The 66,657-nt window shown below is 40.9% G+C and overlaps 2 protein-coding genes across 3 annotated transcripts; one reads left to right on the top strand and one right to left on the bottom strand.

Moving 5' to 3' along the window:
- The first annotated feature begins 23,280 nt into the window (after nucleotides 1-23,280).
- On the top strand, nucleotides 23,281-41,325 carry LOC140454614 (dynein axonemal assembly factor 10-like). Of its 2 annotated transcripts, none has more exons than XM_072549504.1 (8): nucleotides 23,281-23,889; nucleotides 30,692-30,792; nucleotides 33,955-34,085; nucleotides 36,207-36,308; nucleotides 36,401-36,516; nucleotides 38,047-38,181; nucleotides 40,251-40,348; nucleotides 40,951-41,325. In XM_072549504.1, the coding sequence occupies exons 1-8, from the start codon at nucleotides 23,695-23,697 to the stop codon at nucleotides 41,156-41,158; spliced, it is 1,086 nt and encodes a 361-aa protein (XP_072405605.1). In that variant the 5' UTR covers nucleotides 23,281-23,694; the 3' UTR covers nucleotides 41,159-41,325. The 2 variants fall into 2 exon arrangements, with proteins under 2 accessions (XP_072405605.1, XP_072405604.1); XM_072549503.1 differs by having other exon boundaries at nucleotides 23,282-23,889; nucleotides 40,948-41,325.
- A 4,703-nt stretch (nucleotides 41,326-46,028) lies between these two features.
- LOC140454616 (serine/arginine-rich splicing factor 5-like) lies at nucleotides 46,029-63,751 on the bottom strand. The gene is made up of 8 exons (XM_072549505.1): nucleotides 63,578-63,751; nucleotides 61,746-61,892; nucleotides 57,751-57,821; nucleotides 55,045-55,149; nucleotides 52,429-52,498; nucleotides 49,653-49,726; nucleotides 48,516-48,626; nucleotides 46,029-47,737 (listed from the first exon to the last, which is right to left on the bottom strand). The coding sequence occupies exons 2-8, from the start codon at nucleotides 61,869-61,871 to the stop codon at nucleotides 47,440-47,442; spliced, it is 855 nt and encodes a 284-aa protein (XP_072405606.1). The 5' UTR covers nucleotides 61,872-61,892; nucleotides 63,578-63,751; the 3' UTR covers nucleotides 46,029-47,439.
- Nucleotides 63,752-66,657: the final 2,906 nt, after the last annotated feature.

Here is a 66,657-nt window from a genome sequence, read left to right as displayed (position 1 = left end):
AAATACCCGCAAGTTGAGCCATGCCTGATCTAGTCCCACCCAGGGCCCTGTGGTTACCTTGGCAGAAGTCTGACCCATTACAATTTCCATCTGCAAACCAGAAATACTCATCCTTTTGGTATTTAATTATTTTTGGAATTAATGTATTTCCCTTGATATTGTAAATTCTGCCAATCTAGTAACAACATATGTGGCCAATGAAACTTTCCATTGCTTATTTAAATGATATTTAGTTGGAGTCTCCTTGCCTTATGCTTGGGTAATAAGACCAAGTGTCTTCTGATGATGTGTGGCGAGGAGACAGTAAGGCACAAGAATAATTGAACTGGGACATGTATGTAAAATTCAGTCTTCATTTTAAAGTCATTCATTCTACCCTTATTTAAAGATACAAGATTTTAAACATTTCCAGTTAAATAATATGGCAGAGACTGTGCAAATTAGAGAGCCAAGAGATGCAAAACTAATGTTTTACAGCCCCATCACTGGCAGAAGCATAGCTAGTCAGAGGACACAAATCTAAGATAATTGGCACAAAAACGAAGATGGGGGGAGACACAGCCAGTTAATGCGACCTGGAATTGCACTGTCTGAAAGGATAATTTGAGAAAGAATTGGATAGAACTCGGCAAGGAAAATAATTCCAGGGCTATGGGGAAAGAGTGAAGAGATTGAGTCTCATTGGCAAAATCTTCAAGACCAGGAAATATACAATGAGCTATAAACCCTCCGTCTGAGTTATGATTTGTCAAATTGGGGGAGAAGTTTATGTAAAATATTATTAAATGAGAGTTCTCCAATACCAGTGCCCTAGTGCTGAAATGTTGGTGAAGAATGATGTTAAGTATTGAGTTTTAGATTATTGATTTTCAATGGTCACTGGATCAATCTGTTATATTATTAAACCATTTATGTTTATTCATTCTTTCCAGTATTATGTCTGATCTTGGGTTTAATCCTGCTCTTTGATTTTTGTCTGCTGTCTAGTATTTAAAATGGAAGTGGGATTAGAGTCAACAGTCAGTACTAGGACAGATGTAATGGGCTGAGTAGTTTCCTGCAGGGATCTGTGATTTCCACATCAATGTGCCAGATCCAGCATTTATTCATCTATATTTGGTCTATTTGTCCCAGACACAGTGTTTTTGGTAAACATTTGGCAAGATTAAATGAACCAAACTGAAATCGTACATGTCAGGATCTAGATCACAAAATACAAAGCAAAAAACACCAAAGCAAGGTTAATATAAAAGTACCAAAAATCCTAATTTCAGCTTGCAAAGTTTTAATTCGTTCATGGGATAAGGGAGTTGCTACCTCACATAGAATTTATTACCTATCCCTAATTAACCTTGAAAAGTCATGGTGAGCTGTCTTAAAACCTTGACCCAGCAGGAGTGAAGGAACAAAGATATAGTTCCAAGTCTGGATGGTGGATGACTTTTAAGGGTGTTCCCAAAATACCTGCTGCCCTTGTCCTTCTAAGGTAGACATCTCTGAACGCGCTGGATTAGTGGTGCTGGAAGAGCACAGCAGTTCAGGCAGCATCCAACGAGCAGCGAAATCGACGTTTTGGGCAAAAGCCCTTCATCAGGAATAAAGCTGATGAAGGGCTTTTGCCCGAAACGTCGATTTCGCTGCTCGTTGGATGCTGCCTGAACTGCTGTGCTCTTCCAGCACCACTAATCCAGTATTTGGTTTTCAGCATCTGCAGTCATTGTTTTTACCTTATCTCTGAATGCACTGCCAAAGGAGCATTATTGAGTGATTGCAATACATCTTGTAGATTGCACACACTGCTACCAATGTGCATGGTGGTAAGGTGAGTGAATGTGGAAAATCATACAAAGTGTGCCAATCAAGCAAGTTGCTTGGATAGTGCCAAGCTACTTGAAGTTATTGGAACTGCATCCTATCTAGACAAGCAAAGCTATTCCATCATATTTTTGACCTGATGGTGAACAGGCAATGATCAGGAGGTGAATTATTCCCCATAGAATTCACAGTCTCTGACCAGCTCACTGTATTTATTTGATTGGTCCAGTTCAGTTTCTGGTCAATAATAACTTCAAGAATGTTGATTGTGAGGGATTCAACGATGTTAACACCATTGAATATCAAGAGGTGATGGTTATTCTCTCTTGTTTGAAATGGTCATTGCCTGGCACTTGTGCGACATGAATGTTACTTGGCACTTATCAGCCCAAGCCTATACCTTGTCCACGTCTTGTTGCATATGACTGCTTCAGAGCTTTAGGGATCATGAGTAGTTCCAAAAAATGTGCAATCATCAGTGAACCACTGACCTTATGATGAAAGGAAAGTCATTAATAAAGCAGATGAAGATGGTTGGTCTAGGAGATAAACCTGAGGAACTCCTGTAGAGATGTTCTGCGACTGAGATTATTAACCTCCAATAATCACAATCATTGTCCTTTGTGCTATGTGTGACTTCACCTAATGGAGAGTTTTCCCAGATGTCCACTGATTCCAGCTTTACTAAAGCTCCTTAATGCTATACTCAGAGACAAATCTAGTGCTGAATAGACAACATTCTACTTTGATATTAAGGGCAGTCACTATTACTTTTCCTCTGGAGTTCATTCTATTGTCCATGTTTGGACCAAAACTGTAATGAGGGTAGGAGCTGAGTGGTCCTGGTGGAACCCTAACTTAGCGTCAGTGGGCAGGTTATTGCTAACCAAGTGCTATTTGATGGCAATTTGCTGATGATTGAGAGTAAACTAATAGGGTGGAAACTGGCTGGATTTCCTTTGTGGACTATCTGTAGTTGGGCAAATTTCCACATTGTCATACAGATGCCAGTATTGTAGATGTACTGGAATAACTTGGCTAAGGATGTGGCTAATTATGGATCAAAGTTTTCATTACTGCTGCTGGAATGTTGTTAGGGCCTTACGATTGCTGTCAGTGGATTAAAGGATAAACATTTACCCCGAGTTTTTGATGCAGTTGCTTCCCAATGATCCCACCTTGGATGATGGACAAACAGAAATCTGATTCTCTCACAGATATGCATCCACTGCATTCTCTGGATTCATTGGGAGGCTCATTGAACAAACACTATTGTCTTTCTTGCAACCACCTTTTCAATTTTTCAGACAAAACACCAGCAGAACCAACTATGATAGACTGTATTGGATGGCTGAATATGTCTGCTCCGTTATGTCATGTTTTCTCAATTCTCAAATGGCTGGTATTCCAAGGACAAAAAAAATGCTTTAAAGATATTCTGAACTTCTCCTTGAAGCACAGCAACATTGACATTAAAGACTGGGAGGAACTTCTTACAAATCACAGAAGGAAAGGGAGTATAACCAGCACTTCAGGCCCCACTAGCTCATCAAACATCTGGCCCCATGTGCCCAAAGATCTGAAAATCAAGAATTGGCCTGTGCAATCTTGTGAAAACTCATACCAGAAAGTTGCAACTGAGTAGACATCAACTCTGAACTGAGAGACAACAGACAATTCTTTAAACTACGAGAAAGTGAGGACTGTAGATGCTGGAAAAGCACATCAGGTCAGGCAGCATCCGAGGAGCAGGAGAATCGACATTTCGGAACGCTGATAGGGGAAGGGAGGGAAATATATCCTTGGTGGTGGGATCTGTTTGGAGGTGGCGGAAATGACGAAAGTTGATACAATGTATTTGGAGGTTGGTGGGGTGGTAGGTGAGGACCAGTGGGGTTCTGTCCTGGTGGCGATTGGAGGGGCGGGGTTCAAGGGCAGAGGAGCAGGAGGTGGAGGAGATGCGGTCTGAGGGGAACCACGTCTGAGGGGAAATTGCGGTCTTTGAAGAAGGAGGCCATCTGGGTTGTTCGGTGTTGGAATTGGTCCTCCTGGGAGCAGGTGCAGCGGAGGCGAAGGAATTGGGAATATGGGATGGCATTTTTACAGGGGGCAGGGTGGGAGGAGGTGTAATCTATGTAGCTGTGGGAGTCAGTCGGTTTATAATAAACGTCTGTGTTGAGTCGGTCTTCTGAGATAGAAATGGAGAGGTCTAGGAAGGGGAGGGAGGAGTCTGAGACGGTCCAGGTAAATTTGAGATCGGGGTGGAAGGTGAGTGGATGAACTGTTCAACCTCCTCGTGGGCTATTCATAGGATGGTTGGAAGGAGGGAGACCTTTAAAAATGAAATAACGAGAGTACGGAGACAATGTGTTCCTGTTAGTGTGAAGGGCAAGACTGGTAAGTATAGGGAATTCTGGATGACTAGGGAACTTTGAGAAATAAAAAATGTTATGAAAAGAGTTTATATTACATTAGAGGAGATGCTGGAGGGCTTAAAATGGATAAAGGTAGATAAATCATTAGGGCCTGATCTGGTGTTTCCCAGAATTTGTGGGAAGGTAGGGAAGAAATTGTTGAGCCCTTTGCTGAGATATTTGTATCATCAACAGCCAGGGGTGAGATGCCAAAAGACTGGAGGCTAGCTAATTGGTGCCATTATCTAAGAAATGCTGTAAGGAACAGCCAGGAAACTGTTCACTGGTGAGCTTTACGTCAGTGGTGAGTGAGTTGGTGGAGGGGATTCTGAGGGACAGGATTTATAGCATTTGGAAAGGCAAGGACTGATTAGGAATAGTCAACTTGGCTTTGAGCATGGAAAATCGTGTCTCACCAACTTGATTGAGTTTTTTGAAGAGGTGACAAAGAAGATTGATGAAGGCAGAGTGGCAGACATTATCTATATAGACTTCAGCAAAGTATTTGGACAAAGCATTCAGTACCTGAGGAGTTGCAAATGGTGCTGAATATTGTGCAATTTCCAAGGATGTTGCCAGGGCTGGAGGGTTTGAAGTAGAGGAAGGGGATGAATAGGCTAGGGCTATTTTCTCTACAGCATCAGAGGCTGAAGGGTAACCTTACCAAGATTTATAAAATTGTGAGGGGCATGGATAGGGTGAATTGCCAAGGGTAGGTGAATCCAAAACTAGAGGCTATAGGTTTAAGGTGAAAGGGGAAAGATTTAAAAAGGACCTGAGAGGTAATGTTTTCACACGGAGGGCAGTGCATGTGTGGAACGAGCTGCCAGAGGAAGTAGTAGAAGCAGGTACAATTGCAACATTTAAAAGGTATCTGGATGGGTAGATGAATAGGAAGAGTTTAGAGGGATATGGGACAAATGGTAGCAAATGAGACTACGTCACATTCAGACACCTAGTTGGCATGGATGAGTTGGACCAAAGATTCTGTTTCCTTGTTGTATGACTATAACTGTCCCAAATTTGATAAAAATTCCCATTCAGTTTGTCTCCCTCACCCTTCCACTGACTTCTTAACGTTATCCTGACTTAAGTCAGCATTTTCCAACAATCAGAAGCACTTTTATCACCAGACATTTATTTTTGATTCATATTAGAAAAATTAAGACAATCATGAACTGCTTTCCACTTATTGCACTAGTTCTTGCCATGATTCTAGAAACCTCTCCCTCTGACTAAATGGAAACAATGCCAGATGGGGGCTGCATTTCTACAATAAAACCACAGCTGTTTATTGGGCAAGATGTGCTTGCCTGCTCTCCTGCTGTAGCTCATCCCTTTTTTCCAATGACACAAATAAATTCTAAATAAAAAAACATTAAAAAACATAAATTATTATTTTGGTTCCTAAGCATTCCAAGGATAGAACTGGGTGTGCTGCCCAAATTCCAGGCACAATCAGCGCACTGTTTATCGTCTTCTCTAGTTCCCGTTGTTTGCTGCAGGAAATGTCAGGCAGCGTTGGTCAGGATGACCTACCATCCTCCGCTTCCAATCCCGGATTTTTGACTCTGTTGGCAAGAGTGGGGCAGGGAGGTGGTGAAGGTGTTGCTGTTGTCATGCGAGAAGGAAACTCAATAAATACCAGTATTCTAATGACGTACGGTCAGAACAAATTGAGGGTTTGGGGTTTTCTTGTTAAAAATAGAATGGTGCATGATATGTTCCGAGGTGGTTACAGCATGTCATAAAGTCATCAAAAACCACACTAACAAAATTCAACCAAGTTCACAAGATCATTACAGATGATGAATCAATATCCTGACGCCTCTGAAATGTGGTCCATTTTCAAAACAGGGGCAGTCAGAAACCCATAAATCTTCATTAAGCTTCTTAGAATCATACAGCATGGAAACAGACCCTTCGGCTCAACCAGTCATGCTGACCATAATCCCAAACTAAACTAGTCCCATTTTCTTGTACCTGACCAATAACCTTCCAAACATTTCTTAATCATGTACTTACCTAAACGTCTTTTAAACATTGTAACTACCTGCATCCACCACTTCCTCTGGAAGTTCATTCCACACATGAACCACCCTCTGTGTAAAAAAATGGTTGTCTCTCATGTCTTTTTAAATCTTTGTCCTTTCACCTTAAAAATATGCCCCCAGTCTTGAAATTCCCCAACCTTAGGGGAAAAAAACACCTTGTCTATACCCCTCATGATTTTATAAACCTCTATAAGGTGACCCCTCAACCTCCTATGCTCCAGTGAAAAAAGTCCCAGCCAAATCATTCACCCCTTATAACTCAAACCGTCCATTCCCAGCAACATCTCTTCTGAACCCTTGCCTGCTTAATAATATCCTACCTATAACAAGTCAACCAGCACTCCAGAAGAGGCATCATCAATGTCTTGTATAACCTTAACATAATGTGTCAACTCCTATACTCAAAGGTCTGAGCAATGATGCCTACCTATATGTGATGCAAACCTCAAAGCTTTATGTATTTGAACCCCTAAATCTCTCTGTTCTATAATACTACCCAAGGCCTCACTTCTAATTGTATGAGACCTGCCCTTGTTTGGTTTTACCAAATGCAAATTAAACTCCATTTGCCACTCTTCACCCCATTGACCTAATTGATCAAGATCTCTTCGTAATCTTAGATAATCTTCTTCACTGCCCACCACACTATCAATTTTGGTGTCATCCACAAACTTACCAACCATGCCTTCTTTATTCTCATCAAAATCGTTCACATAAAACACCAGTGGTCGCAGGTCATCAGTCCAAAAAAACTGTTATCATTCTCTATCTCCTGTTAATTTTGTATCCAATTGGCAAGCTCATCCTGAATCTCATACAATCTAACATTACTAATTAGTTTACCATGTGGAACCTTATATTTGACTTTGCTAAAGTCCAGTAAATAATGTCTACTGTTCTGCCCTCATCAATGTTTTTGGTTAGTTCCTCAAAAAACTCAATAACATTTGTGGAACACGATTTTCCTCGCTCAAAATCATGCTGACTATCCCTAATCATTCCATGCCTCTCCAAATGCATACTATTCCGAACCTTCAGAATTACTTCCAACAACTTATCCACCACTGAAGTCAGACTCACTGGTCTATAGTTCCCTGGCTTCTCCTTACATCCTTCTTAAACATAAGCACATCATTAACCACTCCCCAGTCATCCAGCACCTTACTGCAGTTATAGATCATACAAATATTTCTGCTATAGGCCCCGCAATTTCCTCCCTAACTTCCCACAACATCATGTGATACAATAGATCAGGTACTGGAGATTTAGCCACCTTTATATTTTCTAAGACCTCCAGTACTTCCTCTTCTGTAATGTGAACTGTTTTCAAAACATCAATATTTATTTCCGAGTTCTCTAGCCTCCATTGCTTTCTTCAGAGTAAAAACTGACGTGAAACATTTATTTAATATCTCTCCCATCTCTTGAGGTTCAATACAAAGATAATCTCTTTGATCTTTAAAGGGCCCTACTCTCTCTCTGGTTGCTCTCTTGCTCTTAATCTACCTGCAGAATCACTTTGGATTATCCTTAACATTATTTGCCAAGGCTATCTCATATCCTCTCTTTGCCTTCCTGATTTCCCTCTTAAGAATGCCCCTAAAATCTTTATATTGTTCAAGAGATTCATTTGAACCAAGTTGTTTATATCTAATATACAATTATTTTTATTCTTGACTAAAACCTCAATACCTGTATTCATCCATTGCTCTATAATCCTATCACCCTTACCTGTCACTCTAAAAGGAACATAACGACTCTGAACTCTCATTACCACACTTTAGAATTTGGAAATGCCGGTGTTGGACTGGGGTGTACAAAGTTAAAAATCACACAACACCAAGTTATAGTCCAACAGGCTTAATTGGAAGCAAACTAGCTTTCGGAGCGTTGCTCCTTCATCAGGTGGTAGTGGAGGGCTCAATCCTAACCCACAGAATTTATAGCAAAAACTTACAGTGTGATATAACAGAAATTATACTTTGAAAAATTGACTGTCTGTTAAGCCTTTCATCTGTTGGAATACCGAGATAGTTTCACTTCTTTCATGTGTAAATCACAAAACCTTTTTTTTAAAAAGTTGCATTCCCGGGTTAGCTGTTAACAATGGTGATAGCTAGACAATATGTTGAAGGTGTTGGACCCCTGTGTTCTCTGTCTATGCCATGATGTTTAGATTGATTCTAATCTAAAAAGTGAGATAATGGAGCTTTACATGAATTCATGCAGTTTTTGAGCTCAGAGTTCTATATGAATGCATGCAGTTTTTCAGCAAAGTACAGTGTGTTTCCAATTAAACCTGTTGGACTATAACCTGGTATTGTGTGATTTTTATTCCTCATTCCTGAAGAAGGGCTCATGCCCGAAACGTCGATTCTCCTGCTCCTTGTATGCTGCCTGATCTGCTGCGCTTTTCCAGCAACACATTTTCAGCTTGTGTGATTTTTAACTTTGTACACACTTTTGAAAGCCTCCTATTTATCAGACATCCCTTTACCTGTGAACAGTCTACTTTAATCAATTTTTGAAAGTTCTTGTCTCATACCATTAGAATTTCCCATACTCCATTTAAAAACTTTAATTTTTATGGAAGGCTTACCTTTTACATGAGTATTTTAAAGCAAATAGAATTATGATCATTAGACTCAAAATGTTCCCCTAATATCACTTCAGTCACTTGTCCTGTCTTATTACCCAAGAGAAAGTCAAGTTTTGCTCCTTCTGCAGTAGAAATATTTCTATATTGATAAAGAAAATTTTCTTGAACACATTTAAGAAGTTGTTAACAACCTCAACATAATGTCTCAACTCCTATACCCAAAGGTCTGAGCAATAATGCAAGCAAGCTAAGTGCCTTCTTAACCACCCTATCTACATGTGATGCAAACTTCAAATAATTGTATACTTGAACTCCTTGGTGTCTCTGTTTTACAACAGTACTCAAGGCCTCATTTCTAACTGACTTGTAGACAAATTGCAGATTCCTAAACCAAATAATCTGATGCATGTTGTCATAAGGGGTTAAGTCTGACAGCATGATATGCTAATAAGACACATATGCATCATCAGAGGAAGTGATGCAGTATCACATGGGTGGCAACACAAAGCCTTAGTAAGATGTTTTTAAATGAAGTTAATATTTTCCTCTCTGTAAAAAATGTATTGCTGCACAATGTGACCACGAATGTTATTATATGTTAGTGTGCAGCTGTCAAGTGTACTGGGACAAACCAGAAAGTATTCTTTTTCTGAGTGAAGATTTTTGACAAGGATTATTGTCTCTGATTCAGAATAGACCCTATTTGGTTGGCTACTTAGCTTCCTTTCTGCACCAGGAGGCTGTTGACTAGGTAATGTCCTATCTCCTGCCTGCTGAAAGACAGCAGCAAGTTCCATCATGGTTGCCACCTGCCTTTAAAGGTTCTGCACAGCTTGCTCAGTGTCACTACTTTGGAGTGGAGCTCAATGCTGAAAATTAGTACATCTACACATGAAGATAATGCATTTATCTCACTTCTTTTAAAACCACAGTATGCCCCATAGCACTTTAGTCAGTTAAATGTTCCTCACTTTCAGCCACTACTGTTAGGAAGGAAATGCAACATCCAATTTTCACACAGCAAGCTCCCAGATCAGCAATGTGATAAATGACCAGATAATTTATTGATATTGATTGTAGGTTAACGTTTAGCCATAACACCAGGAAGAACTCTTTCTCTTCTGAAAAACAGTATCTTGGGACCTCCTACCATCACCCAAAAATCCAGCTAGATACCTTGGTTCAATGATTCAATGGTGATCCTGAAAGATGGAATTTCCAATAATACAAGCATTGCCTTAACACTGTATTGAGATCATCAGCCTGGATAATGTGCTCTAGTCTAAAGTGGAACTTGGAACTCTCAACTTTCTGCCTCAGAAACAATTCCAATTCCTTTTATGGTTAAACAAATTAAAGATTCTCTGCATTTTCCTTATAGCTATGTAAAGGATCACTGCCTAGAATTGATTTATTGATAAAATATTTGATGCAAATAAAGTATTTATTCCAAATTTGCCTCCTCTGCCCCCATTAATTATACGGGGGATGAATAATTAATGTTATTAATTGACCTCTGACATTGCTCACAAAGCTCAGGATTTTCTGAGGCATCCAAGGTGGCCTGGGAAGCAGGTGAAATTGGAAAATGGTGGCACAAGGCGTGTGCTGGCACTGCAGAGGGATTTTCCCAGTGACAGGAAAATCAGGGCTTTGGCTACCTACTGAGTAGGGGCAGAGTGACAGCGTTGTGGGTTTCCTAGATGATATTGAGCCTTGTTTTTCAGAGGCTCCATGCCGTGAAAGGGGAATGCTGGCAATAATGACACTGCTGGAGTGACTCCACTTTCCAAAGATGTGCAGGGTGTCTGGATTGGCCATGCTAAATTGCCCATTGTGTCTAGGGATGTGCTGGCTAGGTGGATTAGCCAAGGGAAATGCAGAGATGTTGGGGTAGGGTTGGTGGGTGGGTGTGGATGTGATGGTCTTCAGAGGGAAGGTATAGACTCAGTAGGCTTAAAGCCCTGCTTCCATACAGTAGGGATTCTACGATTCTATTCTAAGCACAGGTGGAAGACTCCTGACATAGTAAGCTGATCATCTCAAAGACTGCATAGTCATTTTACACATTGATTGGCAGACAATGTGACATCTGCATTGTCAAAGGTGAGGAGCAGGAGCACAGAACCTCATCACAACGTCACAGACAGGTAAATATGAGTTGCATCACTGCAACTGAGGTATTAGCAACTGCTTATAATGAAAATTATTGCAGGAAGAAAGAGCAACTATTACAGGAAATCAGAACTATGCAAACCTGAAAGTAATGGACATGTGGATTAAGATGTGGGATGTTTTCAGGATTATTTATCTCAAAGTTAGAGCAGTTTCTGGCAGGAATGGAACAGTCTGTGTCAAAAACAGCAATTGCTGGAGAAACTCAGTAGGTCTGACAGCATCTATGTAGAGAATGAACAAAGGGTCTTTTTCTGTCTAGTCATTACTCATATGTGCACAAGCATTTTAACAGATGATTCATAAAGTATTGCATATAGAACAAGATTATTGACCATTTATTTCCCATGACAGCTTTCTCATCAAATTAATACCCCACTGTTGCAAATCAGCGCATCCTCTCATCGCCTCATGCTGTGTCAAACATGATCTGTTGATAGAGACAATTTACTTGATTTGTGTTATGGGAAAAGGTGGGGGGTAGTGGTGTCGGACAAATCCCACTACGTGCTTGTCCACTGCCGTTGGGGGGGGGGGGGGGGGGGTGCTGCCAATATCTCAGTGTGTCAATACACTGCTCAGCCGGACAGACTAGGTCTCGGGCTGCCACCAGTTGGCCCAACAGTTGACAAACTCTAGTTACGGTGGGGAGAGGAGATGGCCTGGGGTGGGGAGAGGAGATGGCCTGATAATTTCCAGTCAGCTCTGCTGCAAAGTGGGACATCAGCTAAGATCGAAAGGCGACATGGCGTGATGGTTTCTGCAGTCGAATAGTCAACTAACTTATTTTGCATAGGGAATAGCATTTAGCAAAGATATTGGGGACGTGTCAACTATGTACCTTGGAAAACTGAAGAGAAGAATCAGTAAACTCAATATCCTTAGTGACTAGGTAAGTACCAAGCTAACAATTTTAACAGAAGGATTACAGTCTGACAAAAATAACTAAAAGAACCTTTTCTCTGTCATAAGTCACAGTAAAACCACACGGAAAGTATCACTTCATTGAATTACGTTCCTTTCAAATTGTAAATTGTTTCTCACAATATTTTCATGAGGAAACAGTCAAGCCTTATTTGATGAAGAAAGTCAACAAGGATCCTGAGAGTCTGGAGAATGAAGCAAGCAGCACCTCGTGGCTAGAACATGACCAGAAATGGCATACTGATCTGGGTAACGGCATTTACAGAATTAACCAGAGAACATAATGATCTCCTCAGGGAGCGTCGCAAAAATTCTTAAAGCTGTCTGAAATGTGTAGAGTTTGAAAAGAATGTCGTCTGTAGGAATTTCTGGCTCAAAAGGTTAGAAATTCCTGGTGTCAATAGCTGCCCATTTGGCAGTGAAACACGTGGCCTCGGACAACAGGGCTATTTTTGTACTTTCAACACTGTGGTCTTCACAGAGGCCTCTATTACGGTCAGCCCAGGCTGTTTACTGAACTGGCCTGCCCTCAGCACTCCTCCACCATAAAAAAATAAATCAGACTGAAGAAATGATGATAAATATTTTTACAGGATTTTCTTATTTTACTTTATTTCTGTTGATTCAAGAAACCAAAGTGGGAACTTTAGTCAGCAGAGTGCCGATGACATCATGTACATAGTTTGATTGGTTGGGGAGCAGGAACAGTCTGAAAAGTGGGGAGATGTAGATTCGTAAACACAAGCAAAGCACGCACAAGAGACATAACATACAAGATACGTGTATGAATACTTAAACTGTAGCTCACAAATTTGGGTTGGCATTCTATTTCAGTACTGAGAAAATGCTGCACTGTTGGAATTGTTGATGAAGTGTTAAATAGTACCATTGTTACACTTTCATGTGGTATGGTGATAGTGTCCTTACAGCAGGGTTCAAGTCCTACCAGCACCAGAGGTGTGTCATATCATGTCTGAATATATTGATTTAAAAATATCTGGAAGACAAATAGATACATAAAAAACAGAAGTCCCTTGCACATAGGTACCTATATATACTAAGCAGAGGCACATAAGCATGATTTGGGTTAGTGGTGCTGGAAGAGCACAGCAGTTCAGGCAGCATCCAAGTAGCTTCGAAATCGACGTTTCGGGCAAAAGCCCTTCATCAGGACCACTAATCCAGAATCTGGTTTCCAGCATCTGCAGTCATTGTTTTTACCACATAAGCATAATGTCTATACACACAATCATTTTGATACAGAGTTAAAAATCAAACAACAGGTTATAGTCCAGCAGGTTTGTTTGAAAGCACTAGCCTGCGCTCCGAAAGATAGTGCTTCCAAATAAACCTGTTGGACTATAACCTGGTGTTGTGTGATTTTTAACTTTGTACACCCCAATCCAACACCAGCACCTCCAAATCATTTTGATACAGATGTGGTGATTTTGACCCAACATACTTGTAATGATGTTTACCCCCCTAGCCAGTTTATTTAACCTTAGATAAAATCAGAACTGCAGGAAATATTCAACAAGCCAATTATCTGTATAAAGATTTTGGGGTTAATCAATCATTCAATCCATTGTTATTTATTGGATCTTGTTATGTTAAAGTTGCTGTTGTATCTTCCTACAGAACAAGTGTTTACATTACATATAACTGCACACAAAACTTGTGAGCAAACACTTCATATCCTGACAACCTTCACATTTAAAAAATTCTCCTCATCCAGTACCAATCCTTCTCTTATTCACTCCATTCATTTATCAATGGATGTAACTCATTTATATTTACTCTCAACAATTAATCCCATCATTAACTTTTATTCAGAATTATAAGGGACAGTCTTCAGACTTTGGTACAGACTACCATGCAGGCTAACCGTAGTTTTAGACTTATTCATAACACAGAGTCATACAACACAGAAACAGACTCTTCAGTCTAACTCATCCATGCTGACCAAGTTTCCCAAACAAAACTAGTCCCATATGCCTGCGTTTGGTCCATATACTTCCAAACCTTTTGTATTTTTGTCCATATGTCTTTTAAGTGTTGTAATTGTATCTATCACTTTCTTTGGCAGTTCATTCTGTATACAAACTGCCCTCTGTGTAAAAATGTGGCTCCTCAGATCCCTTTTAAATCTTTCTCGTATCACCTTAAAAATATGCCCTCTAGATTTGAATTCCCTAATCTTAGGGAAAAGGCCTTTGCTACTCACATTATCTACATTGCTCATGATTTTATAAACCGCTATAAGGTCACTCCTCAACCTCCTACTCTGCAATGGAAGAAGCTCCAGCCTATGCGGCCTCTTCAAACCTTCCAGTCCCAGTAATAAATTTTTTTGCACCCTTGCCAATTTAATAATATCCTTAGCAGGGCAACCAGAACTGTACACAGTCTTCTAAAAGTGGCCTCATCAATGTACTGTACAACCACAACATGATGTCCCAATGCCTAAGCTCAGTAATCTGAGCAATGATGATAAGCATGCCAAATGCTTCACTAGGAAATCATGGATGGCGCACCTCCAGATGGCGAGGAATGAGGGATAGTTGACATCTTGTATCCACAAGCCTGAGGCAGATATATCATAGGATCTGGACAATCACCCACCCCCACTCCCTTCACATATTCACCATTAGCAGCAATTCCACTGTATGCCTGGGGCACATTTCAAGGAGAAAAACAGAGCACTGTTAAATAATACTTTGCAACCACACTGTTTTCTCTCTTAAAAATAGGAGAGATGAGCCAAGGAAGTAAAGATGGGAGAAAAAAAATAAGGAAAAGAAAACCAGGCGTGTTGTCAATTTTTTTGTTGTTGTAGACTTGATGGAGATTGCTGAAATCCTTCTACACTCAATGACCACTAGATGGAATATGTGTTCTGAGTTTTCTAAACATATTTAAAATCTTGAATGTTCTGTAATAATACAAGCAAATGTTTACTTTTAACTGAAAACATCATCTTTAAAAAATCCTTTAAAATATTATTCTACTCAGCAAACAATAGGTGAAGCATGCCACACTGTTAGATTATTAGGGAAAAAGCATCAACTGGGATTGTGAACTATGCCCTTCTTTAGCTCCATAGATAAATAAGCAGTAGACCAGGACTGAGATAAATTAACTGAGGAAAGAGTTGGAGGGGAACAACATGTCTTAGCAGCCTACTGTCTGAGGGGAGAGGGAGAGAGTGAGTGCATGTGTTTTGGGTGGTGGGGCAGCGAGTTGGGGTGTGGCATGAATCAATGTTAACCCAACCAGTTGAAGGTCCTGTGATTCCTGCTTAAAAACTGACATTGGCACCTTGGGTAGAAAGAATCAAGTTTATTCATATTGCGCTGCAGACCTGAATTGAATCATTGAAATTCACAATACAGAAGGGAATCATTTGGTCCATCTTGTCTGTGCTAACTCCTTTAAGGAGCTATTCAATTTGACCCACTCTACATCGCCTTTCATTTGTTCTCCTCTTATGTATGTGTCCAATTCTAATTTGAAAATAACATTAACCAGATTATGCACTTAAAGTTCATAACATTTATTCCATTAAACTTGGGGGTGGCTGGTGGCTCAGCAGTTAGCACTACTGCCTCACAGTGCCAGACACTTGGGTTCAATTCCACCTTCGGGTGACTGTCTGTGTGGAGTTTGTACATTCTCCCCATGTCTGTGTGGGTTTCCTCCCACAATCCAAAGATGTGCAGGTTGGGTGAATTAGCCACAATATTCAGGGAGGTGTAGGTTAGGGGTAAATGCAGGATAGTAGGGGAATGGGTCTGGTGGGTTACTCTTCGGAGGGTCGGTATGGACTTGTTGGGGTGAACAGCCTGTTTCCACATTGTAGGGATTCTGTGAAAACGTGCTTCTATCCATTCTGGTTCTTCTGCCAATTATCTTAAATCTCTCACTTCTTGTAGCTAGCTCACTTGCCAACGTAAACAGTTTCTCCTTGTTTGTCACTTGCAAAAACTTTCAAAAACTTTCATAAGTTTGAACATCACCATTAGATTTTCCCTTGACATTGAGCAGACTCTTACTCACCAACTGTAGTTAAACATAGAGAATTAACACATGGTTGTGGTCCAGGGTAGAGAGTATGTAAGTATAGGGAGGGCGGCTACTATCATCCAGGTGGAATTTCCAGCACAGAGCAATTCCACACTTCGTGAGCTGGGAAGGAAAAAATGTCCTCCCAAGGTGATGGTTGTGGGCCACTGTTTCAGCAAGCTTGGAAATATTGCTCTATTTCTGCTGTGCAATTATTCAGTAATGATTACTTTGCAGATGTTAATGAAAACCCCAAAGTCAAAGAGCACCATAATTAAAAACAATGAAAATAAAAGCAAGAATAACAAACCACAGATAATTAGCACCTAGCCAGGTCCTGTGTCTCTCTGTATTTCATTGCCTGATTAAAAGCATTCTCAAGGAGCTCAAGACAATGGCTTCAAATCCTGTAATGACAAATGGTGGCATTTGAATTCAACAAAAGATCTGGTATTAAGAATCTATTGATGACGATGAAATCATTGTCAATTAGAATCATAGAAATGGAAAGCAACTCTTCAGTCCAACTTGTCCATGCTGATATCCTAAATTAATTTTGGCCCATATCCCTCGAAACCCTTCCTATTCATATATACTCATCTAGATGCCTTTTAAATGCTGTAATTGTACCAGCCTCCACCACTTCCTCTGGCAGCTCATTCCATGCATGCACCACCCTTTGTGCGAAAAAGTTGCCCCTTAGATCCCTTTTAAATCTTTCCCCTCTCACCTTAACCCTATGCCCTCTAGTTTTGGGGAAAAAGGCCTTGACTGTTCACCCAATCCATGCCCCTCATAATTTCATAAACCTCTATAAGGTCACCTTTCAAATTCCATGGCTCCAGGGAAAATAGCCTAAGCCTATTCAGCCTCTCCGTATAGCTCAAACATTCCAACCCTAGCAGTATCCTTGTAAATCTTTTCTGAACCCTCAAGTTTCACAATATCCTTTCTATAGCAAGAAGAGCAGAATTAAACTCAATATTCAAAACATGTCCTGTAACTTGACCTCCCAAATCCTATACTCAATGCACTGATGATAAAGGAAAGCTTACAAAATGCCTTCTTCACTATCTTGTCTACCTGCAACTCCACTTTCATGGAAGTATGAAACTGCACTCCAATTCCCTTTGTTCAGCAACACTCCCCAGGACCTTACTAGTAAGTGTATAAGTCCTGCCCTGATTTGTCTTTCCAAAATGCAGCACCTCACACTTATCCAAATTAAACTCCATCTGCCATTCCTCATCGCATCTGATCCCGGTCCCATTGTATTCTGAGGCAACCTTCTTCACTGTCCATTTCACCTCCAATTTTGGTATCGTCTGCAAACTTACTAACCGTACCTCCTATGTTCACATCAAAATCATTTATGTAAATGAAGAAAAGCAGTGGACCCAGCACCGATCATTGCAGCACACCACTGGTCTCCAGTCTGGAAAGCAACCTTCCAACATCACCCTTCAGTGATGTGAGGGCCAGGTCTGGCTCAGAACACATTGTTTTCTATAGATATTTTTATTAGAAATTTAACATTTTTACAAGTTTACAAAAATAAACAAAACTCTCAAGTACAAACATTGATATACAATTAAATCTTAAATATATAATAACCAAAATTTAACAAACGAAAAATACCGACAAAAATAAACAAAACTCAACCAACTACTAATCTAACCTACAACTAACCAGAGTGTATATTTAAGTCTCTTACATTATTCAAATAAGAGAAAGAGAAAAAAAAAACAGCGGATAACATAGGAATTGGGTAGTGAGAGACATGCTCGGAATGTGTTAATGTCAAATGTAACAAAACCCGTATTCGTGCGGGATTCCTCTCCCAAGGGGCCCCGGACCAGATTTGAGATTTATTTAATCTCAATTAAATAAAAGCCCTTGTTAGGATAGCCAAAATATCTGTATTCATATACAGAACACATTTCTGATTAATCACTAATTCAAACAGGGAGGAATTGCTATCCCTTGTAAACGAGATTTGAATGAGATTTCACTACTCACAGGGTGACTCATGCCTGGAAGTGTTGCTGAGAAATCTGTGGGATCTATATTCATCTCATTTAGTATTTGATGAGTTCTGTGGGGTGATCGGTCACAGTCTCACAGTTATCCATACATACCTAGTGCTAATTTTAAAAATTAGAATGTAAGTTGTATATATATTGTCATGTGTTACTGTTATAACTTTGAATAGTTACATTTTTCATTTGTTAACACCATGGAATGTTGTGACTTTATTCTCTTTGTAAGTTCGTGGCATCTCAAGCTTTGTCTCCATTAAAGAAAACTTCCTGGTTCCTCACCAGATCATAGCCTGGTGATCAGGTCTTGGATCATAACATAACCCTCAATATTCTGTTGATCAAATCCGATTCAATGCTTCCAAGAATAGATTAGATTCCCTACAGTGTGGGAACAGGTCCTTTGGCCCAACAAGTCAACACCTTCCCTCTGAAGAGTTAACCCACCCAGACCCATTTGCCTCTGACTAATGCACCTAACACAATGGGCACTTTACCTGACCCGCACATCTTTGGACTGTGGGAGAAAACCCACACAGACACAGGGAGAATGTGCAAACTCCACACAGACAGTCACCCGAGGCTGGAATTGAACCTGGGACTTCTGGTGCAGTGAGACAGCAGTGCTAACCACTGAGCCACCATGCTTTGGGAATATTGTGAGGAGGGTGAAATGCACAAGAGCCAACTGTTCTGCAAACGAAAAGAAAGGTAACGTGATGGGTGAGGAATGCAATAAAAATCAAAACTGCAAACAATGGTCACACTAACGCACAAGGATGAATGGAAGCTGCCAAAACATAAGAATTAAGGATAAGGATTAGAAATTCAAAGTACCCGGAGGCTGAGAACAGTACAGGACTGGAGTAAGAGGGACAGTTTGTGGTATAAATACATCTTTAAAAATACACACTAATTACAAATCAACACTGAAAAGGAGTAATGGTATCCAACTGATTTGCAGGTAGTTTTTTGTCAGAAAAACCCATCTGGTTCACAAATGTCCTTCAGGGAAGGAAATCTGCCATCCTTACCTGATCTGGCCTACATGTGACTCCAGATCCACAGCAATGTAGTTGACACTTAACTGCCCTCTGAAATGGCCTAGCAAGTTGTACCAATTGCTGCAAAGTCTCAAAGAAATAAAACTAGAAGGATCACCTGGCATTGACCTAGGCACTGGAAAAGACAACGGCAGAAATAGTCCTGTTGACCCTACGAAGTCCTCCTTACTAACATCCCGGGGCTAATGTCAAAATTGGGTGAGCTGTCTCTCACAGACTTGTCAAGCAACAGCCTAATATATGAGAAAGTGAAGACTGCAGATGCTGGAGATCAGAGTCAAAGAATATGGCGCTGGAAAAGCATCCATGGTAAGGCAACATCTGAGGTGCAGGTCAGTTGAAGTTTCAAGCATAAGCTCTTGAACAGCCTAATATTAGTCATATCAAAGATCCTCAGACAATACCTTCCAAACCCATGACCACTTCCATCTAGAAGGACAAGGGCAGCAGATACATGGGAACACTACCATTTTCTATTGCCCCCCCCCCCCCCCCCCACCCCCCCACAAGCCACTCAGCATCCAGACTTGGAAAAATATCACTATTCCTTCACTGTTGCTGTCTCAAAATCTCGGAATTCTATTCCTGGTGGCATTCTGAGTCGATCCATAGCAGGTGGGACTGCAGAGCTTCAAGAAGGCAGCTCATCACCACCCTCTCAAGGGCAAGTAGGGACAAGCAATAAATGCTGGCCCAGCCAGTGATACTCACATCCCACAAGTGAATACATTTTAAAAAATACTAATGTAGAAAAACAAATATAATTTGTGCCCACCAATTCCAAGAGTGGGCGCTCCATCGCTTGCCCACAGATTGAATGGCTGTAGCTCTACTGACTCAGGCCTCATACTGGTTGGAAAGGACCTTCTGCACTTACTGATGCCCATCTGCCTGCGCTGTGACAACAGTTAAAATCAGCTCTCCCAGTCTACCCTGAATACTCATGGCTTATTCTCAGAATCCCAAAACACTTCCTTCTCTTCTGCAGTGTACCCATTCTTTTTTGAACTATAGCAGGACTGGCTGAAAAATGTGTTGCTGGAAAAGTACAGCAGGTCAGGCAGCATCCAAGGAGCAGGAGACTCAACGTTTCGGGCATAAGCCCTTCTTCAGGAATCTTGAAGAGCTTATGCCCGAAACGTCGATTCTCCTGCTCCTTGGATGCTGCCTGACCTGCTGCGCTTTTCCAGCAACACATTTTTCAGCTCTGATCTCCAGCATCTGCAGTCTTCACCTTCTTATAGCAGGACTGGGCATCCCACAGAGAAGGCTTGCTCTTCTGGGCTTCAACTCACCCCCTGTGAAACACTCCATTTGTGTTTACATTGTTGCTTCCTGTTGTCATTTCACTGCGCTTGGAGCTTTGGAAATTGCTGTTGTCTCACTGATCTGTAAGTCTCTTCAGACTGACCTCTCTAAATCAGCTATACAGATCAGGCATTGATTTTTGGTCCTTAAGACTCTGTGAGGCAACATCATGAGACATCAACAAGCTCTTTCTCTCCCTTTCAATGAGGTTAAATGATGAAAATTCGACTGGTATTTTAGATATGTAGAATAAGCAGACATATCTACAGAAGTTACTTTGGAAATATCTTCAACTATGACCACATTCTGTATAAAGGTACATTAATTGGAGCGGGTGTAGGCATGAACAACAGAAATTATTCCAAGGTCTGTGAGAGGAACTTAGAAAAACACAGGTTGCACAGGTTATTGAGAAAATTTAAAGGGGCACCAAGCTGTATCAAATCTAAATTGTGTAGTTTAGAAGATAAAACCAAATACAACTTCAAGGTAAGCCAGGCTTAATAGAAATTGTAGCTGAATATGTGTTGCTGGAAAAGCGCAGCAGGTCAGGAATCCTGAAGAAGGGCTCATGCCCGAAACGTCGATTCTCCTGCTCTTTGGATGCTATCTGACCTGCTGTGCTTTTCCAGCAACACATTTTCAGCTCTGATCTCCAGCATCTGCAGTCCTCAGTTTCTCCCCTAAATAGAAATTGTATACTGAGATTGAAGACAGCTTAACATCTTTCTGTTTAGCTGTTATAGTTATGTCCTAAGGCAGTTAATTAGATAATTTATTGATTAATCTTTTATGTTTGAATGATACCGACCAGGGGGCAAAACAGTTTGCTCTGTTTTCAAATAAAAGTGCCATGGAATTTTTACCTTCACCTGAACAATCAGCACTTCCAATGACCCAGCACTCAGTTTAGATTATTCAAAGCAAGCCAGGCAGCATCGGGAGGTGGAGAAGTCAACATTTTGGGTTGAAACCCTTCTTCAGGACTAGAGGGTGGGTGTAAGGGGAGCTGCAGATAAAGGGGGTGGGGGTACAGGGTGGTAAGGTGGGGATAGATGAGGACAGGTAGAGGGTATGACCTGGTTGGTTGATGGGAGGAATGAATCCGGTTGGTGGTTAGAAGGAAGGGTCGATGAGAGTAATAGAAGAGAGGGGAAGGGGCTGGGAGAGGAGTTGGATGGGAAGGAAGGTTATTTGAAATTGGAAAACTTAATGTTGAGTTCTCTGGGCTGTAAGCTACCTAGGACAGTGTGGTGGCTCAGTGGTTAGCACTGATGTTAACCTGCCAAGGACCCAGGTTTGATTCCAGCCTTGGGTGACTGTGTGTGGTGTTTGCACATTGCCCTTGGGTCTGTGTGGGTTTGCTCTGGTTTCCTCCCACAGTCCAAAGATGTGCAGGTTAGGTGAATTGGCCATGGAAAAATTGCCCATAGTGTCCGGGGATGCGTAGTAAGATTCATTAGTCAGGGGTAAATGTAGAGTAGGGAATGGGTTTGCGTGGGATACTCTTTGGAGGGTCAGTGTGGACCGTTTCCATATTGTAGGGATTCTATTCTATTCATGAGGAATTGTTCCACCAAATTGTCATCTGATTGATTGTGGCAATGGAGGAGGCCAAGGATGGTCATGTCAGGAAGGGAAATTAAAATGGGTGGTGACTGGGAGGTCAGGTCGGCCCCAGCTGAGATGCTCTGCAAAATGTTCCCTTAATTTACATTTGGTCTCCCCAATGTAGAGAAGACTACATCGGGAGCACCGGATACAGTAAAGTAGGTCAGAGGGGAGGCAGGTGAACCTCTGTCTTACCTGGAAGGACTGTTTGGGGCCCTGGATGGAGGTGAGGGGAGGTGTGCCGGCTGGGTTTGCATCTTTTCTGGTTGCAGGTGAAGGTACCTCAGGGTTCAGGGGTGTTGGTGGGGAGAGTGGCGCAAACCAAGGAATTTGCAAAGGGAACGGTCCTTGTGGAAGACGTTCTTGGTGGCGGAGTCTAGTTGGAGTTGGTGGAAGTATTTAAGGATGATGTGCTGGATGCAGAGACTGGTGAGGTGGTAGGTGAGGACAAAGCGGGACCCTGCCTTTATTGCTTTGGGGGGGGGGGGGGGGGCTGGCTTACTCAACATTGAGTTCTCCAACTTCAAATAACCTCCCTTCCCATCACCCGCTTCCCTTCCGAGCCCCGAGCCCCTTTTCCATTCCTCTCAATTACCCTTCCTTCTAGCTTCCATCAACTAACCAGGTCAGACCCTCTACCTGCATTCACCTTACCACCCTGACCCCCACCCCTACATCTGCAGCTTTCCTTACACCCACCTCCCAATCCTGAAGAAGGGTTACACCCGAAATATTGACCTCTCCACTTCCTGATGCTGCCTGGCGTGCTGTGTTCTTCCAGCCTCCTGTTTGTCTACCTTAGATTCCAGCACCTGCAGTTTCATTTATCTCTGAGTTTCTTCAAAAGCTAGGCCACTGCAATGCTGAGGGAATACTGCACTATCTTTTGGATGATATGTCAAAATTTTCACCACACTACTTCAAAAGAAAAGTGGCTGGCCCCCCCAGATTGCCTGATTGCTTCACCCAACATCACGGAAAAATAGATTATTCAGGTCATTATTAACATTGCTAATTACTGTGGACAAACTAGACCTTACTTTTTCTAGATCACACTATACTTCAATACGTGCTTCATTGGGTATAAAGCGGTTTCCTGGGCTGCCTCTAGGTGATACATAAATGCAAAATTGTCATATTCCAGAGTATTCCTCGCTCGACCAGCAGGAGGTGGTCATTTTCAGTCGCTGAGCGGAAGCAGGCCTTTGTTGAGCGCCGCCTACCAGAAAGTTTACTTTCACTTTTAACTGAGTTCTGTTATGTTTTATCTCAAATCTGGCCTGAGGTTTATTTTATTAGCTTCAAGCTTGTTGATCAGGACGATCTTGTAAAAATAACCCTAAAATCAGGCCTGGGATTTATACAAATTATAACAACACGATTTTAAAACAATGTTCAAGTTTTAATTTTTTTTTAGTTTGGATCAGATCTTCAAGAACCCGCGCAGTTTGGAACAATCTGTGTTCTTTAAATATAATTGAATGTGTTCTGTTTAGATTCTGATCGGTTGTAAACAAAGGGCATTCTGTATTATTTGAATTAAATACTTTTTAAATCCATAATTAATCTTTAATCCCCCCGCCATTTCGTCCTATATCTGCGGAGTAGGATTGTTACTGACCCCACGCGATGTCAGACAGTCCCAAGCCCCGGCTGGTACCTCTATCACATTGGAAACTGCCTCTCACCCCCTTCGGATGTTTATGGATCCCGTGCAGTAACCGATTCGTTTGCCTGGGGACTGACTCCGGCTCTGGGGCACCAAGTCGGGGAATCATCGGCGTGTACGAGTCAACAAGCGGAGAGATCAAAGACATACAGACGGTAACTCTTTGTTTCTCTTTTGGCTCTTCCACAATCCATGTAGCAAACTGTTGGGGAAAAGATAAAGGGAGTGTTACAGGATGGTGGGGAACTTTACAATGTAGCAACGACAAAGGTTTAATGTTGCGATTGGCCAGCGAAATAATGGCAAAAACAATGACTGCAGATGCTGGAAACCAGATTCTGGATTAGTGGTGCTGGAAGAGCACAGCAGTTCAGGCAGCATCCGAGGAGCAGCAAAATCGACGTTTCGGGCAAAAGCCCTTCATCAGGAATAATGAAGGGCTTTTGCCCGAAACGTCGATTTCGCTGCTCCTTGGATGCTGCCTGAACTGCTGTGCTCTTCCAGCACCACTCATCCAGAAAGTGAGGACTACAGATGCTGGAGATGAGTCAAGATGAGAGTAGAGGAATGAGGATTCCTGATGAAGGGCTCCTGCCTGAATCGTCGATTCTCCTGCTCCTCGGATGCTGCCCTACCTGCTGTGCTTTTCCAGCACCACACTAATCTCGATCCTTGTACAATGGATTAATTGGTCCTGTTCCATTTGGCGAGAACCTGATCCTAATCTCGACCATTACAGCAGCAAAATTACTAAATTCGGTTGCTGGAAATCAGAGGGAAAAAAAACCCCAGAAAATGCTAGAAACTTGCGAGTGGTTAGACAACAACTGTGAGAAATAGAACTTATTGATATTTCAGGTCAATGACCTTTCATCAGAAATGGAAAAAGTTCAGACAGACCATAAATTTTAAGATGGGCGGCACGGTGTCACAGTGGTTAGCACTGCTGCCTCACAGCGCCTGAGAACCCGGGTTCAATTCCCGCCTCAGGCGACTGACTCTGTGGAGTTTGCACGTTCTCCCCGTGTCTGCGTGGGTTTCCTCCGGGTGCTCCGGTTTCCTCCCACAGTCCAAAGATGTGCAGGCCAGGTGAATTGGCCATGTTAAATTGCCCATAGTGTTAGGTAAGAGGTAAATGTAGATGTAGGGGTATGGGTGGGTTACGCTTCGGCGGGGCGGTGTGGACTTGTTGGGCCGAAGGGCCTGTTTCTGCACTGTAAGTAATCTAATCTAATATTCTCAATTTTCACTTGCAAAAATGTGTCTGTTTCCACGACTCACGTTGACAAATGGTTTTGAGAATTGTTTCTTTCTTCCCTGAAGGCATTGGTTTCTTACCATGGCAACGTTTAGCCTACACCCTACCCCCACTCCAACATGGCTTGACATTGGTCGAGCTAGATTTGGTCACTTTGTAGAGTGGATGGGGGAGGCCATGAAGGTAGAACTGGAAATCCAGCAGAATTGACAGGAATGGTGCTGGGAGTTAGGGAATGCTGCTTCACCAATGCCCTTCCCTACTTCATAAGGTCAGAGATGGGAATTTTCACAGTTGATTGCAGTGTTTAACTTCATTTGCAACTGCTCAGATGCTGAAGCAGTCCATATCCGCCTGGAACAAGAAATGGACAAAATTCAGGCTTGGGCTGATAGTAGCAAGTAATGTTTCTATCATGCAAGTGTCAGACAAAGTCTCTCCAACAACAGAGAATCCAATCACACATCTTCGACAGTCTAGGTCATTGTTGTAAGTAAATCTGCAAGAATTAGAATTCACAGTCACCAGTGACCAGAAAATGCCTGGACAAACCACACATATACTATGACTACAAGAGCAGATCAGAGGTTGGATATTCTGCAGAAAATGATCCACCTCCTGACTGTTTGAAAGTTTGTTCACAATCTACAAGGTACCAGTCAGGAGTATGAGGGAGCAATCAACACTTGCCTAATGAATGCAGCTTCAACAATATTCAAAAAAGCTCAACTTCATCTAGAACTTGGCAATCTTTTTCAAAACTCATTCAGCAGCCTAAATATCCAACTTTTTCTACCTACCTACTAGAACCTGAGAGTTTTGGTCTGCATCTTCACAATGGGTAGTGCAGTTACCAGCTGAGCGTATGATGATTAAACTTGCAGTGTAATAGCTACTGTATCAGATTACTTCCAACTGTTATATTGTTTTAGAAACACATGGAAGGAGATAGCATTATAAATATCTGTAAAATTGCTGTGTACTTTCAAACCGAAGAGTGGCAAGTTGTATATGATCCATCTTTCCTGTTAATTGAGAAATATGTAACTTTGCATATCTCTGTTTCCGATTTTGTTTTTGGAACATTCTGAGATGTTACACTAAGTCTGGAGGAAAGACAAAGATAAAAATGATAAAATAACTTAAAATGTGTCAGTGGTTATTCCCTCTCATTATTCTGTGGTTTTGCCTGTGAGTTGTGTTTTTCTTTTTCTAATTAAAAGGGTGGTAACTGTTTAAAGAAGTGTTGGAAAAAACACTTGCACTGTCCTCCACACTACTTGCAGATAAGGTGACAATGATAATTTTATCTTTTTTGCTTTCACGGCCTTTACTCTTACCTCCTGTACTAACATTCGGCAATCTACAATTTCAATGAGATTTTTAATTCTTTAAAGAGATGTGGAAATCACTGGCAGGACCAGCACTTATTGCCCACTTCTGATTGCCCTTGAGCTGTTGTGCTTTCAGAAAGCAGTTAACAGTCAATCGCATTTCTCTGGGTCTGGCCAAACCAGGTAAGGGCAGCAGATTAAAACAGATGCTGGAGAAATTCAGCATCTGCGGAAAGAGAAAGACAGTGTTAACATTTCAACCATCATTTTATTTCCGATTTCCAGCATTTGCAGGATTATTAGCAAGTCAGTGTGCATGATTGAAACAGCAGTTATTTTAGAACAATCAACAGGACTTCCATGTCCATAAGATTTTTATAAATTCTAACATTTATATTGAATTAAAATTTCACTGTCTGCTATGGTGAGATTTGAAACCACATCCCCACAGCATTAGTCTAGGTGGTCTACGTAACTAGTCTCAGTGACAAGCCCACAATACCTCAACCTGCCCATTATTGACTTTGCTGAGTTATATATACACAAGGGCTGAAAGAAACACTATATATGGCAGGCTTTCACTGCAGTACAGTTTTGAGGAAATGCTGCAGTCTCAGAGATGTTGTCTGCCCTCTCAAGTGGACATAAAGGTACATGGCTATTGAGAAGGTTTCCATGATACTTGGTCAATATTTATCCTTCAGTCAACATTACATTGTCACATTATCTCAGTGTTATCAGTGAGAGCTTGCTGTGCAGAAATTTACAGTTGTGCTTCTCACGTTACAACAGTAATTGAACTTGAAAAGGTACCTCAGTGACTGTGAAGCTTTGGAACACCCTGAGGCCATGAAAAGTGGCATACAAATACCACATCATTGCTGTTTGTGGGATCTTGGTATGTGCAAATCAACACATCTCTTGTATGAAATGAGGTGACCATATCATGCTCCATACCATTGTAATTTATCATGATATTAAGTAGTTTTTGCATTTGTAAATACTGTGATTGGGTGCTCTATAAACACAAGTTTTTCTTTTGGTATCAAAGAAGGTAAAGTTATAACATGTCTTTTTTCCAGAATGAGGCAAGGCAGACATTTTGTTACCCATTCTTAATTTGGAGATTAGTTACTCTTGTGAGTGTAGAAAAAGAAACGGAAGGTACAATTAATAAATTATTTGTTTATGTCTTTGCTAAAAAAAATGTTTTTAAAAATCCCAGTAACACAGTAACCCTCAGTCTGGAGGTTAAAGGAAGAGAAGATATTGGTACCATTCTGATTATTAGGGTAGTGGTACTGATTAAACTGATGACACTGCAGATTGATAGGTTACTGGGTTATAATGGGCTTTACCTTTAAGTCTTAAAAGAAGTGGCTAATGAGTTAATAGATGTGTTGGTGTAAATTTTCCAAAATGTGTCAATATTTCTATTCAAGAGGGATAAAGATAGAAAAGAGGCAACTATAGGCTGGTTAGCTTGACATTTGTCATTGAGGAGTTGGAATCGATTGTTATGGAAGTTATATCTGGGCACTTAGAAAAACCTAAGGTAATCAGGAAGAATTATCATGGTTTTGTGAAAGGGACGTTTTGTTTACCCATGTTGTTGAAATTCTTTGCAAGAGTAATACATATTGTGAATAAAGGGGAGCCCATTCATGGACTGTTCTTGGTTTTCCAGAAGGCATTTGGCAAGGTTCCACACAAAAGGTTACTGCACAAATAAAAGTTCATGGTATAGGGGGTCATGTGTAAGCATAAATAGAAGACCAGCTGACTGGCGGAAGATAGAAATTATGAATAAGTGAGACTTTTTCAGATTGGCAGGATCTGATGAGTGGGGTCCCTCAGGTTCTGTGCTGGGCCCTTAAACATTTACAATGTATACAGTTTGGGTGAGGGAATCAGAAGCACGGTATTTAAATTTACAAATGAGATAAAGATAGGTAAGAAAGTATGTTTTGAAGATGACATAACAAGGATACAGACTGATTTAAATAGTTTCATTGGACAAAGTCTGGTGGAAGGAGCATAATGTAGGATAATTGTTCCCTTTGTCAGGAACAATAAAGAAGCAGAGTATTATTTAAACAGTAACAACTGCAGAATTTCAAAGTGCAGAGCAATCTAGTGTCACAAGCTACTCCCTTTTTTTATCTAAAAGCTATTCCTTGGCTCAAGGATGCCCTATCCTTGATTTTTCTTTCAGAGGGGTAATAAACCAGGCCGGGCTCCGATCAGTCTGGTTTGGTACAGAGATGGAAAGGATTTTGAGAGGCGTTTTGTTTATATGTAAACAGATGAGACTTCAGGCCAAAGTGGTCATGTTTTAGAAGTGACCTGAATAAAGAAAGGGGAGTGGTCAGCTCTCTCGCTGAGCTGAGCAGATTAGTTCAGCATTGAACTGGTGAGGAGTTCAACAGGGATCTGAGTGGAAACCCTCCCTTCAACGTCAACCTGTAAACATGTGTTCTATTTATGCTGGTTTTTAAAGGGAGTTTGCTTATTGGGAGTATTGTGTATGTTTGGAACAGCATAATTAAGTCTAGTTTGGTTAGACTGAATTCTGTAGGTGTTCTTTATTCTGTTCTTTGTGTTCCATTGTGTAATTTTGTGAATAAATTTTTGTCTGTTTTAAAATCTAGTAGTCAACCTAGCTAACTTTCACTGTACACTCACCGAAACAAATTGCAAAGTTATGGTCTGAGCTGCCTGCTTAAGAATATTTTAAATGGTCTGGCTTAGTCCATAACACTGGATAGTACGATGCATGAGACACAATATGTTAGTATGCAAGTACAATGATTAAGTAGGCGAGCGGAATCTATCCTTTATTATTTTGGTGAGACCACATCTCAAATACAGTGTACGGTTTTGGTCTGTTTATTTAAGGAAGAATGTAAATGCATTGGAGGCAGTTCAGAGGAGGTTTACTAGAAATATGCCTGGAATGATACCTGGTTGACTTATGAGGATAGATTGAGGAGGCTGGGTTTGTTTTTGCATGAGTTTAGAAGAGTTGGGGTCAATTTACTCAAAGTTTATAAGATCCTGAATGGTCTTGACAAGGTAGACCTGGGTAAGATACTAACTTTTGTGGGTCAGTCCACTTTTAAAATTAGGGATCACCTTTTTAGGACTGAGATTAGAAGGTTTTTTTTTCTCAGACGATTATGCAACTTTGGAACTTGCCACCCAAAGTTGATAGGATTGTTAAGAAGGTGTATGGTTTGTTAACTTACATTAGCAGGGGGGCTGAGTTTATGCTGCAGCTCTATAAAGCCCTGGTTAGAACATACTTGGAATATTGTGTTCAGTTCTGGTCGCCTCATTCTTGGAAAGATGTGGAAGCTTTAGAGAGGGTACAGAGGAGACCTAGCAGGATGCTGTGTGGCCTGGAGGGCATTTCTTATGAAGAAAGATTGAGAGAGCGAGGGCTTTTCTCATTGGAGCGAAGAAGAATGAGAGGTGACTTGATAGAGTTGTACAAGATGTTGAGAGGCATAGGTAGAGTGAATAGCTAGAGACATTTTCCCAGGGCAGAAACGGCTATCATGAGTGGGCATAATTTTAAGGTGATTAGAGGAAGGTTACTGGTAGATGTCAAAGATAGTTTTTTTTCACAGAGACTAGTGGGTACGTGGAATGCACTGCTAGCAGTGGTAGTAGAGTCAGGTACTTTAGGGACATTTAAGTGAGTCTTGGATAGGCACATGGATGATAGTAAAATGAAGGGTATGTAGGTTAGTTTGATTTTAGAGTAGGATAAAGGATTGGCACAACATCGAGGGCTGAAGGGCCTGTACTGTGCTGTACTGTAGTAAAGCGGTGGAAACTCCGTCATTGAATATTTTGAAGGTATATAAAGAAAATAATGTTTTATTTTTATCAGTCCTTTGCAGATTTCTTGAGTATTCACAATAATGAATAGGCCACCTATTTCAGTGCAATCGGTTGATGGATAAATTTATGTTCTCCCAAGAGAGAAAAGACCTTGGCTTAACATCTCATCCAAAAAATATTGCTGCATTTCCCCCAGTACTGCACTGGGAGTGACAGTCTCTGGAAATTGGTGTGATCAATTCTTGATCCTTGAGGTGGTACAGCTCCGAATTCTCTCTGATCATAGCTTAGATTTAGGATGACTATTGCTATAATCCTGATTGATGTTCCTCAATTCAAATGGCCAGGATTTGCAAATTACAGTAATCTCCTTTGCTAAAACTCAACTGGCAATAATGATATGGTCAAGGTGGTAGCCAAACATTGATCTTCTAAATTTCACAGCGCATTAACGCTCCGGCAGGTGGTGCTTTTCCTACTTCTCCAGGCTTACCAAATATTCCTTCTGCTTTGTAGATCGAAAAGCCCAGAGCTTTCAGGTGTGGGACATTTGGAGCCACCAGTCTACAGCAGAGGCACTTGGCAACAGGAGACTTTGAAGGCAATCTTCACATCTGGTAATAAGTTGGTTTGTTGAGCTGTTTAAAATATGGGATTAATTGCTTAATAAAAGACTTCAAAATTGAAAGCCCTTCTTTCAATTCAAAAGCTGGCATAAAATCTAGTCTTACTAAATCCTAGAATGGTTGCAGAATGGAAGAAGGCCATTCTGTCCACTTTGTGCTGGTTTGCTGAAGGAGTAATTGAGCAAAGGACTATTCCAGATCCTAATCATTCACTACACAGAAAATGTTTTTCTTTATGTCGCTGCTTATTTTGCCAGTACCTTATATCTGTGCCTTCTGGGTCTTGATCCTTTCACCAATGAGAAGAGATTCAGTCTGTCCATACCTGTCGTTGTTTTGAATACCTCAAGTCTCCAATCATACTTCCCTTCCAAAGATAACTCTCCCAATTGCTCCGTTCCATTTGTTTAATCTTTTCTATGTAAAGCAGTCATTCTGAGGACGATGGTTCCATGAACCAGATAGGATAAAGCCTATCTCTTGTACCGCACCAAGTGGCCATTTTATTTCTCTGAGTTTAGTGTTGGCTGATCAGTTGTAAAGAACACGACAGCTTAATCTTGCCCTCTGACTACCTCACTTTGATAGGCCCACAAGAGAATATTCAGGAGCAGGAGCCCTTGCCTTTCTTAACAAAGGGCTATCTGTAAGCTTCCTGCCATCACAGTGACAGTCAATAAACTTTATACAGCTAGGATAGTTATATCTGGATAGGACAGCTCAATGGATTAAAATATAAATATACAAGTTAGGACAGACAGATCAGGGGCAGAAGTAGGTCATTTGGACACTCAAGTCTACCATTATTCAGAGGATTTAAAAGATTCTTTCATAGGATGTAATCATCATTGGATTTGTTGCCCATCCCTGACTGCCTTTGAGAAAGTGATGATGAGCCACCTTCTTGGCTGCAGTCTCTATGGTGTGGGTGCACCTGTTGTACAGAGGTTTGGTACAACTGAGCTATGCCATTTCAGAGGACAGTTAAAAGCCAACCACAATACTCTGGATCTGGTGTCATGTAGACCTGGCCAGGTCAGGACAGTAAAGTCCTTCCCTAAAGGGCATTAGTGAACAAGTTGAGTTTTTATGACAATCAGAAATAGCTTCATAATCATTATAAAAATCAATTTTCAATTCCAGTGTTGTAAAGAATCTGGATTTCACCAGCTGTCACATTGAAATTTGAAACAATGGAATGTCCCCAGAGCATTTGCCTTAATTAATTAACAGAGACACCTCTCTACCTTTTCCCTGACCTTCCTAAATGTCTTCTACCCTTCAGGTTCAATCCCATGTCTTCCTGCAGCCATGTCTCTGTAATGGCTACCAGAGTGGATTTATTTATTTATTTCTGTTTGTGCTCTTAGTTCATATGTTTTGCTTTGAATGCCTCACATATTCAAATGCAGTGCCTTTACATTTACACCTTTATTCTTGATTCGTATTGTCTATCTCTTTCTGTCACAGTCTGTTTATCATTTCTCATCATAATATCTTTCTCTTTGGCTTTCACTCTACTCTTTGATTTACCACAAGTGCCCTACATTTGATCACTTGGTTCACTATTTAAATTAAATCCTATCTACTCCCCCAGATGTGTAGTTAGCAAGAACACCAGCCCATGTACAGTTCAAATGGAGATCATTCCATCAGTACAGATCCCACTCCCCCTCCAGTAATTCAATGATCCAAAGATAGTGACCCTGTTTTGCTTCTTTAATGTGGCAACTGGCTCTTCTTACTGACAATACAGAACCTCCTGCTTTGACTTGCCCATGATATTGGTACTTACATAGACCATGATGACAGAATCCTCCCCCTCCCACTGTAGGTTCTTCTCCAGCCCTGAACAGCTATCCTGAACTATAGTGCCCAACAGCAGCAAAGCTGTCTGGACTTGCACTCTTTGCTGGAGGACAATATCAATCTTCCTCACTGCACTGACCCCTAACACCATTCATATTCCTTTTTCCTTATCCGTCTTCCTTTACCACAGTGTGATGTTCAGTAGGCCCATCTATCCTATAGCCCTCACCCTTAACCAAATAAGCTGAAATAATCTCAAACCTGTTGGACAATGGCAAACGCTGCCCTCTGAAGTCCCCTTACATACTTCACTCACAGTGACACCCTCCTGTCCTTGAATACTGACCAAATGAGACCAATCTTGAGAGGTATGACTGCCTCCTCACACGTAAAATTTGTCAAAATTCCCCTCTCCCTCATGTGTCACTGTGTTTGTAGATGAATGTCCAGCTTATATGTCCAGTTTGAACTGCTTGATCTTCAAACATTTCCTGCAGGTGTGTTTGCTTTGGACCAAACTGGCATCCAGGACACATCGCCTCTCCTGCCTTCCTTAAGGTGTTCTATAGTTACTCACTTATTTTATTCAACCTTGTATTTACCAATTTTTAAAAATATACTTCCTTAACATTCACCAGTTGCTATACTATGTTGATCCTTAGGAATAGAATAAATCTTAGTCACTTACCAGATAATCAGAGTAAAAATCAATTCCTGAGTACTGACATTGGTGAAGGTAAAAGCAAGGAGCACCTCTTTTCATTGCTCTCCTTAATTTATTTTATAATCTAAGTCCAGCATTCCGTTGTAAGTCACACTCAAGTGCTTAGTTCTCATTAAGTTGGATAGTTCAATATGCAGTATCTAGGAGTCATTATTCAAAATCAGAGTCCCACTGCTTATAGAAAATGTCTTTTGTGCCCCATTACGAGTTCCCAAAACCTTTTAGTTTGACCTGGTTGGTCTCAGAAATAAAGATTAATCACCCAGAAATCTCCCAGGAAGCAGCTGCATCAGACAGATGTACAACAAACAGAAGATGCAGGTCACATCTGGGATGCAATGTAATTCCAGAATAGGATGCAAGGAATAGTGCAGTTTCTGAAGGAATATGTGTGGCCACCACTGATTCGACATGAGGGTGGGCCAGATCAAACTGGGAGGTCATGTGATGTGAAATCTTAGGTTAAATCCAGATAATAACAACAACTTTATTTATGTAGCATCTTTGTCTTAATAAGGGGGTTTCAACTCAACAGTAATAGGGACAGCTATCATTCTCCCCTGCTATACAAAAATGTGAATATTAAAGTACCTAAAAGCTCACTTGTTGTCACTCCACAGGAACTTGGAAGCACCTGAAACTCCCCTCTACTCAGCCAAAGCACATCAAGAAATCATTAACTGTATTGATGGTGTGGGTGGGCTTGAAAATGGACATGGGGCCCCAGAGATTGTCACTGGCAGCAGGGATGGTGAGTACTTCTACAAATGATGTTACCTAGCCAGGTAATGAAACGTCTGGATATCAAATATTTGTGGCCGGCACGGTGGCACAGTGGTTAGCACTGCTGCCTCACAGCGCCAGAGACCCGGGTTCAATTCCCGACTCAGGAGTGGAGTTTGCACATTCTCCCCGTGTCTGCATGGGTTTCCTCCGGGTGCTCCGGTTTCCTCCCACAGTCCAAAAGATGTGCAGGCCAGGTGAATTGGAAGGGGTAAATGTAGGGGTATGGGTGGGTTGCGCTTCGACGGGTCGGTGTGGACTTGTTGGGCCGAAGGGCCTGTTTCCACGCTGTAGGTAATCTAATCAAACCTACACCCTATATCCTAATCTAGCAAACCTACACCCTATATCCTAATCTAGTCCCTTGACCCTCTAAACCCTTCCTATTAGATTAGATTCCCTACAGTGTGGAAACAAACCCATCAGCCCAACAAGTCCACACTGACCCTCTGAAGAATAACCCACCCAGACCCATTCCTCTACATTTACCCCTGACTAATGCACCTAATATACACATCCCTGAATACTACAGGCAATTTCCCATTGCCAATTCACCTGACCTGCACATCTTTGGATTGTGGGAGGAAACTGGAGCACCTAGAGAAAACCCACGCAGACACGGGGAGAATGTGCAAACTCCACACAGTCACCCGAGATTGGAATTGAACCCATGCTGCTCCTATTCATATACCCATCCAGGTGCCCTTTAAATGCTGTAATTGTACCAGCCTCCACCACTTTCTCTGGCAGCTTATCCCCTACATGCACCACCCTCTGTGTGCAAAAATTGTCCCTTCGGTCCATTTAAAATTTTCCCCTTCGGTCCATTTAAAATTTTCCCCTCTCACTGTAAACTTATGCCCTCTAGTTCTGGACTCCCTCACCCCAGGAAAAAGATCGTCTATTTATCCTTTCCATGCCCCTCATGATTTTATAAACTGATATAAGGTCGCCCCTCAGCCTCCGACGCTCCAGGGAAAACAGCCCCAGCCTATTCAGCCTCTCCCTATAGCTCAAATCCTCCAACCCCAGCAACATCCTTGTAAATCCTTTCTGAACCTTTTCAAGTTTAACAACATCATTCCTAAAGGAAGGAGACCAGAATAGCACGCAGTATTCCAAATATGGCCTAACCAATGTCCTGTACAGGCGCAAGTGAGGACTGCAATTGCTGGAGGTTAGAGTCGAGAGTGTGGCGCTAGAAAAAACACAGCAGGTCAGGCAGCATCCGAGGAACAGGAAAATGGACATTTTGGGCAAAAGCCCTTCAAAGTAAAAGTATCAATATCCTGTACAACCTTACCATGACCTCCCAAATCCTATGCTTAATGCTCTTAGCAATAAAGGAAAGCATACCAAACGCCTTCTTCACTATCCTATCTACCTGCGACTCTACTTTCAAGAAACTATGAATCTGCACTCTAAGGTCTCTTTGTTCAGCAACACTCCCAGGACCTTATCATTAGTGTATAAGTCCTGCTAAGATTTGCTTTCCCAAAATGCAGCACCTCACATTTATTGAAAGCAAACTCCATCTGTCACTCCTCAGCCCATTGGTCCATCTGATCAAAATCCTGTTTTACTGAGGTAACCTCCTTTGCCCCAATTTTGGTGTCATCTGCAAACTTATTAACCATACCTCCAATCACAAGTTCGAAAAGGGATATTGGAAAGTGGAATGGGGAAAGAATATAAGAGCAGAGGTAATCATAGGCTGACACAAGGATCACAGGGTGTGTAATCTTTGTGTTGTATTGTCATTTAAAATGGATAAACAGAAAGTAAGAAGTCTGAGTCAAAACAGAACCGAGTTACCTCGACTTTGATAGTAAGAGCTAACAGGCTGCTCTCTTGCTACATGTTGGAATGAATTTATGGCCCAAGTCCTAGGATGGGTCTTGATAACACAATGTTTATGCTTTGAAGCTATCTACTGGGCCAAGCTGACTCAGGCTGGTTCAAGAGCTGATAACCCATGAAGCAGCACTTCATTGGGTTAGAAGGAGTTTGGAAGGGAATGTGCATGTGGATAGGCAATTAAGAATAGCAGACACTTGTGACCTCCTGAGTCTTGTACCTTCTCTCCCAGGTACAGTGAAGGTCTGGGATTCACGGCAAAAGGACCTTCCTGTGGCCAACATGGAGCCTGCAGTAGGATTCAACAGGAGAGATTGTTGGACAGTTGCTTTTGGTAAGTTGCAGCTCATAGAATCTGCAACATTGTACACAATACATGCCACACATTTACATCCACATACTTGTTTGTTTTGGGCTGGTTTACAGGCCACTCATGCACCCAGTGGGACCGCTGTGTTTGTGCCGGATATGACAATGGGGATATTAAACTATTTGACTTACGAAACATGGAAGTGCGATGGGAGACAAACGTCAAGAGTGGGGTGAGTTGAGTGATTTGATTCTCATAGAGTCATACAGCACGGAAACAGACCCTTCAGTCCAACCAGTCCATGCCAACATAATCCCATACTAACCTTACCTGCCTGCTGCTGGCTCATTTATGAGCTTCATTAACTTTAGCTCCCATTCTGAGTTGAGCTAGTGCATTTCAACTGAGGCAGCAATGGAGGTTGAAGCCAGATGTACTTCCCCAGCTGTTCAGTTCAGTTAAGCCTGCATGGACATGGAATTGCTATCCAGGGTCAGTCACAGTACTTTGCCTCTGTGTCATAGGTTCCTGGATTCAAGTCTTAGTCCAAAGATATGAACACATAGTCTAAGCTAACAATTCAGTGGAGTACTAAGGGTATGCAGCACTTTTGAAAGTGCTGTCTTTTGGATGGGATATTAAGCCATCAAAACCTGATCTCTGTGGTATTTTGTAAAAATGGGATTTCTGCCCAATATTTATTGTGAAGTAATATAATTAACAAAACCTGAATATCACTGAGAAAACACACTTTATTGAAACTTTTCATCTTGCACTCATCAGGACAATTCTCAAGGAATACCGATGTAAAAGGAAAACAACATTTTTATGAGTGCTGATTGGTTGGAAAGTGGAGTCCAATCAGCTTTCTAACTGGTGCACACACCCTGACAGTGCATGTACCAATTAGAGTCCATTTGCCAAACAATCAACATGTACACTATAAATGTTGATTTCCCTGAATATTGGCATTTCTTTCAAATTGTCCTGATATGTGCAAGTTGAAAATCTACCGCAAAGGCTTTTCTCTCAGCAAAAAAAAAGTTTGTTAATGGTTATGATTAGATTAGATTCCCTACAGTGTGGAAACAGGCCCTTCGGCCCAACCAGTCCACACCGACCTTCCGAAGAGTGACCCACCCAGACCCATTTCCCTCTGACTGATGCACCTAACACTATGGGCAATTTAGTATGGCCAATTCACCCTGACCTGTACATCTTTGGACCATGAAAGGAAACCAGAGCACCCGGAGGAAACCCACACAGACAAGGGGAGAATGTGCAAACTCCACACAGACAGTTGCTCGATGCTGGAACTGAACCTCGCTCCCTAGTGCTGTGAGGTAGCAGTGCTAACCACTGAGCCACCCTGCTGTTCATGGGAGCTTTCAATGTGCAAATTATCTCGTGATTCCCACATTGCAGAAATAACTACATTACAAAAATACTTGATCAATCGTAAAGATACACGGGATCTATTGAGGCTGTAAAATTGCTATATAAAGGCATGTTTGTTTCTTCACTGGCTCTTGTTTAAAAGGTGCTGTTTCTGAACATGTGAGAAGTATAGAATTGAGCTGAGATGGCATGCCCCCAGTGACCAATGTTTTTGCCAATGGTCATTTGTGATCACAGATTGGAAAAGTGGCCATTTGATCACAGCTGTAAGGATATTATTTATACAAAAAATGGCTGAGCAAATGAACTATGGTTTGCAGCTGATTAAGCCAATAATTTTATTTTAACATTAACTCTGGGTTAGGTTTGCTGTGTAGAGTTTGATGGAAAGGACATAAGTTTGAACAAACTGGTGGCAACAACGTTGGAAGGAAGGGTCCATGTCTTCAATATGCAGAAGTATCACAGAAACAGTGGCTTTACCTGTCGGAGTGAGAAGGTAAGATGTTGTTGGGTGGAATTGATACAATAATACAATTGTACAGTTATGTAAAGCTCTCATCAGACGCTAATTTGGAGTAATGGCATTCAGGTTTGGGCATTGCACTTCAGGAGGTAGATATTGGAGAGGATGCAGTGTCAATTTACCAGAATGTTTTTACTAATGGTTAAGTTATTACAGTGGGTTGCATATCAGGACTTGTTCTCCTTTCAATATAAAAGAGTAAGGGATGTTCTAATTGAGGTTTTTAAGATGGTTAAATAAGTTAATACAGTGGCAAATATGAAATATATTTTATCTGGTGGGGAGGAGTCCAAAAGAAAGTGGACTAATATTAATATCAGTCAAAGCTAGGACTTTCATGGGTGATTTCAAGAAAAAGTTTTGTCACTTAAAGTGGAAATCTGTAACTCTTTCCCTAGAAAGCGTTTGAAGCTGGGTGTCAAGTGAACATTATACAAATTAGATTGAGAGAATTTTGGTAGTTCAGGGTATAATGGGATGGAAAACCAAGTTGAATAAATTATGTGATTGAAGTGAAGGACATAGGGAGAGGTTGAATAGGCTGGGTTGGTTTTCCCTGGAGTGTTGATGCTGAGGGGTAAGCTTGTAGAGATTTATAGAATCATGAGGGGGATGGATAGGGTATATAGAAAAGGTATTTTCCCTTGTGTGCGAGAGTCCAGAACTAGAGGGCAAATGTTTAAGGTGAGAGGGGAATGATATAAACGAGACCTAAGGGGCAACATTTTCACACAGAGGGTGGTGCATGTATGGAATGAGCTGCCAGAGGAAGTGGTGGAGGCTGGTACAATTACAGCATTTAAATGGCACCTGGATGGGTATATGAATGGGAAGGGTTTAGAGAGATATGAGCCAGGTGCTGGCAAGTGGGAATAGCTTAAGTTAGGATATCAGGTCAGCATGGACGGGTTGTGCCGAAGGATGTTTCTGTGTTGTACATCTGTATGACTCGTTACCTGAAATGACTCAAGAAGTAATGAGGGCCTCAAGGAGGCCGTATTAGGATTTGCAGCTTAGATGAGTTTGCTAAGTGATGCATTGTGTGTCATTGAGTGCCAAGCATATCTTAATTGCTTTAGGGAGTTAAGGAAGAAATCCCATTATTCTCGTAATCCACCAGGTTCTCTTGAAGTCAGACAAAATTTCTTGTTACTTCTATTAGTTTCTTTGATTTTTGAGGAATCTTGTGAATGAGAAATGCTGAGTGGGTCATATGTTCACATTCCCGTTTTTAAAAACAATTATGTGTCTTTTGCATTTAATAAGTTTAGAACTAGACTTAGAATAAACACAGTTTTACTAATCAAGACAGCACCAAGTTAGTATTTAATTATGCAGGGTTCAGTATTTCTTTGTCAGGCTGGACGTTATCAGATTGTTCCAGCATGTGGAACATCCAGTAAAAGTGACATTTCTCTACTCCATTTGTGCTTCCCTGCAGTCCCAGAAACCTGGCCAGTTCAGGGCTCTGTGTCATTTTAGTGCTAACAGTGGTGCCCTGCAAAGTTAGTATCATAACCCCATAAAAGCAGTCTCAGAGTCAAATGCACCATTCACTAATTCATCCTTTGTTCTGAATGTTGTTGTTTACTAGCAATCTTCAATGATCCTTGCAACTTAAATCAAAGATTCTAGACTCGAACTGCCATTTTACTAGGATCCCTGTCAATCCTTTGACCTATAATTTAATGAAATTTGCCTAAACTTGCCTAAATATTTTGTTCCTTCTCAAGATCAATCTGTACAATGGTCGTTTCACCTTATTTCTGTTATTTGCCACAAAGAAGATCACAATGACCTTTAATGTTTGTAAGTGGACTTCTTCCAATCTGTCTCCACAAACTGCTTGAAGTTGTACAGAGCAACCCCTTGTCACAGGGCAGTCCTCAGCTGACAGAAATACACATTTTCATTTTATTTCCAGGTCTGTTGAATAGTGAATTTCAGTTAAGGAACACCAGTTAAAGGCATCCAGCATTTGAAATTTTGTGCAGTACAAACTCATCAGAAGCTGCTAATTTACATTTTTTCTATTTTTAAAGCCATACAAATTTACAGCTTGGGCGGTGCGGCATTTGCCTCAAAATCGAAATATCTTCATAACAAGTGGAGGAGCCGGCTGCCTTCACCTGTGGAAACAGTAAGTGGATGTAACTTGCATCTTCATGAGAGCTGATGTCAGAGGTATGCATATTACTGTCACAGCAGTGTATCGGCCAGTGTAAATGTAGGCATTTGTTTGTAATTACAATGAATGCATGTCCATGACTTAGATTGATCATTCAAGAGACAGCCAGTACCCTAAAGAGACAAATGTGCAATTGTTCTGTATGACTCCATTCATCCTCTCTGAACAATTGGATTTTAGAGGTCATTTATTAAAACATAAGCAAAAGGAAGAGATAAATTTAAAGATTTATTGTCATGTAAGGGATGGGTATAAAGATAATTAAAATTATTTGTTTCAAATGTCCCTCTTCTCACTCTCCTGCCATAATTCAATTTGTAGGTTCACCCAGTTGGACATCAGGTTGTTCCATCGTGTGGGACATCCAGTAAAAGTGGCATTTCTTTATTCAATATGAGCGCTTCCCTGGAGTCCCAGAAACCTGCCCAGCTCAGGGCTCTGTTGTTCTATTGTTGCTCTGCAAAGTTAGTATCATAACCTCATAAAAGCAGTCCAAGTCAATCAGAGCATTCATGGATTCATCTTTTGCTTTGTATGTTGTTATTTACCAGCAGTGAATCTTTAACGATGCATGATAGAAGTGACCATGAGCCAGATGACAAGATTTCAACATGTACCACCACACTGCTGAACAACATCTCCCTCTCATCTCAACCCATTGGTAGCCTGGATTGGAATACTGATAAGCAAGGACTCTGTATCTCTGCATCCTTTGATCATAATGTTCACATCCTCATGATCACAGAGCAGCAGAGTTTCTGAACACACCAGTGAAGAGCACAGGAGCTGAGGACAGAATGGAATCATTGCTAAAGCTTGAAATTTCACACCAGTCAATGGACACGTCAAGTCTTATCAGGGAAAAAAACACTCTCAGGATGTGACAAAGTAGTCATGTTTTTATACTGGAATAAAAAAGTTGAATTATTCCATTTCATTATTTTGCCAAATATTTGGAATAGCAAAGTGGATTTAAATTCCACTCAATGCTTAGTGAAAAAGGATGTGCAATAGAATACCAAAATATTGCCAATTATGCCCAAATTATTTCCACTCTTTTAAAATTCACTTGTGTGGCACATACATCTCTGAATGGCCAACATTTATTTCCTGTCCCTTGCTGTCCTTGAGATGATGGTGTGGGCTGCCTTCTTGAACTGCTGCAGACCAGGTCTGTGGGTAGGTCCACAATGCCACTGAGGAGGGAATTCCAGGGTTTTGACCCAGCAACAGTGATGGAATAGCAATATATTTCCGAGTCAGGCTATAGTGAGTAGCTTGGAGGGGAACTTGCCTGGGGTTTCTGATGTATCTGCTGCCCTTGTCCTTCTAGATGGAAGTGGTGTGGCTTTGCAAGATGCCAAGGACATACTTCTCAAATGGATAATAAACACAAAGTTATTAAATGGAGAAATGTTTAGCTCCTGGTAATTATACGGCTATTCAGAATCTTTAAATTACAAAGAGCAAAACAATCAAAAAGGTAGGATCTTGAATCTGCAATGCTGAGAAAATACTATGCAATTTGAGAATCACGACTGTGGTTTTGTATTTGCTTGAAATAATTTAGTGGTCAAAATTGAGGAGACGTTTAGGTTTGTTAGGTTATTGGAGAACCTACAGGAGAGTGTGCAGGCAGCCATTTAGTCTATTACGTTTGTGCCTACTCTGAAGAAGCTAGCGAATTGCAGAGGAACCTTGATTATCTGAACAAGATGGGCAGGTGCTATTTCATTTGGATAACTGAATATTCAGTTAATTGATTTCCTCTGAGACTCCCCATACAGGAGACGAAGCAGCAGCACACAAGAACCTGCCACCCCCCCGCCCCTGCAAGCAGCTGGATTGTACACCAACAGTCAAACTGCTGCTGCCTTTGTGGGGTTAGTTTCCAAATAGCGCTTGTGCACCCACAACCTTTAACTGCAACAATTTGATAGATTCCACCTTTACCCTGTACAGAACAATGTTAGAGAGAGTCTGGCTGTAGGTTTGCTTGCTGAGGTGGAAGGTTCATTTCCAGATAGTTGTGCACCCTACTTAGTAACATCTTTAGTGGGCCTCTGGGCAAAGCACTGCTGATAATTCCTGCTTTCTATTTAGGTTTTGGGTTGGTGATGCCATTTCCTATTCGTTTTCTCTCAGGGTTGGTAGATGGGAGTCTAATTTGATGTGTTTGTTGATAAGAGTTCCAGTTGGAATGCTATTAGATTACTTACAGCATGGATACAGGCCCAACAAGTCCACACTGACCCGCCAAAGTGCAACCCATTCCCCTAACCTGCACATTTTTGGACTGTGGGAGGAAACCCACGCAGACACAGGGAGAATGTGCAAACTCCACACAGTCACCTGAGGCAGGAATTGAACCCAGGTTTCTGGTGCTATGAGACAGCAGTGCTAACCAGTGTGCCACCATGCTGCCCATTTGCTATGCCTCTAGGAATTCTCATGCATGTCTCAGTCAAAGTGGTATCTTCCTCATCTGTATGTAAGGATACATGAGAGTCATTGTTTTGTGGCTAGTTTTCTACCTGTTTGTCCAATGTAGTGTTTGTTACAGATCTTGCACCGTATTTTGTAAATGATGCTAGTTTTGCTTGTTGTCTGTACATGGCCTTTCAAGTTCATTAGCTGCTGTTTTAGGGTGTTGGTGGACTACTATGATGCCAAGGGGGTGGAGTAGTATGGCAGTCATTTCAAATATGCCCTTGACATGGGTAGAGTTAATTGGATACCCATTCTTTTGAATGCACAGTACAGGTGCTTTTTCCTCTGCTGTGCGTAGTTCCTCTGTGCTGGAGTGTTGGCTCTTTGAAATAATGTTGTAATGTCATTTGTGGGTATTCAAAAGATTGCTTCTGTAGTTCAATATTTCCTGTAGCTGCTGATTTGAAGTTGCCCATTGGCTATTTGCTCTACGATGACATCTAAGAAGGGCAGTTTGTTGTTTTCTTCTTCTTCTTCCTCTTTAGTGTATTTTATGCCAGTAAGGCCTACATCCAGAACCTCAACCCAAGCTACAAATCTTAACTCACTTGTGTGTAGAACTCCAGGGAAAGGTGGGGGGATGGGGAGAGAAGGGAAAGAGGGAGAGAAAAAAAAGAGAAGGGTCAGAAAGAGGAAGATGTCAGTAATTTGGAGACAGTGCCTGGACTATCCAGGACTTTTCTCAGCAGCATTTCAGTCAGCAGATTTTATTTTTAATCATTGTACTGTAATCAGAAGATGCGATCAGGATTGAAACAACTCTTTGTGTTTCTATCAGGACCACAGGATCTCCTTCGGATAATTGGATATTCAGACAATTGATATTCAGATAATTGTGGTTCCTCTAAATCTCATTTTCTTGCACTTAATTTACAATTGTAGAAGCAGAAACCCAAAAATTATAGGCTGTCATACACAATCAAACACAGACCCTTCAGTCCAACTACTCCATGCAGATCCTAATCCCAAACTAGTTTACCTAATCTGGTCCCACATGCCTGAATTTGCCCATATCCCTCTAAACATTTCTTCTTATTCAAATTAAGATGTGTCTTTTAAATGTGTAACTGTTTCAAGTCCTTTGTAAATTCATTCCACACAAACCAGTAAAAAAAGTGTTGCCCCTCATGATTTTTCTAAATCTTTCACCTTAATATTCCCCCTAATCTTGAAAACCCCCACTTTATGAAAGACACCTGCTATTCACCTTCCTTATATCCATTATTTTATTAACCTTTAAAAAGGTCACTCAAGCACCCTATGCTCCAGTGAAAAAAAAGGTCCCAGCCTATCCAACCTCTCCTGATAATTCAAACCCTCCATTCCAGCAACATCCGAGTAAATCTTTTCTGAACCATTTCCAGCTTAATATCCCTCCTGCATCAGTACAGGACAGTACTCTTGCTGAGACCTCACCAATGTCCTGTACAGCCTCTATGTCCCATCTGTTGTACTCAAAAGATTGAGCACCGACCACGGCATGCTAAACACCTAAATGACCACCTTTTCACGATCCACTATAGTGAGAAGTTTAGTTTCATCTGCAAAGTTAACAATCCAACCTATTTTAAAAAAGGTTTCAAGACACGAGAACTACAGTCATTCTACATTCCCAGTTATCCTTGAGATGTTAAGCCACCTTGAACTGTTGCAATCAGTGAAGAAGCTCCCATTGCAATATATGTTTCAACCGTATCAAACATGTAACATCTGAATCAGGTGAGACTTGGGCCTCTTTGCCGAGAAATAGAACAATGCAACACAGGAGCCCACTCCACTACTGTACAAACAGGTAGTTCTAGAATTTTTATATTCCTATATAGTTGGTGCCATTAATTTTCTACTCAAACTCACACAACTCAATCCCACAAACTGGGAGAAAGTAGTCTTTAACAGAATTAGACAGTTTGCAGAACTAAGTCATACTTGTTAGCATTGGCAGTGTTAAATTACTAAAATAAATCAATAACTTAAATTTGATGATAAGAAACTAAACATTTCCTTACTTCATTATCTAATGGAAAAGGTGACACTAACAAAATCATGTCAGGAATTACCACTAAAGTGATTTCAAGATTTGTCTGGTGATACTTTTATTCCCATCAAGAAAAAAACTGGCGTCGTTACCATCTTTTTAATACATAAACACATAGTTTAAGCCTACAATTAAGATACTTCTAATCAGAAACCAAACATTCAATCAATTATATTTGCAGACCATTCAGCTCAGAGTCCACACCGAACCCTTTGAAGAGCACTCCCCCCACCCACCCACACCCTATCCCTGCATTTCCCATGGCTAATCCACCTAGCCTACATATCCCTGGACACTATGGGGCAATTCTGCATGGCCAATCCACTTAACCTGCATAATTTGGCCAGTGGCAGGAAACTGGAGCACCCGGAGACAGCCCAAGCAGACGAGAGAATGGGCAAATTCTACAGTTGCCCAAGGATGGAACCGAACCCAGGCCCCTGGCTCAGTGAGGCAGTGCTAACCAAACCACCCACAATGGAGCGACACAGTACAGAGCAATCATTAACAGTTCTGGAAAGCAGCCATGAACTTTCCAGTCATTCTTTGCCACACAAGATGAATTATTCTTTTTGAAGAATGGAAATTAAATCTTTTAAAAATGTATAAAAAGTGCAACATGATCCACATTCTGGGCAGACTTAATAGTTGAATGTCAATGACATAAGTTTTCCATTTCATACACTAAATCAAGCATTCTGGTGAGCTTCATACTTGTACAATGTTGGGGGTGAAAGTTGGGAAGAGAGAGACCTGGAAAAGGGGGGGGGGGGGGGGGGGGGGGAAGAGAGAAAGAAGAGAAGGGGTAGAAGAAAAATTAAGAATATGGACTTTGCTCCAGTTATTTGCTTAAAACTCAACCTCCACAGAAACACATGTGCTAAAGTCACACCCCCCCCTGTTCGCCCTAGATTCTCAAAAATGTTTACCATATACAAGGGTCAGTTACAAGTGCAGTTCTCCAGGTCCTGGTAGATCTGGGTTAATGTTGTTCCCACAATTTTTCACCATTCCTTCACCCCCACCCCCAAAAAACCATTTTGTAACTTAAGTCTCAATTCCCATCAAAAACAAACCCCAGGAGAATAAACAAGCAAACTCTGAAGCTGACACTTGTAACTAATTTTTAATGCAGTACCATTTCTTGCTACAAGGAATGATAGCGATACACAGCCTGTATGTAGTACACAATAGACTAAACTAGCGGGAGACAGTAAAGGTACATGGAACATCGGGCAATATAGTTTCTGTATAAAATTGTTAAGTACAAACATCTAAATTGGTGTACATTTGTTGTTCCTTCCATTTCAATTCCAATGCAGAGCAACATTCCAGGTTGGTTCTCTAGCAACTAGTTAAGAGGATGGGTCACGTTAAATATAAATTTATATATATTTTAAAACAATGTGAAATGAACCAAATAAAGCATGAACTATTAACACACGTGAATCAAAAACTATATATACATTTTTTCCCCTGCTACACTCCACCAACAAGCCCACAAACTGCCTCCCTCCACTTGGTGTGCAGGTTAAAGAAAGCCAAACTAACTCAGCAATCACAAACCAGGGCTTCACATTAAAAGCAAATTCCAAGTGCAAGTACAGCAGGGTTCTCTAAAGGCAGGATGCAACTGTGCGCTAGTCTGGCACAAAATCCAAAAGAACTAAACCACTGCTTTATGAAACAAAACTAAAAAAGGAAAAAAAAACTTTTAAAATTGTCCCTGAACCAGTAGCAATTCAAAGAAAGAACCGACCCAACCTGGAAAGGTTTCCTGTAAAACATTTTGAATATTTTAACCCCCTCCGCCCTCTTGTGGCAAGGACGACAGGCTCAGCCATTTTGTACAAAGCTTTAAATGTTGTTTGTGCTGGTGAAACAGTGGCTTGATTCGGGTTTAGATGCAGATAGTTTGAGAGTTAAAATACTTTTGGTTTTCAGCAGTTTCCTCAATGAATGGAAGCACTTTCACCTTTCAACAGAACCATTTCATTAGAACCATACTTCAAAAAGACTCAGACTGGCCAATTCGTTAGGTGACCAAACTACAGATTTCAATTAGTTACTTAATGGTTTTATAATGGGGCACTCAAATTTGGGCTTTATAAATCTATCTTCCCTAAATAATTCTTATTTGAAACTCCATATTTCTTCATGTAAATTGTCTAGACGCTCCGATTGTTCCAGCTAGGGAAACTCTCAATACCACACATTGAAATGTGAAGTGACTGAATCCCCTCAGACAAGTCCCAGTGATCACCACCAGAAGCAATGGTACAGCCTGGTAAACAATACTAGACAAAATTATGATCAAGCCTTTCTTTTCAACGATATATTACTTTAAATCAGATGTCTGTATTTGAATGGGCTCAAAGTTAGAATTGTTTGCATGAAATAAAAACCGAAGTACTTAATCCCCAAACCCAGCATCAGACAGAAAAAAAAATCAAAAATGAGGCCAACATTTCATAGAAAATCTTTAGCAAATTATAAAAACACTTCTACAACACGGTGGTTACTCTGCACTGTTGACAGGAGACTGCTCCCGAGAACCAGACCAGGAACGGGTCGATTTAACAGGAGAATTTGATCGCGACCTCGACTGGGTTGGTTTCCTACGTCGCTTGACCTCAGGCGAACGGCTCAGTGAGCGCGATTCATTCCTCTGCCGCTTGCTATCACGAGCAGGTGACCTGCTGCGGGAACGAGACCTGCTACGGCTTGGGGAGCGGCTTGCAGATCTTGAAGCGCTTCTAGAGCCCTTATAGCTGCGGGATCTTGATGAGCTTCTAGAGCGGGATCGTGTCCAAGACCTGAAAAAGCAAAGGAGACAGTGTAAGGAACAATTCGTTATTTGGCAGGTTTATAATAGTAAACTCTGGACAGGACATAGCAAGAACTAAGGATGATAGTAAGGTATAAGCTAACTTCCCCTTGAGCATGCACTATTCCCCCAGTGTCTTATAATCCATACTGTCAAATACTCTTCTACTGATGTTATTAGGGCACAAGGAACAAAGCTACAGCACTGCAGCTCTCCCAAATGCACGGAGAGGCCATTACAAGTTGACTATATTGTTGCAATGTTTCAAAAAACTAGCAATGGAGTGATCCAATGGTGGGTGATACCAGCCAAAGGATCAGCAGAGGTCATGGAAAATAGTATTTAAGCTTCTTGAAAACATAATACAGAAAATCAATTCTGTATTCTTAATGGAACAAAGCAGATATAACTGTTTACCTCAGTACCAAAACTTCAAAGCAGTTTATGCAAAATACTTTGCCACAGTGAAGATCAGAGCTGCAGAGCAGTGGAATTAATTGGGTCCACTAAAGATGCAATACTTTGAACAGTGTACATTTTGACACTTCATTTTTCAAGTCGACTCTATTAGATTGATGAGGAATGTGCTCTTCAGTCACTGAAATGTGTCCAGTCTCAATCTGCAGACTCACATAGCACCACAAATTAATGTTCTCTAATGAAGCCTTTAGTTACACCCTCATACCCTTTTAAAACAAAAAAATTTAGAAACAGAAATCCAGCAAAGCAGGGGCTAAATTTACACATTTTACAGCACTGCTGAATACCTGTGGCGTCGTGGCTCCTCAATCAATTGGACCCTCCGGCCACTGATTTCTTTTCCATCCAGTTTATCAATTGCATTTTTCAAATCACTGTAAGAAGCGAACTCCACAATACTGTTGGGAACAAAAAAGCCCAGATTAGGACAGTAAGATGGGGTAACAACTTTGAAACAAGGAAAATTTCTATTTGCACAACTGTTGTGAAATTTAAAAGCACTTCAGACTAAAATTTAAACCATTATGGCTTAATGTTAAGTGATAGTTTTAATTCAGCATAAATCTTTTCAACCTTTGTCGTTTCCCCCAACTCCATGCTTAGGTCTCCAATTTTGATTTCATTCTTCCAATGGTCTGTTTCTATGCTTGTACAGCTCTATAACTAACTGCCACAACCCTACCCAATCAGAAGTGGCAAGCCAGAACATAGTAGGCTCTTCTCCCCACCCAGTTACCCTCAAAATCTAAAGATTCACTTTAGTCCCATTCCTTGCAGCAGAATCCAGATGGATAAAATTCTACATCTGCCCTGACATCATCTCCCTCATCATCAATACTGCCTGATGCTGTCAGACTGCTTGTTTGACATTCAGGCTCTGATAAAGCATAATCTCCTCCAGATGGGTATTGGAACACCAAAGCTGTTGTCACAAATACCAGACCCTAGCTTATGATTTTATTCTCCTCCCTGGTCACTTAGACTGAACTAGCACAAGATGAGAGTCCTATCCAACTGCACTGAACATCCAAGCCTATACTATACCCATTTTATTTCAAGGACAATCTACTCCAGAAAGAGGATTTTTTCAGCCCCCCTTCAGACTCAACCTTTCTTGCAGGGAAATAAACTGATGACTAAAAAATTCATTTCCAACACTTTCCAATTTCCACTTCCTTAAAATGCACTATTCTGACCAAGGATTTGACCACCATTTGATATCAGACAGTCATTATGAAGCGTTTTTGTAATATTTTTGTATAACGGATTAAGTTAAATGTGCACAGGATGACATTGTAACAGTGATGCCTATTCAGATGCTCATACCCGACTGGTCAAGTTTCAGGTTCATGATTACAATGGAAAACATTGGCAAACTAACTAGCAGATCGCCACTTTCCTTACAATTGCTTTTGTTGTCTTACCCTTCATTATTATGGACTCTGTGAGCATCAGTGAAGGTCACTTCACCAGCCTGGCGCATGATGTCCTTCAGATCCTACAAACAGGAAAATCCTTTCAGATGTAATCCAGAAAGAAACCTTACACTGCAAAATCATATCAGTTTCAACAGTCTCAGAATTGGGATGTCATGCTATAGGGCTTACTTTGACTAAGTAAATGACAGCAAGTGTGAGCAGTTGCACGTAGTGTTTACCGCTTGCTTATAGCTTACTCAGAGCTCTACCCATCAGTTTAAATAATTGACACCTGCCTGGTAACAAAACTAGACCTAATAACTTCCTTTAACGATTTTCCAAAACAGAAGGAAGACAAAAAATCCAGCACACACATTATATATTATCCAAGATAACGAAGTTGGAAAAATTGCTATAATTAATCGGGACTCAAAACTCAATGTGTGAATAAAATTCAAAAGTATTATTCATAACTGCCACAATCACCAGGATTCTTTTGATTCATGTTCAACCAAACAAGGAACATAATTTGGTTGGTGACAGCTTTAATCACTTATAAAAATTCAATTGTCACAAAAGGGAAACAGTGAAGAATCCCTTTCCAAACTTGTCAATGAAGTAGCAGTCTACAAAGAAAACTGCTGCTGTGTTTTGTGCACTTTTTCAATATCGCTGTTTTGATCACTAGCAGCATTTTCAAACCACCTTTACTCATTTAAACTCTGTCAGGGTTAGAAAGGGCGATCTAAGCACTTCGTTTCCATTTCCTTCATGCTACGTGCTTCATTGGTTTCCTATAGAAATTAATGCCAGCTTTTGCCTCAATCCACATCGCCGCCAAAATCAGTAAGACATGCAATGATCATACCAGGGGACCATTGATCCCTGGAAGCATAAATATTGTAGTAATATGAACAATATCATGACATCCCTATTCAACACATTAAAAAGTTAATACATTTTAATTAGCGCTGGGTTACCCAAACAATTAGTTTTAGGCAACCATCCATGCCCTATATGATGCATCTAAGCAATGGGTGCACCCACTCAATACAATACCCTCTCGATACAGCTTCTTGGGATATGGCCCTCCCTCAGTGGCACCGAATGTGCCTGCCACCCTGGGTAAAGTACCACCAATAATCATGGGTTGTGTGAAGGCTCGGACACCTCACAAGTCAATCTCCTGCCAAGCCTCCAAGCGAGATCGACACGGTTTTTTTTTCCTTACACCAGGACTGGGGATGCGACAGGTGTCGATGCCATCGGTGACCCTAGGATCAGTACAACCCAGAACCCGCGTCCAGCTGCCTGAATAATCGTGGGAGCCGACTGGCAAATTAGTCAACACGGGACCTTTTCCAGATACAGGACGCGACAACACGAGTAAAGGGAACTCCTGGTCAAAATGCGAATGACCTCACGACAAGCTGCTAAACAAAGGTTTTCAAATTTAGTCAAATAGTCATTTATTTCCAATCAAACAATATTAAGCCATCAGATTTACATACAATCTATATTCACAGTTAAATTGGCTTCTCCATTAATATTTTATATCAGAAATATAATGGCAATTCATATTACATCTGTGCAGAATACCATTAGATTTCATCAATATTTAATTTGTGCCTTCCTAGATCATACTTTCACAAAAATAACCCAAAAATAGAAACATCATGCAACATTCTGCGCGGATATTATCCATATACTATTTTCTTAAAATGGACCATCCACCTGGCAGAATACAGTTAACACAACAATCAGAACAGTGGGCCTAAGTCTGGGTACAGAGCACAGACTGACATCAGGAAGCATTTCCTCCAAGTGACCAATACCTTGAATGCTCTTCTCAGAGACAGCAAAATTTCTCCTGTTGTGCAAGAAGCCATTAAACATTTACTGGGAAGTCTGAGGACAAGGTGGTAACAAAGTGGGACAGAAAGGACAGGGAGAATGAAAAGCAGAAGATTCCTAGGAACTTACTCTTAACATGGCGCATCAAGACGAAATCCAGACTCAAATTTTCTCACGTCTAATTGCCAATTTTAATACAAACCGTACATACCAAGTGGCAGATAGGAAGACGTCAAATTTTGTGCACTGATTGTGAAAATGGACATCCATATGCAGGATAGCATTTGAGACGAAGGTACAATTATGCAAATGAACGGAAAACATAGGTGACGCAGTATAAATGGTGCTTTACCACATTATCACAAGCAAAGTAGATTAGACTAATCCTCTGCTGTCATCAGTATCCTGCCACAGGAGTTTGGACGAGATTCCAGCTCTATTCTATACAATGCTTTATCAGGGTGCCGTAAGCCACTCGATCAAAGACAACGTCAACAAAATCTTGCAGCAAATTTCTGATCTTCTGGTCACAACACCTTACTAAAAAAAAATCCAGAGAAAGTGTCCAAGCAATTCATGTAGGGAATGTAAGCATACTCATTCCAGAAGCCACAAATACAAAGTCCACTGAACAATTTAAGGGAGAGATTCTTGCTTGAGAAACAAGCATTAAGAGACCAGGGTTAATCTTGGTCTAAGCTGTCAACGTTGATCAAATTCCAGTGTGGTCTCGATAGATGTATTCCAATTTCCATACAATATTTACACAAATAAATAGTCAACATGCAGGTTAAAGCAGGCTATGGGTTATATTTATGAAGTTATGACCCATGTGCATTTGACCCATGTCCATGTAAGCACACATATCTAAGTTTATTAAGTTTGGTAGATTCTTACTTTTTTGAAACATTGGAATATCAGCACCCACCTGCCAGCTAACACGGGAAGATAGATTCTTCACAATCAAACGGTAGTCCGTACGAACAGGAGGTCCATACCTGAAATTTCAGAAGTAGCAACTTATTGAAAGTAACAAAATATAATAACTGCATCACCAACACTGCTGCATATTAATCACCAAACACGAAAGATACATAAAACAGTTGAGGCTCAACTCTAAATCACTGTCTAATCCATTACCTCCATTAGAGAGATACACAGGCCCTAGTCTCTGCCTCAAGGGTCTGGATTGGGGCAGGTAAGACCATCAAGGTTTGTGTTCTCAGATGTTGCAGCTAAGGTCTTCATTTAATAATCCATCATTAATGTGGCGGCAAGCTTTAATAGCTCCACTCTACCAAGGAAGACCGTGCTCAATTCATAAGACAAAGTAGCTCAGACATCAGATGGGCTAAACTCATGAAGACATTACAAAAGGTTCTCTGTACTGGGAAGTGGCGAAGCCACTAGTAGCAGAGGTGATGCAATTGAGCCAAAGTAACAACTGCAGAATGACTGGCCATAATCTGTCAATATTTCCACAAGAAATTATAAACAATGATACAATTACAGTTTAACTGGAGTGGCAGAAAGCTTCTTAGAAAGTATAATGCAGGACAGAACAGTGATGCACACTGTCTCATTACGTAACGCAGACATTTAGATCAAATTGTGACTAAGTAGACAAAATGGTTGATGAGGCTAATGCAGTTGATGTGATGCACACCAACTTCCAAAAGACATTTGATGAAGTGCCACGTTGGTGACTTGACAGTAAAGTTGAAATCTATGGAATAAAAGGATCAGGGACAGCACAGGTGAAGTTGGTAGAGTGTCTAGGTACACTAGCAGATGGTGATTTCTTAGGAGGGAGAAAATCTCAGTGGTATTTCACGTGGTCAGTATTTACTATCGCTGCATTTTGCGATCTACATTAAATCTCACAGATTTGGACGCAAAGGATAATTTCAATACCACAAAATGATAACTCTTAAGTTTTGTGAACTGCAAGAATAGCGATAAACTCAGAGGACATAGGCTGGTGGAAAGAGCAGCCACGTGGAAGTGAAATATACTGTTCAGAATTACTAAGTGATTTATCTTGGTTGAATGCAGGACAGGCAATATAATAGGCAGGAACAGAAAGATTGGGTGAGAGCATCTACAAACCACAAACTCGGCAGGGCAGTTTGAGAAAATGCTTGTAAAAGCAGCATATGAAATCCTGGATTTTATAAACATAGGCACAGAGGTAAAGAAACAACTTCACAAAACATTTTGGTTCCACCTCAACTGGCGCCCAGAATTGGACACTTTCAGAAGTGTGAGAAGGCATTGAAGTTGCAGCATTAAAAAATTCAAGCACAGTTCTAGGGATAAGAAACTTTAATTTCAAGAGCAATTTGGAGAAGTTGGGGATAATTTCCTTTAAAAGAAGGTTAAGTAGAGGTTTGATAGAGGTATTCGGGGGATCAGTGGTCAGTGTGGATGACACAGCTTCAGTAGTGGCTTTCATAATGAATTGAATAACAAATACAAGGGAAAATACTTGTTGGGCTACAGGGTAAGAGAGGAGAAAGTGAAGACTGCAGATGCTGGAGATCAGAGCTGAAAATGTGTTGCCGGAAAAGCGCAGCAGGTCAAGCAGCATCCAAGGCGCAGGAGAATCGACGTTTCGGGCATGAGCCCTTCTTCAGGAAAGGGCTCATGCCTGAAACGTCGATTCTCCTGCGCCTTGGATGCTGCTTGACCTGCTGCGCTTTTCCGGCAACACATTTTCAGCTTTACTCTTGCAAGAGTCAGTATTAACCCAATGGGCCAGTTGGACTCGCTGTGCTGTAACCATTTATGAGTTAATCATCAATCTACAGAAAATACAGCCCGGTCACAGCATAGCAGTGAAAGTCCGTAAGGTGAAGAATGGTCAGTTTGAATAGACTGTTGAGTTCTGAAGTCGAGGGAAAGGGAAAATAGCAATTCAACTTCCAAATATCATCCAAAACTCAATGCTGCAAGCATTCAACAAAGCTTCGACAGAGAGGCAGAGGGAGAGCAGAATTTCTCAAACCAATAAACTTCCATCAGAAAGGAAATACGTTACAAGATGTACAGCATGCAGAGGTAGGAAAAGGACAGCACAACAAGAGAGAAAAGGAAGAAAAGACAGCATGATACTACAAGGTAAAAGGCAAACATGAGGAGAATAGAAAACAAGGAATGAGTTTGCAGGGGACATGCAGATTGTTAAAGCAGAATGCTACAGGGTGTGTGAATTTAGGAAAATGTGAAGGAGAAGCTATGTGCATGCAACAGTATATATTTGCCCTATGTTTGGGTATTTTGAGATGGGGTGGGGGGGGGGGGGGGGGGGGGGGGGAGAGAAAAACAGGGATAGGAAAGCAGTCAGCTAGACTCTGGGTGAGGTTCTCCTTACTGATTGCACAAATATGATCCAGTGTTGTGGTGAGTGTACTATTCCAATACACATTCTGCAAACCTGGAGACTCCATTAGTATTTAAAACATCTCCCAACATTTTGTTTAATAAATTATTGTATTTAAGCCTCTTTATCCTTATCCAGTTTTCCCCAACCCATCCCATTTACCTTAGTCCACTGCTTCGCTCACTTCTGGGGCGGTAATAGTTAAACCTTCCACCAAACCTGCCCCCTCCTCTCCGAGGTGGTGCTTTTGCAAGCTCCACAGTGATCCTAGAGAATGTTAAAGGAAATTCAGAAAACAAAACAAAACTGTACACAAATCAGGCAACACAATCTTGAAATTTTACAGGACATAAGCTTTTGCAAACAGAATCCTTAAAAATGAAACCAAACACGTTTATTCAGTACCCAGATAATCATCACTGGGTCAGCTTGCATTCACTGCCATTCTCAGATGCCCCTTGAGAAAAATGACTGTTTTGTGCCACTACAGATCTTATAGGTACTGTTATGAAGGGAGTTCAGAATTTGGACCCAGTGACAGTGAAGGTACAACGATATATTTCCTAGTCAGGAAGGCATGTGATGTGGAGGAGAACTTTCACCTGCTGGCCCTACCCTTCCAAAAAGCAGAATCCACATATTTAGAAGACACTGTTGCAAGAGCCTTCATGCGTCGCTGTAGTTCACCTTGTATTGATGCACCATGCCACTTCACACCAGCGGTAGAGGGAGTGAACGTCCAAACCAGTGGACTGGTGATCAAACAGGCTGCATTTCTTCAATTGTGCCAAGCATTGACAGGTGGAGCTGCACGCCTTCATACAGGTAGAATCTATTTTAACTCAGGAGAAAGTGAGGACTGCAGATGCTGGAGATCAGAGCTGAAAATGTGCTGCTGGAAAAGTGCAGGTCAGGCAGCATCCAAGGAGCAGGAGAATCGACGTTTCGGGCATAAGCCCTTCTTCAGGAATGAGGAAAGTGGACTGAGGACTTTCCTCATTCCTGAAGAAGGGCTTATGCCCGAAACGTCGATTCTCCTGTTCCTTGGATGCTGCCTGACCTGCTGCGCTTTTCCAGCAACACACTTTCAGCTCTATTTTAACTCACTCCTGATGTGTGCATGTAAACAGCAGACAGATCTGGAGAGTCCAGAAGAATGTTATGTCCTGCAGAACTTCTAGCTTTGACCTGTTCATGCAGCCACAGTATTTATATGCTTGGTTGAGTTTCTGGTCAATGGCAACACCCAGGATGTTGCCATTGCAGGTTTGGCAGCTGTAATGACACAATGTCATGGAGAAGTTTAGATTCTTCCTTGTGAGATATTCATTGTGCCACAATGTTATCTACCACTATTGACCCACATCTTAATGCCTGGCTTCAAATCAACATGAAATGCCTCATTATCAAAGCAGTGAAGAGTGAACATTTTGCATTCAGTGAACATGCACACTTGTGACCTTATGACTGAGCGAAGGTGAATGGCAAAGCTGCTAAAACAGATGACCTAAGAACATACTCTTAAGGAACTCCTCCAGTACCATCGCCTGGACTGAAAGGGATTGACTAACAAGCATGTTCCTTTGCACTAAACATGACAAATCATTAGAACATTATCCCCTTGATCTACACAAACTTCAGTTTTCCTACAATCCTTGACATTAAACTTGGTGAAATGCTACCATGTTGTCAAAGTCTGTCACTCACGTCAAGTTCAGTTCTTCTGTACATACTTGGACCAAGGTCATTATGAACTGAGCGAGTCTGATGAAACAGAAATGGAGTAGCGAGCAGCTTATTGGTGAATGAGTCACTTGATGAGCATTCAGTGACCCTATCACTTTGCTAATGATCAGAATAGATTAATAGGGTTGCAACTGGCTACTTGGATTTGCCCTGTTTTTAGAAGACCAAACATAGCTGGGTAATTTTCCACATTGGTGGGTAAATGCCAGTGCAAATATTGTACTGAAGTGGTTTGGCTAAGGACAAAGCTAGTTCTGGACCTCATGTCTTCAGTACTATTACTGAATAGTGGCAGGGAACATAGCTGGTGCAGTATCCAATTTCATCAGCTGTTTCTTGATATTGTGATTGAAGGTGGTCACAAATGCTTCGGGCTTTTCTTGTGTTAAATAAAGTTTCTTTAATCAGATACAACAGTAATAAGGATGTCTATTAACGAGAATTTGATGAGGACCTCATGTATTTTGAAATGATTACATTCCTAAAATGAGGGGCCCCTAGAAGGAGCTCTGTTATTGAAGTCATCAAGTCCAAAAACTACAAAGATTAGAAGATCCCGATCCCAAAATAATGTGTAAGAACAAATTACTGCAGATGCTGGTATTTATACTGAAGAAAAATGCTCAAGATCACAGCCGGTCAGACAATGTCCGAGGGAGGGGGGGGGTAGAGAGAGAGAGGGCAATCTAAAGTTGAATTTACAGGACTCATCAGCCCTGAAGCTTCAACGTAGACACATACTTTACAAATTTCAAATGAAAACCCATGCTTTGCCGATGTTCACCCATGTAGCAATTTCATGAAAATTTTTAATAAAACAGGATTCATAACTTTCACTACTGATTTTAGAATTAGAAAACTGTGCAAAATACACTTGCACTTTTTAGCCAATTCAGATTTAATCAAGTATAGCACACATGAACTTTTTTTGGACTAATGAAAAATCAACCTAACATTTAGTCATTGACCTTGACTTACAAACATGAATAATGAAATTGAAGAATTTGCTGAAATTTACTACAATCCTGAACAGATGAAGACTGATGGAATATGCACAAGATTCAACCTCCTCTTCCTCCACATCATATGTGCATTTATTATTCTGACTGTTGAAAAACCTACCTCTCCCGGAACAGTTCCTTCCCATTCAGCTCATAAACTGCATCATCAGCATCCCGGGCATCATCAAATTCCTAAGGATAGCAAGAATCCAATTTATTCAAAAAAGTTAAATAATTTTATGAATGGCTTCACAAAATCACGACTTGCGTACCAGAGTCAATCCAAGGGAGAGGAGCTCAAATTCTACTGAGACCAAAAATAAAATTCAGAAGCTGGGCTGTTGTGAAAATAACCAGTTCAGAAACATCCTTCACAAGGGAATACACCGCCTTGTCTTTTTTGTACTCAAGTCATCATTTTTGAACATCAACATGGGCAATAAACAAATTACAAGCAATATTCACAGACAGAGAACAAGTCAAAAAACATTGTTAATTCAGGGAACAGCAACAGACACTGCATCAAAATAAACAATTTTACTGCAGAAAACAGTAGTACGCTGTGTCATTGTTTCTTTAGTACATGACTAACCAACCCAAGACCCAGCCCTTTTACTGCCACTGACATTATAATCTGCTGTACCATGCAGTGAAACTCCATTTCCCCAAAGGAACATGCAGCTGCAATCTACTTTTAAATTATAGTCTTAGTGGGTAACATTAGAGAAAGATCTAACTACATATTCTAATTAAGACTGCTTGCATCACCACAGAAGCAGTCAGGACTAATCATTAAAATCTCAAACAAAGAAGATTCAGTGAAAGGAAAGATGGAGAAGACTGATTTACATATCATTGCCAACTCTCCGTTAGGCGTGACAAATCATTGAAACTGTTGGTGCTAGGTTTGTATCCAGATGAAGTGAAATCTACTTTCAAAAATGATTAGTAAAATCACTGAATGTAGATGCTTATTGCCATCATAGACTCAATTATAAAAACAAACATTTTGTATTAATGTCATGGTAAACTAGAATCGTGAGTTCAAATATTCAGAATGCCTACATTTCTGCATCACACTGGCATTAAAGAACCTAGAGTTCTCCAGCACCGTTAATACTATTAAAAAAGAAATTGAAGTGTTCGAAGCTCATTCAAGATTTAAAAAATTGTGTTACTGGTACCTGGAAGACCACAGCAAATTTACATTAATTGTTTTGCACTGATTATCTGGGAAAGAACCACTGCAGGCCTTATAGTTATGCTTAGAGAGGTTACATAGAGAACTCCAAAGTGATGACCCAAGGTTATTCATCTAGATTAGGACAACATTCAATTCAGAGAAGCTAGGATGCCCCGGGACTTCCCTATGCTGCAGAGTCCTCGGATGCGGTAGGTCAGACAGTCGGACAAGATTTAAATGAACTGCTACCATGCATCCATATAGATTGGAAGTGCTGCATTGGCAAGAGAGATCCTCCATCTTGATGGTATTGTGCTGTTTATATTCTGGCAATGAGCCAGGTAATTGATTATTCACCACACTGCTACATAGGCCTGACGGATAGTGAGTAAACCCTAAAGGATCAGCAACACTGAATACCCATTATTTTATATCTGTGGCATAACAGTTAGTCCAGTCCATATCTGGTAACATCTACTACCCCAGATCTGGAGCAACTGATGTTGCATTAGCCGAAGATTACAGAAGCATGTTCCAAGCCCCAAATTCTAGTAACCGGTTTTCCTACGGCCATACAAACATTTAATTAACCAAAGGGTTATGAACTGATCTTAAAACCCAAAGTGGCAGCAAGAACATGGGAAGAACAGCACTTAAACTCTGAACTCTCTCCCTGAGAGCACTGTATGTGTACGTCCCCATGGACTGCAGTGGTTCAAGGTAACTCATTGCAACCACTTCAAGGACAACTAGGAAGGGGCAACAAATACTGGATTAGTTAGTGTCACCCAAATCCCAAGGAACAAACAAACCACCTCATTTGCAATCTTATGAAGGAGGACGAACTGCTCCCCTGCAATAATATCTTAGCAACTAGTGTCAGGTCAACTACAAACATTCTACCAGATAGTACTCTAGCTATGGAAGTTATTTTTTTTTAGTTTGGCTGCTGCAAGGGTGCCATGGTAGCATATTTATTTCAACGTTACTCCGACCTTGCCTCTTGCACATTAACAACAGGATCCAAATTGTGACAGAATCTAGCAGAACCAAAAAGGAAGGCAAAAACTGATATCAGTATTAGTGATCGTGAATGGGCAAATATGGATGCAATTGATTGTTTTAACTCAACACACTATGCCAGTCTTCAATGTCATCAGCAAATCTCAAGGTCACAAATCTACAGGGACTGTTTAGCTAGATCAGTAGCTATAACTGGTCAAGAGTACATAGCTACAGGTGGGATGGCATAATGTCCCAGTTCCTGGTGCAGCTAAACCACAACCCATGGGTTCAAAAGATCACATCTTCCTACAGTATCTCTAGCATGCCGACTTTATTTGTAAAGTATCCTCAAGTTTAGATTATTCACCATATGCTTTACACAAAATAAAGTCTGACTACCGCAAAAAGTGCAGACAAGACCTCTCAGAAGCACTGAAAAATTTATGCATCAGGATCCTGACCCAAAACTAGTGTTAGAACTGCACAGTGCAGCATCTACCTAATGGGAATCAGTGAAATACACTGCTGTATTTGACTTCAAATTCTACAAATGGAATAGAAAAATATAGACCAAATTTCATTATAAAAGCTTATGGATAAGGAATGATTCATTATACTTCAGTAGCAATTCTATGATAGCGAAATGCTTCAGAAACACACTGAAGTCATCATAAATAGTGTTTATAGAGGTGAAGGTTTTCTGTCCCTTTTCATTGAAATATCCAGCGTTGTACCTGTCACAAAAGCAACCACGTAACATGGTTGGTCAAGCAATGGGATGGTGCCAACTAAAACAAGATCCGAAGTACCTACATGGTTGCCCCGGACAGATTGTTTACTTGGTACATTTGGCATGAGAGTTGACACAAAGTCAACAGAGGAGGATCTGGTTGCAAAATGAAATTTATCAGAATGTTTTAAGGCTTATGTGTCAGCTCTCAAACTGGATACAATACATCAACTTTAGTGGAATTCACACTAGGCTACATCATACAAATACACCAATCGTGGCAAAGTATCTCTCTTCAATTCCTCAGGAGCTGAATCGACACGCATATTCTGAGCACAGAACACCTGCCTGGGTAAGATCAGTTTGTATGTAATATTTTTGCCATGCAAAATTCATTTGTAACACGAATGCTGCCAGTTACCCTTCCACGAGATTCAGTGCATCACGCCCACCACTACTTACCTGAAACAGCCATTTAAGTGTGGTTGCAAATGAACGAGCATAGAATCCACGGTGTAGAAACAGGCTATTTGGACCAACAAGTCCACACCAACCCTCTGAAGAGCAACCAGACCCCTAGGCTATCTCTGTAACCCTGCATTTCCCATGGCCAACGCACCTAACTTACACATCCCTGAACATTATGGGCAATTTAGCATGGCCAATCCAACTAACTCACGCGTGACTGCGGAAGGAAGCGGTAGCACCCTGGGAAACCCATGGACATGGGGAGAACGTGCAAACTTCCCACAGTCAATTATTTGGAGAACAATAAGATAAGGCTAAAACATCATCTCCATCACAATGAAATTAAGTAACTGAAACCACCCACCTACTTGTAAAATCACCTTGATATATTAAGAATAAAAATCTACCAATGAACAACTGTTTTAATATGGTAGAAGAGAGTCTACTTCAGCAGTTTCCTCAAATGAATATTTTCGATCTCAGTCAGGCTGTCACCATGCATAATTATCCAAACCAGGAAAGAACATTAAAACAATGAAATTAGAGAATACATCCATATGAGGCCAGCAAGACATTTCTCAGATATTACAGGGAACTTTCAATTTCAAAATTTAAACACATCACAGGTAACAATTTTAAAAAGTGATCCCAAATTTTATTAAAAACTATTTTAAAACATCAAACCACAGGATAAAATCCAGGAATCTGCAACAAGTGGCAGCATACTCACCACAAACCCAAAGCCTCTTTTCAGGTCAATTTCACGGATACGTCCATAACCTTTGAAGAACTTTTCCACATCACGTTCTCTCACCTGAGGGCTCAGGCGACCAATAAACACACGACAACCGTTCATTTTGTAATGATTTTATACAGCCTGAAAGAATATTATAATAATGTTGCACTGTTAAAACCAGAATCTCAGACTTGCTGTAAAAGCTTACCAGTTACAAGTAAGGCAGTATATGACCACTAGCTGAAAGAGACACTACAGTTCAATAGATGACGCGCAAATAACTTGTAATCAACTCAAGGTCAGGTTGGCAACTTGCCCAACTGCAATTCCACAGTACTTAGAGAACATAGTGCAAACCTCAACTACTCCATCTTTATTATGTTAAGTAGAAATTCATATAAACAGACCTGCACATTGAATAACTACAATTATTTTTTTTAAACTTACCAACCCCCTTTACTAATCTCCTGACGACAAGCTGTTAACCTAAAGCAATTTCCAGCACTAAGGTCAGAGAAAGCAAGGCAGCATATTCATACAAGGAGGATCTTGAGAAGTTGGAAACAATTAGCGACTACTCTGGATGCCAGATTACACATAAGCAAAACAATCAAAGATTGGTCAGTTATTGACCAAAAACACTAACATACGTTCTAGGCACTGAATTGGTTCAGTGATTTGAATTATAAATCAAGGATCATTATTCCCATGTTGCAGCTTTCAAACCATTATCAAATTCAACATTTGACCCCATAAAGTGCATACATTAGTAAAGCAAAGTTTAACTCCTACTGCAAACATCTAATGTGATTAAGAGATAGCCTCATAGCATATCAACCTTTAGACTCCATTTTTTAAAAAAAACTTGCAGCTGGTAGGGATTTTAAAAAGGTATTTGCATATTGACTTTGCAACCTTTAGCACAAAGTGCACACTCTGTTGTACCTTGGCGTCCATCTTGCTTCAAGACGTTAAAAGCGACATTAATATACAACGCCAGCTTTTCCAGGCTTCCCAAGGCAAGGAACGGATAAGTTAAATTAAAAACACGCCTTCTAAAGAACTTCGAGATAATGCTTCAACAATTTGAGGCGGAAAATTCCGTAATTCTAATCACTACCAACATCTGCATTTCTCCTTGTATACTATATTAAAAAAAATTATACTGCCCCATTAATCTTTTGCGATTATCTGACATTTGTATCATCTTGTTATCTCTGCTACCAGCAGAAACAATTTATCTCTATTTAACTCAATAGAGAAAGCTCGCTCGTTAACAAAAAAAAGTCTCAGTATGATGCTGAAGAATATTATTTCCAGCTAGAAAAGGTTTAGTTTGTTTTTCACATAAAATCGCGCCCCAAACGCACTGAGTTTGCTAAAAAATACAACGACGCCATCAGTCACCAGTAACCGCGAGGGTGTTTTTCAAAAAAAAAGGCAGCGCCACAATCCGAATCTAAACCGGATTTGAAAAATTCGACACCGTTAATACCCCGATTAATCAAATGCCCTGAAGATAAAGTATTTTACATCTGATCAAGTTCTCGGTCGGTGCGGATAGGGGAAAAAAAACACACCATGGGGGGGGGGGGGGGGAGCTCCTGCCGACAGAGAAGGTTCCAGAAAGGAAAATAGTTAAATGATGAAACAGTGCAGCCTGAGGCGAATCGCCCTGCCCGCCCCTCCCCCACCATGAGGCCTACCTCCAGCCGCCGCCTCTCGGCACCAACTCGAGCAGCAGCGACGCCCCGGAGCCGCGCCCCGACACGACGCGGACCCCCTCGGACCCACCCCCCCCCAAAAAAAAGGCAGCCGCGACTCACTCGCTGCCTCGCCGGGTGGTTCTCGGGATGGCTCTGCCGCCCTTCAGACTCTCGGCACTCCGGTGATTTTTCTCTCTCTCTCTCGCTCTCCCCTACCTCCTCCTCCGCCGTCGACGCCGCCGCTTCTTCTCCTCCTTCAGTCACTTGACGCCAACGTCACTGCAGTGAAACGGGGCTTCCCGTGCTCGGCTGCAGGGGCGGCGTTGTGACGTCAAGGGTATGTTTCCCCACCTCCGCTGTCAATCACACGCTTCACCCCACCCCCTCCCATGCTACTGTCGATCAACACACTGGATGTGCCAGGCCCCCTCATTCCCTTCACTGCCTCAACTTAAAAACATGGAAATTAGGACCAGGATAACTCCATTTGGCCCTCGAGATTACTCTGCCATTCAGTCTGCTCATCCAACTCAAGACTGCTGCTTTCTCCTCATATTTTGATCCCTTCAGCTCCAACTACTATATCCAACTCCCTCTTGAAATCATTCAATGTTTTAGCATTGACCACTTTCTGTGGTAACAAATTCCACAGCCTCACCACTATCTGGGTGAAGACATTTCTCCTTATCTGAGTCCAAAATGTTTTTTCTTATATCATTTGTGACTCATGGCTCTAGATTCCCCTATCATTAGAAGCATCCTTCTTGCATTTAACCTGTCTGGTCCAGTTAGAATTTGGTTGGTTACCTTCACTCTTCTAAACTTCAACAAAAATAATCCTAACCGATTCAACCTTCCTTCATACTTTAGTCCTGCCAACCCAGGAATCATTCTGGTAAACCTTCGCTGCACCCCCTCTATTGCAAGAACATCTTTCCTGTCATCTTGGGAAGTTGTAATGGTTCGCTTCTCTAATGGGTGCTACTTTAGATAACAAATGTTCATCTAATCCACCATATCCAAGAATCTTTTAAGATCCTGGATAGCCTTGGGGTTGGGTAATTTGGTATGGCTTTAATCTTCTGGCATTATTCCTGCAGTTTGACACTGTGTCCCAAGAAACAAATGGAATCTTTAGAGAATTCACACTAACCATTAACAGCCATTGGGCTGTTCCTATTGTAGACACTTTAATACTGCATGCCCTCACTAATCATGCTCTTCAATAACTTCCCCATTGACTTTCGTATCATCCATGTGGCATGTGACTCTGTGAAGATCTTGTAAAATGTTTGACCTTAGTCTTTGGAAAATCATTGGTGCAATGCAATTCCAAATGGAAATTTGTTAAAACAAAATCTTTCAAGTGGAGTTATAATTGTGATTATAAACCTTGATAGCCAATCCAATGGCACTTGTGAAAAGCATCGAGCTCTATGAAAAACCTGTTCTTGTATAGTCTTGTCAACTGTGGATGAAGGATGAATGTCTTTTGTTACTGTCTTGTATAAATTCAACACAGTTACAAATAGAACCATTAGACTTGGGTCTGCAAACCATACCTGAACACCACTTTGTTGGATTCCTGAGTAGAGAAATAACATTCTTATGTAGCTTCTAGTGTTTTAATTTAGATCTCATTCAAAAGGTAGAAAAGCTCAAGAAACAAAAGCTAAAAGAATTATTTTGTGAAAAGGAGTATCCAAATTTATTCTAAAAATTCAGAAGGTCAAAATGTGAATACAGCAATGAACTTAGAAAGAATGCTAAACCTTTCTGCAATTCTACTCATGGCAAGATGCAGCGCTCTTTCCCACATTACTTTTCTACTCAGGAATGAGAATTCCTGGTTGTGAAATATATGCGATCCTATTATCTGATGTCCTATGTTGTGACAATACTATGGCTTTCAGAGGTTTATTTTGTCCTGGTTTATATTTGTTAAGAAAGGATGACCGATTGTTCTGTTCATAGGCAAAAGTGAGGACTGCAGATGCTGGAAATCAGAGTTTAGATTAGAGTGGTGCTGGAAAAGCACAGCAGGTCAGGCAGCATCCAAGGAGCAGGAAAATCGACATTTCGGGCAAAAGCCCTTCAACAGGACTGTGCCCATAAAGTAAACAGCTTGTGAGGCCTTGGGTTTTTCTTTAAGTTGGAACACTAGAAGCAGGAGAAAGTGTGGACTGCAGATGCTGGAGAGTCAGAGTCGAAAAGTGTGGCACTGGAAAAGCACAGCAGGTCAAGCAGCACCCGAGAAGCTGGATAGGATCAAATTCCCACAGGACCAGGATTTTTAGTTTTAGTTTTTCAGTAACAGTTGCTGCTGGGGTCTTGAAGCTGGGGTTGGAAGCTGTTTTTTTCTGTCTGTTACAGTTAAAAGCTGGGATTCTTTTCCCACTGTTAAAATTGAATGTGCAACAATCTATTTTAATGAATTTGCATTTACCAAGGGTGTGTTTATGGGATGTAACTATACTGGAACAGTTAATGTTTATAGTTAAGTAATCTATTATTCTACTAGGTTTTCCAATAGAGGATAGTTAAGTTATTCCAATTTCTTTTTTTGTATTTTCTTTATTTTAAGTATTGTGTATGAATCAAGTGTACATGTTTTGCTTCAAGTCTCGTAGTTTGACCAATTGGATTGCATCCAAAATGCAATGCCTGGCACTTACCTTTGAAATAAGAAAAAGTTAGATTTTAGGCTATCTTCTTAAAATTTTGAGGGGTTTTGGACTGGTCCATAACAGTATATTGTAAAATTGTTTATATTATACTTTTTAATGTTGGTGTGACCGCTCTGGACCATGTACCTGAGTTTCTGTAAACTGTAACCAGTGTTTTGCCAAGTAAGCCTCTCAATTTAATAATACTGCAACACGTCCTCCTACATCTAACTTGAAAATCAAGAGACCCCTGTTCTTGTGATTATCTGTGTGCCAAATTATTTAATCAAGGTCACTGATTTCCCTAAGGAAATTTTGGGTTTATCTTTTACAGAAGATTGTTCAGCCTTTTGCTTTTTTGCGGCTGTGTCCTGTAATGACACCTTTTCTGAAAGTTACCTTTTTGTTTTACAATGAAAACATCTGGATTTTAAAGCTGGGCATTATTTATGCTTGTGAGGTTTCTTTACTGCACAACATTGGCGAAGACTTTGGTGTCCTCTCTGTTGCGTTGATTTACCTGCTGTGTATTTT

The sequence above is a fragment of the Chiloscyllium punctatum genome, chromosome 29 (assembly GCF_047496795.1).
Source record: "Chiloscyllium punctatum isolate Juve2018m chromosome 29, sChiPun1.3, whole genome shotgun sequence".
Taxonomy (NCBI): Eukaryota; Metazoa; Chordata; class Chondrichthyes; order Orectolobiformes; family Hemiscylliidae; genus Chiloscyllium; species Chiloscyllium punctatum.
Note: the sequence above shows the minus strand (reverse complement) of the source record. Positions and strands in the feature narration are given on the sequence as shown.

Coding starts and splice junctions, on each gene's coding strand:
- LOC140454614 (XM_072549503.1), top strand. CDS start 23,695: ATGTCAGACAGTCCCAAGCCCCGGCTGGTACCTCTATCACATTGGAAA. Junction 30,793..33,954: donor GAAGGCAATCTTCACATCTG/GTAATAAGTTGG, acceptor GTCACTCCACAG/GAACTTGGAAGCACCTGAAA. Junction 38,182..40,250: donor TTACCTGTCGGAGTGAGAAG/GTAAGATGTTGT, acceptor CTATTTTTAAAG/CCATACAAATTTACAGCTTG.
- LOC140454616 (XM_072549505.1), bottom strand. CDS start 61,871: ATGAACGGTTGTCGTGTGTTTATTGGTCGCCTGAGCCCTCAGGTGAGA. Junction 49,727..52,428: donor CTTCCCGTGTTAGCTGGCAG/GTGGGTGCTGAT, acceptor TCCTGTTTGTAG/GATCTGAAGGACATCATGCG. Junction 47,738..48,515: donor GAGGAGCCACGACGCCACAG/GTATTCAGCAGT, acceptor TTGCTTTTTCAG/GTCTTGGACACGATCCCGCT.